The sequence below is a fragment of the Dromiciops gliroides genome, chromosome 5 (genome assembly GCF_019393635.1).
Source record: "Dromiciops gliroides isolate mDroGli1 chromosome 5, mDroGli1.pri, whole genome shotgun sequence".
Lineage (NCBI taxonomy): Eukaryota > Metazoa > Chordata > Mammalia > Microbiotheria > Microbiotheriidae > Dromiciops > Dromiciops gliroides.
In genome coordinates this window covers 267422376-267494464 of record NC_057865.1, presented here as the reverse complement: position 1 = coordinate 267494464, position 72089 = coordinate 267422376, and the positions used below count along the sequence as shown (strand labels likewise).

The 72089-nt window shown below is 37.4% G+C and overlaps 1 protein-coding gene and 1 pseudogene across 1 annotated transcript; both read left to right on the top strand.

Moving 5' to 3' along the window:
• Window positions 1-31926: 31926 nt before the first annotated feature.
• Window positions 31927-44998, top strand: LUM (lumican). The gene is made up of 3 exons (XM_043967915.1): window positions 31927-32231; window positions 36577-37468; window positions 44028-44998. The coding sequence occupies exons 2-3, from the start codon at window positions 36598-36600 to the stop codon at window positions 44180-44182; spliced, it is 1026 nt and encodes a 341-aa protein (XP_043823850.1). The 5' UTR covers window positions 31927-32231; window positions 36577-36597; the 3' UTR covers window positions 44183-44998.
• A 5016-nt stretch (window positions 44999-50014) lies between these two features.
• LOC122729620 lies at window positions 50015-50616 on the top strand (annotated as a pseudogene).
• The last annotated feature ends 21473 nt before the right edge of the window (window positions 50617-72089 follow it).

Sequence of the window (72089 nt, the reverse complement as noted above, 5' to 3'; positions counted from 1 at the left end):
GATCATCTCTTTCAAGGGCAACTAGGTGGCACAGTGGATAAAGCACTGGCCCTGGATTCAGGAGGACCTGAGTTCAAATCCAACCTCAGACACTTGACATTTATTAGCTGTGTGACCTTGGGCAAGTCACTTAACCCTCATTGCCCTGCAAAAACAAAACAAAAAAAGAAACAAAAAGATCAACTCTTTCTTTATCTGCTAAGGCATGATGCCTCTCACTTTTACAAAAGAATGCAGACTAAAATTTGCTAGTAATAGTTGGCCAACTACTTCGGCAGAAACAAAGCTGAGAGGGAGTCTACTGCAGGGGTTCTTAAGTTAAGAGTCTGAACTAGATACACATGTATGCATGCATGCATGCATGTGTGGATGTATACAAATTTATACATATACACATGGGTGAATACATGCATGTGTGTGCACATATATTTGAAAACTGTATTTTGATATGATTGGTTTCCTTTATAATTGTATGTATTTTTAAAATTTTATGCATTTAAAACAAAGGGGTTCATAAGCTTCACCACACTCTCAGAAGTGTCCCCAATCCAAAGGTTAAATAAGAATCCTTGCTTTGTCATATAAACTGATGCAGAATAAAGTGGACAGAACAAGAGGAGCAATTTATAACATAACAACACCATTTTGAAAACAAGGGACTTTAAAAGATTCAAGAATTCTGATCAACACAATAACCCTCCAGAACTCAATGTGATCCACGATGAAACAGGCTATCTACTTTCGTTAGAGAAGTGAGAGATTCAGCGTACAGATGTGTAGACTGAGTTCATCACCTCTCTATTGGGAGGTGGGTAGGTTTTGTAGGGTGCAGAAGTGTACAGAGATATTTATTGAACCTGGACAAAGTAACAATTTGTTTTGTTTGATTATGCATCTTTGTTATAAGGGTTTGGGGTTTCTTTTTCTTTCTTTTTTTTCTTTTCCTTCTTTTCTCTATTTTTCATTGGTGAAATAGGAGAGCAAGAAAATAACTTTTGTGAATTAAAAGAAATAATTGTCATTAAAAAAAAGAACCCCTGATTGAACATCTCCCTGTTATTTTCGAGATTTCTAGGTTTACAACCTAGTTCTTAATCAAAAATTTCCCCTGGAGAAATCAAGGAGGAAGTGGGTGTTGGTTGTTTTGGGGACAATAAGAGGCTTGTTGGATTTGGTAATTGTCTTTAAACATGGCCTTAATTATTACTTTGTAGACAATCCTCTCTCTGGGCTGATTGTAAGTGCCGTGATTAGGGACTGTAGCACTAATTCTCCCAATGCTCTCTAGTCAGAAAAGTCTTTCTTTGTCAAGGTCATTTGTATCCCCCAACAAACAAAGCTCTTTCTATTCATCAGGGAGGTCGACTGGTCTTTGGACAAGTATCCTCAAAGAAAACAAAGTCCCACCTGGCAGGCTGGGACGTGGAAAGAATGAATGTATGCATAGAGCAACATCTGGCTGCATAAACCTTTCATTTACTGTTTCCTGATGCACAAGAAAGTGCTTTGTCCTCTGAAGTGTAGGCATGGCCTCATTACTTGTAGCACTCCAGATGTTTTCTCATATTTGGGGACAGCCACAGGAAATTTCTTTTACATTATGATTTTCATTTTATTTTAAATTAATTCTGGAGGTATTGCACTTCCCCCTTTTATTTCCTCCCTAAGCTCTCTTAGTTATTTCCTTTCTGTGCATTTTTAAAGTTTTACAGAGGAAACCTCTCAAGTTCAAAAGCCATCATCTCTAGCACGTGTGCACATTGGTATAATTAAGTGGAGATATGAATGCTTTGGTTTATGTTCATAGAATAATGTAGTTTCTCTCTTCCCCAGTGATTTTGCAAGCACTGTCTCACAATGCTCAACAGATTATATGCAAACAAACCTTCAGGGGCTCTTAACCTGAAGTCCACAAACCTGTATTTAAAAAAATATTTAATAACTACATTTCAGAATAATTGGTCTCATTGTATTTACTTTATGCATTTACAACATTAAGTGTAAGTAGGGATTGGTAGCTTTCACCATGTTTCCAAAGGGCTCTCTGATGTACCAAAGGGTCATTCAGAAGCCCTGTTCTAGAGATTTTGAACTTAGCTCTTTTATTTCCTTTCTAAGGTCTTGTTGTTAGATCATTTAAGTTGTGTTCAACTCTTTGTAACCCCCTTTGGGGTTTCCTTGGCAGAGATATTGGAGTGGATTTCCATTTCCTTCTTCTGCTCATTTTACAGATGAAGAAACTGAAGCAAACAGGGTTAAGTGACTTGCCCAGAGTCACACAGCTAGTAATGGAAACACAGTGTCCGAGTCCAGATTTGAACTTAGGCTCTTTCCACTGGGCCATCTAGCTGCCCTTCTAGGATCTTAAATAACTCCTTTAAATCCATTTCAAAAAAGGTTTACCTAGGCAACTTTTCCTTTCTAAGTTCAAAGGCAAGTATCTCTCATATGCACACTGGGGCAATTTTAAAAAGGCATACTCAATTTAATTTGTGTTTAGAAAATAAAGTATCTTCCCTGTTTTATAGTGAGCTTTCTACTACTACATTAAAATTCCAAAGGGATCACAGACAAACCCTGGAGTAACTGCAACATGCAATAATGTTAGTGTTTGGGATTAATGTTTGTCAGCTCCTTGATGCAGGGATTTTGCCTATTTTTGTATTCCCAGCACTTAGGACAGTGCCTGGAACACAGTAGACACTATCAATCTTGATTGATTGAATGTTGATTGACCAAAATAGTCAGAAGATGGAGAAGCCCAATTCATATAACACAAGGTCTATGTACAGCTTGGAAGAGGGGAGGGTCAGCTGGTTGGTGGCCCAAGGTGAGGAAGCCTTCTTCAAGATACCATGGGCTCGGGGGAAGCTAGGTGGCACAGTGGATAAAGCACCAGCCCTGGATTCAGGAGGACCTCAGTTCAAATCCAGCCTCAGACACATACTAGCTGTGTGACCCTGGGCAAGTCACTTAACCCTCATTGTCCCATGCAAAAAAAAAAAAAGATACGATGGGTTCTATGTAAATGAAAACAACCATCGGAAGTTAGGGAGGCAGCCACTGGTTTGAGGATGTTGCTTGTCCTTGGTTTTCCAAGAGGAGCAATGATATCACAAGGAGATGTTTTGACTTGTTTGTGAATTGAATTTAGGGAAGGAAGAATTGAATAGAGTCCTCAGCTTTATTCTCTCTTCCTAAGTCCATGAAGTTCAGGGGTAGGAAAAAGTCCCGACAACTAGAAATGGCCCAGGATGCAGTAGATGATCGTGATATCTTCAATTTCTGCTGCCTTCCTAGCTTTTGGGACAGATTGTTCTCATCTGCCCATTCTGCCCAGGGAAGCGTTCACATGCTTGGGGTCTAAGTAGACATCCCCCTAAAACACCCGTGGGTTTGAAGCCCTTCAGTTACTCTCAACCTGGCTTAGCCCAACTGCCAAGACAGTGGTTTGTTTTTTTAATTATAAAAGTATTTTTCTTATTTTCCAGTTACATGTAGAGATAGTTTTCAACATTTGTTTTTATAAGATTTCTAGTTTCAAATTTTTCTCCCTTCCTCCCCTCCCTCCCCCCTCCCCAAGACAGCAAGTAATCTGATATAGGTTATATATGCACAATAACATTAAACATATCCCTGCATTAGTCATGTTATAAGAGAAGAATCAGAGCAAAAAGGAAAAACCGAAAAAAGAAAAACAACAGCACCCAAAACAAAAGAAATAGTTTGGTTCAATCTGCATCCATGTTCCACAGTTCTTTTTTTTTTTTCTGGATTTGGAGAGTCTTTTCCATCATGAGTCCTTTGGAACTATGCCAAGATAGTTTTACTGGGGTGTAGAAGCTATATATGCTTTAGCTTCTTAGAGCCACAGGAAAGAGTTGGGTGACCAATAGACACCAAAGGGGGATGAGCATCCCTGAAAAGAGTTCAGTGAGCCCTCACACCAGAGGTGCTAGTTTTCCCTGAACACCCGATCCACCCCCATCCACTTTGAGGAAGTGTACCGCTAGATTTTTTTACACAGCTGAAGGAGAAGACAATGTGCCTCAGACAGGACTTTTCCAAGTCATAGGAACACAGACTTAGAGTTAGAAGGAACCTTAGAAAATCACCCAACTTTCTCGTTTTACAGATGAGGAAATCAAGGCTCAGGACAGTTAAATAAATTCATATGGACAAAATTGGAACACAATCCTGTCTTCAGGGTCAATGTTTTGAGCACTCTACTACATTGCCCCAGTCAAGGTGGTGCAATGGATAGAAAGCTGGACCTGGGATCAGGAAGACTTGAGTTCAAATCTAGATTTCATTAGATGTACGATTGTGGACATCACTTAACCTCTATATCAGGTTCCTTAACTATAAAATAGGGATTAATATCACATACCTCACAAGGATGTTGTGGGGGATTAAATGAGATAGTGACACATAGTGGAAGCTTAATAAATGCTGAATGATTGACTGATTGATTGAAGTGTACTAGAAAAGGAGCAGAGCCCAAAAATCTGAGCAGTGGCCACTAAATTTATTGGATGGACTAAAGTCTGTACTCTCACTCTTATAACTTTGCCTAGATATGGGGAACTTAAGCATTGTTTGTGGGTCATGGGCCTTTTGGGACCCTTATAGACCCTTTCTCAGAATAATATTTCAAATAATTGAAGGGCCTGCTAAATTTTAGAGATTAGTGAAAATAAAGATAATATACATACAATATACATACGCCTCTACATACTTATACATACATGTACACTGCACTTGTACTGCATGCATATTCACATGTACATATTCATGCAATACAATGCATATACACATGCACATGCACACACATGAAGATACAGACACACATATGCATACACACATGTTTATGAATATGCATAAGCATGCACATACACTTACACACAGATACATGCACACATACACACTCATATGAATACAAACACATTCATGTGCATACACACATGCATGTATACTTGTGCACATACATGTGCACACAGACATACTCATATGAACACACATGTGCATACATATGCACATACATGTGCGCATACAGTACATATATATATACAAACACATACACATATACATACATATTTTTCATCCATACAGATTCATAGACCACCTGAAATCTTTACACATGGTTAAGAATCCCTTTTCTAGAAGGTCAGTAATTAAAGTGTCTGGGTTTTTTCATACTACTATCTCTAAAGAAATCTTACCAATAGTATTTAGATCCTGAAATGACAGGGTGTTAAAACTAGTTGAGACCTTAGAGGTTGTTACCCAATCTAATCCTCACGATTTACAAAGCAGTAAACTGAGGCATCAGAGAGATAAAGCCCAAGAACACTGGGTGAAATTGTAGTCATGTAGGAGCCTGAACCCAAGCATCCTGACACCCAGTCTAGGACTCTTTTCACCAACACAGCCAACCCTCCAGCCTAATCCTCAGAAGTCCTGATTAAACTTTTCAGCAGACTCTTTGGTACTGTTCTATTTGCTCTACACTCTGGCTTGTTTTCCTAACCATACAGAACTACCTGTGTACGACTATTGAACCAACAGCTAATTTTCAACCAATATTCGAGCCAGATTCAGTGCTATTCTTTGCATGAATGAATGAATGAATGAATGAATGAATGAATGAATGAATGAAAAATCATTTTTCTTTATGTTCATTGAATAAACCATGTGAAACAGGCAATATTAATTACTGGCCAACCTTTTTCTTTGAACACTTAAGAAAAATTCAATTTTCTGAATTATAGTATTCTTTTCTCTTCCTCCTCCATCTCCTCTATTCTTCTTTTCCCGATCTCTTTTCTTCTAATTGTTCTTGTTCTTCTACTTATTCTTCATCTTCTTTCTCCTCCTCTTCCTCTTCTTCCTCCTCTTCTTTCTATTCCTCCTCTTCCTCCTCTTTCTCCTCTTTTTCTTGTTCTTCTTGTTCTCCTCCTCCTTTTCTTCAGGATTTTTTCCCCACATATGATTTGTTTTGGAATTGCTGACAGGACTTTAATAAGAGGAGGACCAGTGGGGGCTTTATAATTACTTACAGCTTATTTCTCTTAGAAACCACAGGGTCAGTGCCAAACATGCCTGCCAAACTTGGCTCAATAAAACGTTACTCAAGAAAATAAAATGACACTTGGCTAATGTCAGATTTTTTTTTCTACATGTATAAAGTATTGTACCAGAGAAGATATCACATCAGTTTATAATTATAAAGTTCCCAGCATAGAAAATACCTATATTGTTCTACTCTTAGTCCTGATTCTGTCTCTCTGTCCTAGGCCACCATGCCCTGGTGTTGGCACCTTCTCTCTCCTTCCCTCCTTCAGTTCTTTTTCAGTTTATTTTTCTTTTCTCCCATTGTTGCCTTTTTATACTTATATTTTCATCCCCAGTGTATAGCATATAGTAAGCACTTCATAAATGCTTTATAACTGACTAAAATATTGAAGTACTTTAATATTATTTTATTATTTTTTTGCAGGCAATGAGGGTTAAGTGACTTGCCCAGGGTCACACAGCTAATAAGTGTCAAGTGTCTGAGGCCGTATTAGAACTCAGGACCTCCTGAATCCAGGGCCAGTGCTTTATCCACTGTGCCGCCTAGCTGCCCCATATTATTTTTTTAATGAAACTGTGCTTTCCTTGGCATAGGGAACTCCAGATGAGATTGACTTTAATAAAAATAACAACTCACACATTTATACAGGACTTTGAGGTTTACCAAGTGCTTTTCTCACAACATCTTTGTGAGGAAGGCTATACAATTATTAGTAATATACATATATATATATATATTTATATATATATAAATATAATATATAATATAATATTATATATATATTGCAGAGCAATGAGAGTTAAGTGGCTTGTCCAGGGTCACATAGCTAGTAAGCATCAAGTGTCTGAATCCAGATTTGAACTCAAGTCCTCCTGAATCCAGGGCAAGTGCTTTATCCACTGTGCCACCTAGCTGCCCCAGTAATTTCTACTATCTGCCAATACAGGTCAGCACCTTTCCTGCCACTTGGAATTAGGGATCATTGAGAATATAAAAGAGTGTTTTGTTCCTAGAAGAGCAATGAAGTCAGTGTCACTTGATCAAAGAGTATGCAGGGCGGGGAGGAATAAGTTATAAGAAGATTGGAAAGCAAACTATCAAAAAATATTTTATAGAGCTAGAAAAAGATAATAACAAAATTCATCTGGAAAACAAAAGCTTAAGGATGTCAAGAGACTCAATGAAAAAATGCAAAAGAAGGAGATCTAGCAGTACCAGATCTCAAACTGTATTATAAAGTGGTAATTATCAAAAACATCGGGCATTAGCTAAGAAATAAAGGTGGATCGGTGGAATAGAATAGATACAAATTACACTATAGTAAATGACTATGGTAATCTAGTATATGATAAACCCAAAGATCCATGCTTTTGGAACAAAACTCATTATTTGACAAAATCTGGAGAGAAAGGAGCATATTTCAGAGATATTGCTAAAGTGAAATTGCTAAGCCTTGGCAACAGATTGGACATAGGAGTGGGGTGAAAGATGGTGAGGAGCTGAAAATGACATCTAGGTTGTGAGTCTGGAAGACTGGGAAGATGGCGGTGCCTTCCACAGTAATAGGGAAGTTTCAAAGGGAGAGGCTTTAGGTGAGAAGAAAAGGGATTCAGATTTGTAGATAATGAGTTTAAAATATTTACTGAACATCCAATGAGAGGTGTCTTAAGGGCAGTTGGAGATCTGAGATCAGTGGTCACCAGATAGATATGGGCTGGTCAGGTAGATTTAAGAATCTTCAGCATAGAGATGATAATTAAAACCACAAGGACTGAATTAATATTTAATGAATTAAATTCCATTAGACTAATTTTCCAGAGAGGAATGTGAGACTCTTAGGCAGAGCAACTAAGAGCCCAGTAAATCAAGAATCAAAAAAATTAGGAGGAAATATTAACAATATAGAAGCCTTCCCCCTTCCATCTTCCCATTTCTCTGAGGGGGAAGGGGGAATCCTTTCTGAAATACATTCAAAGTCAAAAAGAAAAAGAATAAAGAAATACATTCAAAGTCAGTGAATATGGTCAAGTTTGGTGAAAAAGGTTTGAACTTGGGGTGGGACCTAAGTTAAAATCCCGACTTTACAAATCTGTGTGACCTTGGACAAGTCACCTCTCTGGGTCTCATCTATAAAATGAGAATGTTGGACTAGCTAGCTTCTAAGATCTTTTCTAGCTCCAGATTTAGCATCCTATGATTTTCCCTTAATAAGATTCACCTAGGCATCATTAATATAAACCTCAATTCTAATTGGTCAATACAAACAATGAAGGAAATTTATTTTAATGTCTATTGCCCCCCCCCCCAAAACTACCACATATATCAATGTTTTCTTTCTTGTTCTACTTCCTATACCCCTGTCTTCCACTTCATCCCCATGAAATTCCTATTTTCAGCTTATTTTCATTTGCTTCTTTTTTTCTTCTCCAACAAAAAATCCAGTTAATTGATGGTTTGGGGTTAGTTGGATTATGGTTAATCAAGGGTTTATCATTCTGAGAATGAACTTGGGCACTGAGAACAAAAGAATCCATAAAATGTGTATATTTAAGGATACAGTGGATCTCATTGCTTGTAACTGACCACAGATCTTTGCTTAGTGAAATAATTTAATCCCAGACTTTGTAATAGGTTCCCTTGAATTTACCAGCTTGTACTGAAAATTTAGTCTTTTTAATCAGTTTAACTTCCATGTGTTAGAAAGGTCAATAGGATTACTTCTGTTCCTCTTCTTACCACTTTTTCAAAAACTAAGTTTTCAACTAAAGGACTGAGTGAAATTATAGAAACCCCATGGAATTCTTGGGTTTGAATTCTGGCACCAGAAAATGCCACTGTGATTGAAACCATCTTTCCATGTGGGAAGACAAATGCTGATTTTTGAAGGTGTGTCCCATCTTCACTGACTGGGTTCCAGTGAAGTTGGTTGAAGCTGCCAGATACCTTTGGGTACAAGTACTTGAGAATTATGGGAAGGATGGAAAAAATAAGAGTTTAATGAATTTTAAAATTATCACTTCCCTGGCTGATTTTTTCAAACCAAGCCATGGTCTGTGAATTTATTGACACCTGGCATAACATCTCAAGAGACATCTTTGGGCATCAAACTCAGAAGCTTTGAAAAAACACACACATATTTTTCTGAAGTGAGGTAATGATGTATTAGTGAGTACAATGTTTCCCTTAAAGTAAACATTAGAATGAAACTTAGGGAAGGAGTACTCGTTAAAATAAATCTAGGTTATTGCCTTGTCAAAACTATAGGAAAAATATCTGATATTTACCACATCTAAAATTTTTTATTTTTAAACAAAAATTTTATACTTCTGCCTGGTGAACTGTGGAGAACCCTAATTTCATCTTTTGAAGCCTTTTAACTGTAGAAGTGAGTAAAAATGAATGGAAATTGAATTTTTTCCAGATCCCAGAAATTACACAAATGATATTTCATTCCTTTTGTCTCCACTAAGGCTTGACTCCAGTGCCTCATTGTGGTATAGAGGTGAGGCTAGTTTCTCAAAGGTTATACCCATAAAGCATAGTATTTTTTGGTCCTCCCAGAGTGGAAAGGCTTAAATGTACATCTAGTCACTTGTGTGATTTATGTGACACTTACATGACATATAATCATTTATGTTGGGATACTCAGAGTCTTGCCTTGGTATATCTGCCCCACCATTTGTCATGACCCCTCATATTCTATCAATAGTAGTAATTCTTCAGTGTGTAAAGTATAGGGTCTGGGGTCAGGAAAACTCATCTTCCTGACTTCAAATACCTCTTTAGACACTTACTAGTTGTATGACCTTAGGAAAGTCATTTAACCTTGTTTGCCTGAGTTTCCTCACCTGTAAAATAAGCTTTAGAGGCAAATATCAAAACCATTCTGGTGGTATCTTTGGCAAGAAAACCCCAAATGGGGTCTTGAAGAGTCAGACATGACGGAAACTGCTGATCAACAACAAAAGGCAGAAGAACCCTGAGGTCACTATAGAAAAATACAATTTCTTCTCAGTCAACATCTACAATTAAAAAACAACAACAACTAGAGAATTAGAGCCCCTGTTACAAAGTCTGTATTATGAAATTACTGATAACTATATCGCTTACCTCAAAGGTTTGTCTTGATAATAATAGCTAGCATCTAAACAACACTTTACAAATATTATCTCACTTTATCCTTACAAAGACACTTGGAGGTAATTACTATTGTTATCATTTTACAGATGAGGGGGCTGTAGTCAAATGATTTGTCCAGATTTACATAACTAGTAAGTATTTCAGGCGAGATCTGAACTTAAGTCTTTCTGATTTTAGGTTCAATTAACCATCTAATGAGCCACCTACCTGTAGATTGTTGTGAGGAGAGCACTTTGTAAAATACTATACAAATGTGAGCTGTTTATTTTCATTTCAGTCGCTGTCACGTAAATCAGACCCCACACATCTGGCCTGAAAGTGATTTCTGCCTCTTTAAATTTTCACTTAAACCTTTACTTGGAGTTCTCTTTTGCTTTATCCCAAGATATTATATTTTAGTTCAAGATATCTAGATCTGGAAATGCTTCTGAGGACATCTGTGAATCCAATTGCCTTGTTTTGAAAATTAGGGAACAGAGTTCCAAAGAGGTTAAATAATTGACTCTAGGTTGTATCAGTATTAATTGACAGAGACAGAATTCAAAACTATGTCCTTTGACTCTAAAGGCATCAATCTTTCTCTGTACAGTTCTGTGATGCAGGCACTAATTCAAGGTTTCAATTCAATCCAGCTTAATTACATAAATGTATGTATGCATGTGTGCATGCATGCATGTATATGTGTCATATATATAATATATTATATATATTATGGATGTATAAAATACTTATTGTGAAAAACCCACTGTGTGGTATATGCCCCTTAGGATATAAACAAAATGAACAGTTGTCATATTTGATATTTGGCCAACAAATCATTGGGGTAGATGGATATTCAGTAAGATAGACAATACCCTTTGGGAGAGCCAGGGGGGCTAACAAAAACATAGACTTCCATGGAAATTTCTATTAACATTTATAAACTGGTAATTACAAAAATTATGTAATTTTTATTAAAAATAATGACCTCCCCAATGCCTCATTAGGCTTTACTTAAGTGAGAGTTCACCCAGCCTACTCTTTCCAACCCCCCCCCCCAAGGACAAAAAGAAGAAGGAAGGAAGAAAACAGAGAGAAACATTGAGATGTGGTTGAGTCTCTGGTTTGGCAGAGGAAGGGAGAGAGAAATGTGGCTACAGGCCACAGGCCATTGATTGACCTGCCAGAAAGAGAGAGATTGAGAAGCAGCCAGGCCACTTGAAAGAAAGAGAGTAAGGGATTGAGAGGCTGCCACAGGTTTGCCAGGGAACATTAGCCAAAGAAAACCCAAGTCCTGGGTTCGTTTTCCCTATGTTATTTCAAGAACTTCTAGTCCAGAATCCTATGTCCAAAGCTGGAAGGACCTTCAGAGGCCAATCAGTTCAATCCCCTCATTAGATAAGTGAGGGAATCTGACAATGCCCCAGGTGCTGAGGAGTGCTGAAGTTTGGAAATACAGAAGTCCAGTCAGGAGGGAATTCTTCACTATTTGTGATGGTCTTTTGTGTACTGGGCATTTGGTGGGAAGGCAGTCAACTTGAGTGATTTGTAAAGGTCACAGAGGCAGTAAGTATCAGAGGTGGAATTTGAACTCAGTTTCATTACTAGACTTTCTAATGTACCTCTTAGTCTATCTAGTCTAGTCTAGTCTAGTCTAATTGAGTAATGTGTAGTAGACTCTGATAAACCCACTAGGGATAAAAGAAAATTTTTCAAGCTCAGTACCAGATGTGATAGCCATGTACTTCATGTTGGGGTGAGTTGCTCCTTGAAGAGGAAGAGGCCAGATTAAAATCAAGAGGAATGTGCCTTCTTGATAACAGAAAAATGGATCTTCTCTCTAGTCACACAATTCATCACTGCCCCCTTTTCTGATCCTTCAGGAATCACTCCTTCCACTTCATTCCTTCATCACTTGCCTATACAACTTACATGACATAGCATTCCCTACCTTACATAGTTATTTATTACAGAGCACTCGCCTGGAGTCAGAAAGACCTGAGTTCAAATCTGACCTCAGACATTGGCTAGCTGTGTGACATAGGGCAAGTCACTTCACCCTGATGCCTCAGTTTCATCTGTCAAATGATCTGGAGAAAAGAAATGACAAACAACTCTCATATTTTTGCCAGGAAAACCCCAAATGGGCACCAGAATCACAAGAGACAAGACATTTCCTACCTTGCAGAGTTATCATTCAGTTATTAGAATCATAGAGTTGGAAGGGATAGATGTTAGGTGTCAGTCCGTCCTTTCCTTTATTTTACAGATGAGAAACTGATAGTCAGAGAGGTTTAAGATACTTCTCCAAGGTCACATAGGTGTAAGTTAGTATTGGAACCCAGATCTTCTGACACTAAATACAATATTTTTTTCCATTTCTTTATGTCCATTTTCCTCAACTATATAGATGATAAAATGTATATAATCTTATACAGTTATTGTATAATCTTATAATTACCAAATCCTAGTACTTAATTCAGAAGAGGCACTTAATCTTATGTACAATAATAATATTAATAATAAATACTCATATTTACATGGTTTGCAATGTTATTTGCCCAAAATACCCATGGGAAGTTATAGGATAACACAATTAAGAGTTGGAAAGTATATGAGATTGACTGTTCCCAGCTATCATGGTCCCAACATGATTTTCCTGATACAAAGACTGCACTATGTCAATATCTTACTGAATAATTTCAGTAGTTCCCTATTATATCTAGGAAAAATGGAAATTCATCTATTTGGATTTTAAGGTCCTTTACAACTTGGTCTCAATGGATCTTTCCATCCTTATTATATTATATATTACTCCCCTCCCCACACTCTACAATTCAGCTACAGTAATCTGTTTCTCACAAAATGTCTCTCATCTCCCATCCCTGTGACTTTTGCTCACCCTCACTTCCCTCAAGATTAAAATTCTACCTTCTACAGCTGGCTTTTATTGATCCCTCTAACTGTTAGTACCTTTTCTCACTATCTTTATTTAACTATCAAGATTTAAATTTTATTCATATATTTTATATATAAATATTAACTCTTCAATATTTTTGCACATACAGGTGTTTTTTTCTTGGTTGGTTTCTGTATACCCATTTGGCATGGTGACTGGCTCTTTAAAAAAAGCTTGTTGATTGATTGATCCTTTGATTATAGTGGTGTTAAGACAATGAGATGGTACAGTAAATAGAGTGCTTGATTTGGGGTAAAGAAATCTGCATTCAGAATCCTGTCTTTTACACTTACTAGGCATAAGACCCTGGGCAAGTCATTTAAACTCTTCTCAAATTTTCCCTCATTTATCAAATGTGGATAATTACTTCATAAGGCTGTTACAAATCAAATGAGGTAGAGAAATTTGTAAAACTTTAAATATCCTATAAATGTCAATATTATTATTACTCAAAATGTTTTTGACCTTTATCTTTTAACATTACCTTCAGAGGAAATTTATAATTCATACAAGAAAGTTGATGTAAGGGCCTGGGGCAAAACCCTTTGAAGACTTACAGCTTTTTGATTGTCAGAGGCCTATTGCAGGAGGTAAAGATCTCAGATATCAGCGGCTCTGTCTTCATATGAAAAGGTCAAGTCATGCAGCAGAAACCAAAGACTTGTCTCTCTGTGAGTGTTATTTCAATGTTTTTTCTCCACTCATTCTTTGACAAGGGTGGATAGAAGTCTATATTTTTTTAAGAAAACATGTGGAGGTGGGGCTGTAGAGGGTATATAGAATTAGTCGTGGTATCCCAGGATAGAAAGTTATGCACAGTTTAGGAATTCTTGGAAACATACTTCCAACAGACCAGAAAGAGATAAACTTTTGAACATAACTGAAATGAGAATTTGTTTTGTTCACATTTATTAGGAGGCTTTTGTTTTTCTTTCCTTCTCAATTGGGTGAAGGGATGGAGGTAGGAGGGAGAGAAAAGAAATGTCTGTTAATTAGAAAAAAAAAATAATGTAATGCAACCTGTGGTTCAGGTCTCTTATATTTGTTTGCATAAGACTGTCTTAATTGGAAGAGAAAATAATTATTTGATGCTTTGCTGCCCACATGAGGGACAGGTTTAGTGTGGGAACTTGGAAGAGGAGATGTCGTGCTTACAGTTTTGAGAGAGAACACATGTGGTTACAAGCACTTTTAAGGGAGAGGCCTTGGAGAAAGAAAGAAATAGAGGGGGAAGGGAGATTAGAGAGGGAGATAAGACTTTGGCAAAGAGGAGAAATGTAGAGGAACTAATGTTTTAACATTACCCTGATTTCCAGCTTGCCTTCTTGGATATTTCAGTCTCTCTCTCTCTCTCTCTCTCTCTCTCTCTCTCTCTCTCTCTCTCTCTCTCTCTCATCTATCTATCTTTCTATCTATCGATCTATATCCGATCTATCGATCTATCATCTATCTATCTATAGAGAGAAGAGACAGACAAGACAGACTATGAACAACTGGCAGAGCAATGTACTTAGAAGGAAGCGATTGGCCCATCATGGAAATTCACTTACATTGGGAGACATTAAGATTGAATACTAGCCCTGGGCAAGTCACTTAACCCCAATTGCCTCACTAATAAAAAAAAAAAAAATTTAAAGGGGCAGCTAGGTGGCGCAGTGGATAGAGCAACAGCCCTGGATTCAGGAGTACCTGAGTTCAAATCCGGCCTCAAACACTTAACACTTACTAGCTGTGTGACCCTGGGCAAGTCACTTAACCCCAATTGCCTCACTAATAAAAAAAAAATTAAAAAAAAAAAGATTGAATACTAGGTACCCTAAAACATCAGAGGTATCAGTTGTCCGTCCACATGTATTCACCACATGTGGCCACCTCATATGTAGCTAAGTGGCAGAATGGATAGAGTACTGGATTTGGAACCAGGAAGAACTGAGTTTGAAGACTACCCCACATAATTAACCTTTAAGTGATGGTAGGCAAATCATGTAACCTCTTTAAGTCTCAATTTCCTGAATTGTACAATAGAAATAAGAGAAGCACCGATATAATTTGTTGTTTTGAAGATTAGAAGGTATAATACATGCCAAGAACTTTGCAAACCTTAGACTGCTGTATAAATTCTAGCTATTGTTGCTTGTCCTCTTTTCCCATTGATAGTAAATATGTTCATAAGGGATTATCTTCAAAGATTGTTTTTGAGGAGGAAGGTTATTTTACTCTGTTTATCCTATGTTACTTCAGCAAATTATTTTGATTTGGGCTAATTTTCGTTCTGTCTGGCTACTAAAAGTCAAAACCATTAGGTATTTATTGTTTTGGGAGTACTGACCCCACAAACCCCACCTTGGTCCTGATAACTGTCCCTCAGGGATCCCATCCTAAGCTATCCTTCCCAAGAAAAGCTATATATAGATCAACAATTTAGTGTGCAGAGAATGAACTAAGAGGTTTTCTGCAACAACCTGTTAAGGGCTAAAATTCTAGCTAGTCTGTCTAAACTATTTAATGAATGGTCGCCAATAAATTATAAGCCTTAGCAAGAGTTAGACTTTTAAGCATTTATTAAGGAGAATAAGAATTTGATAAAGAGAGAGAAAGGCCTAGATTCCTATCTATTAAAGGGAGAGCACATTTCTAGCTCCCTTCTCCGCCAGCATCCTCAGGAAAGAGTGCGAGACTGAGCGCCAGTCTCTTCCTTCCTCCTCCCACTAGCCCGCGTCACTTCCTGACTCCTGGTCTTGCCCTCAAAGACCTTCGCTTCATGGGCGGAACTCTTCTACAATAAGTCTCCAGCAGGTGGCGTCATTCCAATCGTTACAAACCTAACATACCACAGATGAGGACACTCTCTAGAGTCCCAGAAGAGGGAAGTGATCTGCCCAAAGTCCGTCAGATAATAATAAGAAGAAGAGCTGGACATTGAACTCATGTCCCCTGGCTTGAGTTCTATCATTCTCTTCTCTGTGCCACCTTCTTTTCTTGTAAAGAGGGTGGCTTCTCATGACTGGCTCAGGTCCTTTTGGTATTTGTTTTAATCTTGGATAAAGTTCTGCTGAATCCATATAGTATTGTCTTTGAGATCCTCTGACCCCGTGCTCCAGGGGAAGAAATGCAACAGAATTAGTCAATACAGACATAAGCCAGAAAAGACATTTGGGTGTAATGGTTTGGTAAGTCTATAGCCAAAGGCAATGGCCCACGTGGGCAGATGTGGCTTTTACCAGCAGTGGTGGGATTGGATGGTGACTCACTTGGGGAAGGACGCCTTACAAGGTTGCATATTGAGTAATAGTGACTGGCCAGTAATCAGCCCTACAGGGGACTCCCTCCCTTTATTGTGTACTTTTCTGGTGGAGTCTACCACCACATAGCTTCTGGGAAAGAAGTCACTTATGAGCAGTCCAAACGTTCCACTGTACTTTGCTTGTTATGGCAAAGTCTGTTCCCAGAAAGGAAACCGGTCAAACCTCAGAATAAATCTATTAACTTATTTTTTTGGTACTGACCCCAAACAAAACGTTAACTCCATACAGTGTGTGGAGCTAGATGAATATATCCTGCAGAAGATCACTTCCAAAATCATCTGCTCTATAGAGTAGATAGAGCTAATAAATGGTATATTAGAAAAGCTTGGATTTATAATAATGGAGATCAAAACAAGAGTTTCTATCCTCTGTTACTATAGAGACACAGAAGCAGTTGTGGCTTTCGTTGTCTGTTAAATGGGGATAATAATAAGATCTATCTCCTTGTATTGTTGTGAGATTCAGATGAGACAAGATTTGTAGAGTGGTTTGTAAACTTTGAAGCACTATATAAAGGAGAAATTAATATAATCACCACTATCATTGCTGGTATTATTATATTAAAGTGTTGTCATTGTTTTTAAAAGAGTTTTTCCAACCTTCAAAGTAATCTTTTTAGTATCATCAGTGGTTTGAATGTAGGAACAAGATTCAACAGAAGCAGCAACAAACAAAGGCAAGTTGTAGTCAAATTTCGTGAATAAGGTGAGTCGTTGAGTTGGTACTCTAGGCCTGTTTGTGATGCTAAAAGGGGGTGACTTACTCTAGAAGAGACCTTAGAGATTATCTTACCCAACTGAGGCCCAAACAGATAATGGAAAGTCATATTGGTAGTAAAGGATGAGTCTCAGTCTATGACTAGGTGGCACAGTGGATAGAATACTGGCCCTGGAATCAGGAGGACCTGTGTTCAAATCAAGTCACAGACACTTACTAGCAGTATGACCCTAAGCAAGTCACTTAACCCTGTTTGCATCAGTTTCCTCATCAGTAAAATGATCTGGAGAAGGAAATGGCAAATGTTCCAGTGTCTTTGTCAAAAAAAAAAAACCCAAATAGGGTCACAAAGAGTCAGACATGACTGAAAAGGACTGAACAACAGCAACACAGTTTGTACTCATGTCCTTTTACACCAAAATCTAGGTTTTCTACTATTTTACATTACCCCTCCTGAAAGCAATGTCAAGGATTAACTCTGACTACTTCAAAATGTTGGGTCATGCTAAATCTGACAGTAGCATATAAAGTAGTGGTAGAGATGGTTCGCTGTTAAACATGAAAATAGACAATTACCCTACTGTAAATAAACAATGGATCCCCTTCTCCTGTGATCTCTCTTGAGAATTCAGCGGTGTCAGAATATTACAGCTTCAGCTAAATCCAGATACTGGGCCTGGAATGAAATTTAGTTGAGTTCTGGGCAAAACAGTTTGGTGCTGTAGAAAAGTTATTGATTAAGGGCTAGGAGAACCTGGATTCAAATCTTGCTTCAGAATCTATGACACTGAGTAAATCACTTAACCAAACTGGGCCTCAGGGTTTTTTTTTCTACTGGTAAATTAAGGGGATTGTATTAGGCAGTCTCTGAGTTGCCATCTAGCTCTAATTGTATGGTTCGATTAATGATGGTGGCGGATAGTAAGGATGATGAGAAGAAGAAGAAGAAGAAGAAGAAGAAGAAGAAGAAGAAGAAGAAGAAGAAGAAGAAGAAGAAGAAGAAGAAGAAGAAGAAGAAGAAGAAGAAGAAGAAGAATTTATTCACAAGGGCAAAAGAGATTAGTAACATCATGGTATCCTCAATATCAAAGTAGTGATCAAAAAGATAACTTTGCAATATAGGGAATGTCTAGCTTGACAGGCAGCTAAGTGGTACAGTGGATAGAGTCCCAGATCTGGAGTCAGGACGACTCAACTTCTTGAGTTCAAATTTGGCCTCGGATACTTACTTAGCTGTGTGACCCTGGACAAGTCACTTAACCTTGTTTGCCTCAGTTTCCTCATCTATAAAATGAGCTAGCAAAGGAAATGGCAAACCGCTTTAGTGTCTTTGCCAAGAAAAATCCAAATGGGGTCACAAAGAGTCAGACATGATTCAAATGACAGAACAACTACAGCTTGTATTTTGAAACCCCAGGGTTATTTTCTGAAACCCGCTTCTGAAAGACAGGGTAAATCATTTAACCTCAAAAATTGCCAATCATCTGAAAGCAGTTTGCTTATTCTTTGAGTCCATTTCCTTGCAAAACGAAGAGGGTGAAAGGCTATTTGAGAGGACAAACCCAGATTCAATTTCAGGATGAAGACTTTCAGCAGTAAAAATGAGTATTCATACCATTTACTGTTGGAAGTCATTTTGTTTTTAGTGGCATCCATATGCTATGAGCTAACATTATGTCACTTGAAAAGCATACTATGCAGTTTCAGAAAAGAAATCTAATTAAGCTGGTGCTGAAGTTTTTAGCTTTCAGAGTTTTCTTTTACAACATACAGTTAATTTGACACTTGGATACTTTGATGGATCTGTGATCTCATTGATGTGGCTATTTCCACCAACAGCATAGATAACCACCCATTCATGTCATCCTCTGTGATTCTTGGAGAGGAGATTCTCTTAGGAGATTATATAGACAGAAAGATTGAAGAAAAAAAAAGGGCCTTTTTTATTTCTCACTTTAGCCATCACCAATTCCAAGCAGCCGTATTATTTGCAATTCCTATTTAACCTTGTTAGTGTGAATTTTGTCAGGTGAACTTCTTTATCTGTAACTGTCTGGAGCCATATGTGACTCTTTATGAATTCCTAGGGCAGTCTGAAAAAAAGGGACTACTTTATTTAGGTTCATTGAAGGTTCTTAAGCCAGTGATGCTGGAAGTTTCCCATGGCACAGGGATTCTTTTTTTTTTCTTTTTTGTTGGTAAGGCAATTGGGATTAGGTGACTTGCGCAGGATCACACAGCTAGTAAGTGTCAAGTGTCTGGGGTCACATTTGAACTCAGTTCCTCCTGAATCAAGAGCCTGTGCTCTATCCACTGCACCACCTAGCTGCCCCCTGGCACCGGGATTCTTTCTTTCTTTTTTTTTTTAACATATAAGGTATTTTATTTTTTCTGCTACATGTAAAGATAGTTCCCAACCCTTGTCCATACAAGCCCTACAATTTCAGATTTTTCCCCCTCCCTCCCTTCCCTCCCCCCTCCCCCAGACAGCAGGCAATCTGATATAGGTTATATCTATATATCTACATACATATAGATACAGATATAGAGATATATATCTATACACACACATATATATATACACATAATAACATTAATCCTATTTCTGTATTAGTCCTGCTATAAGAGAAAAAATCAGAGCAACGATGAAAAACCTCAAAATAGAAAAAAAAACAACAGCACCCAAAACAAAAGAAATAGTATGGCCCACTCAGCATCCATACTCCACAGTTCTTTTTTTTTTTTTTCTTGGATTTGGAGATCCTCCTCCACCATGAGTTCCCTGGAACTCTTCTGCACCATTGCACTGGTGAGAAGAATACAGTCCACCACAGTAGGTCAACACTCAATGTTGATGATACTGTGTACAATGTTCTCCTGGTTCCGCTCATCTCACACATCATCAGCTCACGCAAGACCCTCCAGGTTTCTCTGAACTCCTCCTGCTCATCATTTCTTACAGCACAATAGCATTCCACCGCATTCATATACCACAACTTGTCCAGCCATTCCCCAATTGATGGGCACCCCCTCAACTTCCAATTCCTTGCTACCACGTAAAGAACAGCTATAAATATTTTTGTACATGTGGGTCCCCCTCCCCCCTCCATGACCCCCCTGGGAAAAAGACCCAAAAGTGGTACCGCTGGGTCAACGGGCATGCACAGCTTTATCGCCCTTTGGGCATAATTCCAAATTGCTCTCCAGAATGGCTGGATCAGTTCACAGCTCCACCAACAATGAATTAGTGTTCCAATTTTCCCACAGCTTCTCCAACATTTATTATTTTCCTTTTTTGTCATTTTAGCCAATCTGATAGGTGTCAGGTGGTACCTCAGAGTTGTTTTAATTTGCATCTCTCTAATCATTAGAGATTTAGAACATTTTTTTCATATGGGAATAGATGGCTTTGGTTTCTTCATCAGAAAACTGCCTGTTCATATCCTTTGACCATTTCTCAATTGGGGAATGACTTGGATTCTTATCAATTTGATTTAGTTCCCTATATATTTTAGAGATGAGGCCTTTATCAGAAGTACTGGCCTCAAAAATTGTTTCCCAGCTTTCTGCCTCCCTTCTAATTTTGGATGCATTGCTTCTGTTTGTATGGAAATTTTTTAATTTAATATAATCAAAATCATCCATTCTGCATTTTATAATATACTCTATCTCTTGTTTGGTCAAAAACTGTTTTCCTTTCCAAAGATCTGATAGGTAGACTATTCCTTTCTCTCCTAATTTACCTATGGTATCACCTCCTATGTCTAAATCATGTATTCATTTTGACCTTATTTTAGTATAAGGTGTCAGATGTTGGTCTATGCCTAATTTCTGCCATACCATCTTCCAGTTTTCCCAGCAGTTTTTGTCAAATACTGAGTTCCTATCCCAGAAGCTGGAGTCTTTGGGTTTATCAAACACTACATTACTAGTGTCATTTACTACTGCATTTCCTTAGCCTAGCCTATTCCATTGATCTACCACTCTATTTTTTAGCCAGTACCAGATAGTTTTGATGACTGCCGCTTTATAGTGAAGCTCCAGGTTTGGTACTGCTAACCCACCTTCCTGTGAATTTTTTTTTCATTATTTCCCTGGATATTCTTGATTTTTTGTTTTTCCAGATGAATTTTGTTATTATTCTTTCTAGCTCTATAAAATAATTTTTAGGTAGCCTGATTGGTATGGCACTGAATAGGTAAATTAATTTAGGCAGTATTGTCATTTTTACTATATTAGCTCTGCCTATCCATGAGCAATTGATTGGCACAGGGATTCTTAAACTTGTGTGTGTGTGTGTGTGTGTGTGTGTGTGTGTGAGGTGGTCTCTTTTGGTAGGCAGGGGAAGCCTTTGGACCCCCTATCAGAATGTGTGTTATTTACATTCATAATTTAATAAAAAGCTTAATTTCAGTTAGAAATTAGTGAAAGTAGAGATGTATTTGTTTGTTCCTTATCTGAATTCATGAACCCATATCCATGGATTATAGATGCAAGGTTAAGAATTTCTGCCATTAGTCTGAATACAAATTAAAGCATTTTTTTTACTCTAACTTTTTCTTGGGTTTTAGTTAGGTTTTGTTTTTCTTTGTCGTATTCTTTTACCATATGACTAATATGGAAATATCCTTTGTATGACTACACATGTATAACCTATATCAAATTATTTGCCTTTTCAATGGAGGGGAGAGAGGGAGAGAATTTGGCACACAAAATTTCAAAATGCATGTTAAAATTGTTTTTGCCTGTAATGGGAAAATAAAAATTTTAAATATATACATATAGACATATAAATATAATAACATACAATACATATTATATATACAAATTTAAATATATATATGCATATCCACACATATATACATACACACACATATATATGTAGTTCTTTTTAAGATACTTCCATTATATATAAAATTATATATATATATATATATATTACATATACATAACATATATAATTTATATCTGTGTATGTGTGTATATATACATACAATTTATAGATATAAATTATGTGTTATGTATAAATTCTATATAATCCATATACATATGTAAAATTACATATTATATATGTTATATATAATTTTATATATAATGTAAGCATCTTGAAAAGAACTGCACACATATATGTGTATGCATATATGTTTAAATTTGTATAGTGTATAATGCATGTTGTTATATGTACACACCTGTATGTATACATGTATATATGTGCGTATGCACACACACACACACACACACACACACATATATATATACTGTTGAAAGGAAGTACTGCCATAACACTTTCATAAAACCTTTACCAGGACTTCCCCCCACTTCTGGAAATATAAGCTTGTTTTCTTCAATAAAAGTTATTTTTTGTTATTCCATCATCATTCTTACTGGCCTGGTGCTCTCATAATTAGAAATCAGATCTACTGTGGGCTACACTGGACATAGTGAAGGTAGGATAGAGAAGCCCCCTAAAGAGACACCATATCAGACTCATAATTAGAGGTCATTCTAGAACATCATTGACTGTACTTGAAGCTCAACTCCATTTCCACTGGTTGAAAAGACACCCCTATGATTTGCATTGCTTTGAATATGTAAATGTTTTCCCCTCAGCCTCCTAGCAAGGAACAGCAAAACTAAAGAGCCATTTTTGTTCAGGGAGCATGATATAGGAGATGGGGAATTTTCAGAAGATTTTATAAGGAAAGACAAGGTCAATAAAGGGTGAATCTTGTTTCCAGCTATAGGAGTCAGTGTAATCTGACTCTGGAAAGTGGAATTATATTTCATATCTGCTCAGTTAGAAAGTGACATGAACTTGGCTAGATAAATTCCCTTATCTGGATGTAAGAACAAGTTCTTTAAGGTATTTTTTAATACGGAACCCAAAAGGAATAGGACATGTATTTACTTTACGTGTGAAGCAAATATCATATATGGTGAAAAATAAAGAAAACTAATTTCCAAAAAGTTATTAAAACATCATAACTTTTGCCCCACCCTGTATAAGAAGATTGGAAAGCTGACTCACAATGTGCTGGAGCACCATCTTGAGAACTGGCAGATGTCTACAAGTGTAGGACAATGTGATCTCTCAGCTCATTTGGATGAAGCTGTTTGAAGAATTAGGAAGGACATGCACACACATACACATGTAAAAAAATTTCTGGAGACAAAGGGATGATTGAATAAAGGCTATAATTTAATAGGGCAAATTTCACGAGCTGTCACTCCAACGGATAAGTGGTCAAAGGATCGGAACAAACAGTTGTCAGAAGAAAATTTGCAAACTATTAACAACGATATGAAAGGATGTTCCAGATTAATAATAGCTAGAGAATCAGAAAACAAAACAACTCTGAGGTTTACCTCACAAGGAGCAAACTGGCAAAGACGACAAGAGAGTGGAATGATCAATGTTTAAAAATGGCCATAGAAAAACAGCGATGATGATGGCTTTTTTTTGGTGGAGCCATGGATTGCTCCAAACATCCTGATGAGAAATTTGGAATTATGAGAAGAAAGTGATGAAAATGTCTATATCCTTTGATTCAAAGATTCAGCTATTATGATAACAAAAAAAAGTCTCACAAATTATACAGGAGGCAAGGGACCATTGCTAAATACTGATGACATAAAAGTGAAATCTGAGCTTTTGTTTAAAGGGGAGTTGGGAGTTATAAAAAATGCTATGAATTTACCAGATACAACCAAACTCACTCTCTTCTTCTTAATCGATTCAGGCATTTAATCCATTACTACAAAATATTAATAATACACAATATATATGATACATATACACATACTATGATATGTATACACACATGCACATACTATATATGCATCATATATGCTACATATACACACTAAACAAACATACTATATATAGTGTATATGTGTATGTAAATGGATCAGTTTTATATGCATATATAATTATATGTAATAAACACATAATATAAAATATATTTTTGTCTGTATATGAGTATCTACATCTACATCCATATCCATAACCATATTTCTCTCTCTCTCTCTAGTTCTATCTGTAGCTCTATCTCTATCTATATCTATCAAACCAACATCATCTACATACATAGGAAGCACTCAACTTTTGATTTCGTGACAAGAACATAAAAATAATAATGGTAAAAAACAACTAACTACATAGTACTTTAAGGTTTGCAAAGGATTTCACATATATTATCTAAAAGATTCTGAAAATTTGTAAAGTAGGTCCTGTTAATAACCCCAATTTATAGATGAATAAACTGAGATTGGGAGAAGCTAACTGACTTATCCAGAGTCCCCAGAGTCCCACAGCAAGTGTCTATGGGAAGATTCCAATTTAGCTTTTCCCCGAAACCAACTTTAGCACTCTATCCACTTATGCCATCTATTTACCAAGATATTGTGTTGGAGGGTCTTGAATGTGAGACAAAAGTCTTGAATGCGGGAGGTAATAGAAAACAATTGAAATGTTTAGAACAAGGATTAGATCTACAAATGATAATTCACCAGTCATGGGTGTTGCACTTGAATGTTTTCAAAATATCACGAGCTTTTCTCATGAAAATTCTGTGTGGTAGATGGCACAGGTATTCTCATTCTAATTTACTGGTGGCAAAACTAAGGTTCTAAAAAATTAAGTTATTTACCAGGGTCATCTAATTAAGTAGATGTCAGAGCCATGAAATGAGCCCAGATTGTCTGATTCCACACTCAATGTCCTTTCTAATATGTCCTATCGCCTATCCATGATATATGGGGAAGATGAATCTTCCAGCAGTATGGTTTCTCTTTTACTCAATCAGAATCCCTATCATGACCACTAGCCATAGTTGTTCCCCAAGAGCTTTGTCTTAGGCTGCCTTCTATTTTCTCTCTCTATTATTTCACTTGGTGATCTCATCAGTTCCCATAGTGTCAATGTCCATCTCTATGCAGATGACTCTCATATCTACTTGCCCAGCCATAACCTCTCTTCCAACCTTCAACCTCACATGTTCACAAGACATCTCAAATTGGATGTCTTTTAGATGTCTTAAACGAAATAGTTTCAGAACTGGGCTCATCTTTTCCCCCAAAACCTTCCCTTCTTCCTAACTTCCTAATTACCGTCAAGGATACCAACATCCTTTGGTTCACCTAGACTCACAACCTAGTTTCCTCACTCTCATCACTCCTGCCCACCCCCCGCATCTAATCAACTGCCACATGCTATCATTTCTATCTTTATCACATCTTCCATATATGCTCCCTTCTTTACTCTGTCACTGGGACTATCCTGAAACAAATCCTCATGAACTTGCGCCTGGACTATTGAAAGAGCCTGCAGTTTGGCCTCTGCCTCAGATCTCTCCTCCACATAGCTTTATACTTACCTTCATAATACACAGATCTGACCAAATCACCTCCTTCTACAATAAACTCCAGTGGCTCCCTATTGCCTCTAGCATCACATATAAAATCTGTTTGGCCTTTTAAGTCTTTCATAAGTTGCTTCTTGCTTTTCCAGTATTCATTTACCTTACTCACTCCACATACCCTGGAATACAGTGAAAGTGGCTTCCTTGCTATTCCTCATCTAAGACATTGGTCTCCTAGCACCAAAGACTTTCCCTGGCTGTGCCCTATACTTGGAATTCTTTCACTCCTAAATCCCATTTTTTTAAGCATTTCTGGCTTCCTTTAAGTTTTAGGTGAAGTCCTATCCTCTGCAAGAATTTTTTCTTTGTTCTCCTTAACCTTTTTTCCTTCCCTCTGAAATTATTTCCAACCTATCCTATAAATATGGGTGTATCTATCTTTTTTTTTGGTAAATAATTGTTTACATGTTGTTTCCCCATTAGACTGTGATCTCCTTATGAATAAGAACTGAACTTTTTTGCCTTTCTTCATATTCCCAGCACTTAGCACAGTGCCTGGCTCATAGCAAACTCTTAATAAATGCTAGTTGCCCAACTACAAATGTTGGTCTTGGAGAAAAGGTGAGAAAATGTCCTTGCTTCCTTTCACTGGAGAAGTTGGGGAGGATGGATGCAGAATGATTCATACACTCTTAGATGAGGTTCTTCTGCTAGTTATTCTTTAAATATTAAAATGCACTACACAATTATGTGAGTAACCAGTGTGTAGTGAATTAGGTTTCTCCTGGAGGAGCAGGACAGACTTATTGGCCTGCTAAACTCAAAATAAGTTTCAGATTCATCTTTGTTCTAGGTTAAAATACTTCTATTGTGCTGACAACAACCTATCCTGAATTAACAGGAGGTAGTTCAAGTGTTTTGTCCTATTTGCAAAATCAGGCTCACCATTGTAAATTGAGAATATCAACTATAAATGGTAAATTTTATCTTAGAAAATGGTGAATTCCTAGGAGTAAGAGAAGCTAAAATAAAGTCTCATTAGTTTTATTCATTTATTAATTAATTGCCTTCTTTATTACTTTTTTATTTTTAGCACTGAGGTTCAAGTACAACATTTTCATATAGAATGTGGGAAGAATTCCTAAAGGGGATCCAAGAAATAAGAAACAGACTATCCATTGATTAAATCCAGACCTCTAAAGAGCAAGTTAATTCTCTTAGCCTAAGAACAAAATTGGGAGATGCTGTCAATCACTCAGAATGAAAGTCTTTGTAAATCATTCACTACACCATGGAAGCTAGTACAAAGCCCATCAGTGACAAAAGAGAAGGATGTTGAAAGTCAATATTTATCTTCAAATTGTAACAGAAAAAAAGAAAAAAGCGTTTCCTGACACTATTATTTTACATAACTCACTCATTCATTCATTCATTCATTCATTCATTCATTCATTCATTCTTTTTTTTCCCAGGGCAATGAGAGTTAAGTGACTTGCCCAGGGTCTCACAGCTAGTAAGTGTCAAGTGTCTGAGGCTGGATTTGAACTCAGGTCCTCCTGAATCCATGGCCAGTGCTTTATCCACTGTGCCACCTAGCTGCCCCCATTCATTCATTCTTAACCAAAGGAAGCCCCAAAACTTTTTTGCCCTATAGTTAACATATCCCCTTGATTCTTCTATGTCTTCCTGGTTTTAAAAAAAAATTCTGTGCAACCATTGGTGAATGGTGAAAAAAGCTGTGAGAATTGCAGCATGACTATTGCAGAAATATGTTTAACGTGATTGTACATATATAACCAATTACTTGCTATCTTGGTGATGGGGGAAGTAGGGGAAGGAGGGAGAAAAAATTGAAACTAGAAATCTTATAAAAACAAATGTTGAAAACTATCTCCACATGTAACTGAAAAATAATAAAATACTTTTATGGGAAAAACGTTGTGAGAATCAAATATTATGAAACATGATTGTAATGGAAAGTAATGGGACATGGTCGTGCTTTTTCTTGACTTCTCTGTAGTTTTTGATACTATCAATGATGTCTTTCTCTTTGATACTCCCTTCTCAAAAAGTTTTTGGAATATCCCTCTCTCGTGGCTCTCCTCCAATTTATCTGTTTGGTTTGTTGTTGTTGTTGTTGTTTTTGTTTGTTTGTTTTTTGTGGGGCAATGAGGGTTAAGTGATTTGTCCAGGGTCACACAACTAGTAAGTGTCAAGTGTTTGAGGCCAGATTTGAACTCAGGTCCTCCTGAATTCAGGGCTGGTGCTTTATCCACTGCATCACCTAGCTGCCCCCTCCTCCTCGAATTTATCTGACCACTCCTTTGCTGAATTCAGGTTATGCCCATAAAAATGGCTAACATTTCTATAGGATACATATTATAAAGATGTATCTTGGGAGTAGTGAGGGATATGTTGAGTAATGTCGGTCATATAAAAATATCTATAAAAATTAGGGAAGAATGGATTATATGGAGCCCTCTTATTCATACTGTAATTATAGATTGAAATGGTTTTCCAAGTGACTGAGTAGTGTCCACTGATCTCAAGCTTCCCGGTGCTTCAACTTCCAGCAAATCCTTATATCCAGCAAATCCTTATATCTCAAAAGTCATATGATGGAGTCAAAGGTAAGAAGAAAAACACACTCAATACAACAATGTACCAATGGGTATATTAGTCAACAATCTGATATTTATCATTCTTGTTTACACAAGGAACATTTCTTAATTACCTTTAGTAATACAGAATTGTGGGTTGGTGAAGATAAAGATGCAAGATTAGACAAGTCACAGTCCCCAAGATCTCATGGAACATACACTCTAGATGAGGGTAAGATGTAAGCACAGAAAACCACAAGACACAATTTGTATAATAAGCACATTACTGAGAAACAAAGGATGTGAGGTCCAGAGCAAAAGTCATTATCAAATTTCTAATCTATTTTTATTCCTATTCATGTATTAGCACATATTCAACTGCCTAATAGAAATCTCCTTCTCTATGTTTAATTGTTATCTCAAATTCAATATGTCCAAAAGTGAACTAATTATTTTCCCCACTAAACTGCTCTTCCTTCAATCTTCCATCTTTCTGGTGAGTGTACCAACAGAGTGTCCCTAGAACTCTGAATTGTAACTTCAGATTTATCCTATAAAAATAACTTTCACCTCTCTACTATCTCTAATCAAAGAATAGCTCTTGATTTTACCTCCATAATATCTCTCATAACCATCTTCTTCTCTCTATTTGCATAGCTACCACCCTATCTTATCATATCTTTCTTGATCTCCAAAGTGATCTCCATATTTACTGATTTTCCTCTCTACAATTCTTCCTCCACGAAAAGGCCAAAATTAGTTTCCTAAGGCAAAAATCTAACCATGATATACACAATTTAACATTTTAAATGAAGGGATCAAAGAAAAAGTAAAGGAGATTTCCTGATACATAAGGTGTCAAAGGATATTAAAAGGAAAGAAGGAAGGGAGGGATTGAAAAAGGGATAGGGTGGAGGAAAAAAGGAAGGAAGGAAAGAAGAAAGGGAGAGAGGGAGGGAGGAAAGGATGGAGGAAGGGCAAAAGGAAAGGGAAGGAAAAAAGGGTAGAAAGGAAGAAGAAAAGAGAAAGAACAAGAATGAGGGAGGGAAAAGGATGAAAGGGAGGGAATAAGGGAAGAAAAGAAGAAAGAAAAGAGGGAAGAAGGGAGGAAGGAAAGGAGGGGGAAAGGAGAAAGGAAATAAGGGAGACAAGGAGGTAGGGAAGAATAAAGGAAAAGAGAGTCATAAGGAAGGGAGGGAGGAAGAAGGGAAAGAGAGAAAAAGAAAGGAAGGGAGGAATGGAGGAGGGGGAAAAGGAAGGAAGGAGTGAAGGAAGGAAAGACAAAAAGAGAGGGAAGGGGGAATAAAGGAATGAAGGGAGAGAAAAAAGAAAGAAACAAAGTACTCTCCCTGGGAAATGCTCCTTCCCCATCTCTGCCACTCAGTGTCTCTCTTGTCTTTCACACACTTGAGTACTATTGCATTAATGAAGCCCTGATCCCCCAAATTGCTGTATTTGGAGTCCAATTACCTAGGTTATAATCCTTGTTTTCACCCTTACCACTTGAATGATTTTGGATGAATCATTTAAACTCTTTGGAAAATGAGGATGTGGGGATAGATGAATAAGGCTCATAAAAACAGTGACGCTGGTAAATGCTTAACAACTGACTCTGAAAAAAATGTCACTTTTGCACTTTTATTTTGCACTTTTACACTTTTCCATCACTTTCTTAAGGCTAGAAGTCAACAATATAATAACTCAAGCCCTTATATGTAGGGTTTGCTGATTTCTGAGGTGTTAACGCTTGCACTCAAAATTTAATATTAAGCTTTCATGAGTTGGTTGAGCTGGTTCCAGCTCACCCTTAGTTAGAAGAGACCTCAGAAGTCATCTGGCCCATCCAAGGTACTAATTTATAAGTGAGGAAACTGAGACTCAGAGACCTTTTAAAGGACACTCAGGGAACATACATCAAGGGTAAGATTGAACCTAGGGGTCCAATTCTAAAGTCAGTGTTTTTTTCTATAATATAAAGTTGTCAGTCAACAAACATTTATTCAGCTAGGCATCAGCTAGGCATTATACAAAGCACTAGTAATACAGGGAAAGGTAAACATATGATTCCTACATTAAGGGAGTTCATTCTCAAAGAGGACCATGCAATCTGGGTGACTTCATGACTTACACTGAATTTGATTTATTTTTTTAATTTTTTTAATTGGATTTAAGTGAAACAGGGCTTTGCAAGGTCCCCAACCTCACTCTCTCCTCCAGAGCCATCTGGGTCTAGTGGTAAGATAGATATCAGGATGACTGGAGATGGCCCTAGATGCTTTTATTAAAGCAATTGGGGTTAAATGACTTGTCCAGGGTCACAGAGCTAGTAAGTATCTTAGGTCAGAACAGAATTCTGGTCCTCCCAACATCAGAGCCAGTGCTCTATTCATCATGCCACCTAGCTGCCCAAGGAGTTCATACTGTAATAAAAGAGACAATATGTAGATAACTAGGTAGACACATAAACATACACAAGCATATGTGTGTACACACATGTGTGTAAATGGAAATAGGAGGCCCTAGGACCATTCTATACCAGAAAGTTGGCTTTGAGCTGAATCTTGAAGGAAGCCAGGAAGCCAACATGTCCCTTCTAGTTCTAAATCTATGATCTTATGATCATCAAAATCCCCAGTATTATATTCATTTGTTTCACCTTTTTAAGATCAATCCTCCATTGCTCTTTCTGTTTGGCAGGAGGACATGGAATATAGCTACTTGGTGGTTGTTGGCAGCCAAAATAGAACTATGAAGAAGAAGTAAAAGATGTCACTGTGGAAACATGTTAGGACAGGAAGATGAGCTTGGTTATATTGCAAGGGTGGACAGATATCAGCATCTTCATAATGTCAGGAGAAGGCGTCAGAAAAGCATCTAGTATGTGGGGTTTGGGCAAATTCATAGGAAGACATGGGTAAGGGTTACAAGAAGGGGAAGCACAGGACCATAGACAGAGATGGAAGGGACCTCCGAGATCATCAAGACCAACCTCCTCATTTTTCAGATGAGGAACTGAAACCTAAAGAGATGCAATGGCTTACCCAGGGTCACACAGCTAGTAAGTGCTCGGGAGAGAATTCAAATTCAGTTCTCATGACTCAAGGTCCAAGACCACTACTCACTCTCCTCACAATATCCAGCACGAATACGTTGTTATCTACATAGTTGAAGAGAATAACAAAACCGATGATCATCCCATTTGATTATTTGAATATAAACAGATTTTTGGATGATACCCCAACATTGTGATGTCTTCAGAACTGAACAATGAACAACAACTCAAATTGTACTTAAATAATCAAATTGTGTTTAATTTGAGGAGAATTGAAGTTCCTGGAACTTAGTAATTCATTTTTGTCTTTGTGTCTCCTCTGCTTATTGCCTTGTACATAATAAATAATTGTCAAATTCATTTGACTTGAATTGGATCAAATTAAATTGACGTGGTCTTTCTGTATCTTAAGAGACCCCTGTGTGTCTTTAATTTGAGTTATTTTGCCTTTGTTGAAGGCTCACAATTATTCTACCATTGACGTGGTGGAAATTCCAACCAGGCAGTGAAAATGAGTCAGACAGCTGATAAAAAAAAAAAAAAGCATGAAGCTGAAATCAGAAAACTTTAGAACAGGGTAAACTCTGGCTGTAATTGAAATGTCCACGTCTTGGCTTGCATACCTTCTGCAAAAAGTGGAGACTGCCTGCAGTCTGTGTTCTTTTCAATGCATATCTCTTCTCCATTCCATAGGGAGACCAGCTGGGCTGTCCTTGGATAAGGGGCCCACCTGCACTTCATTAAAGATCAGGACTTGCTTCTTCCACACCAGAGGTTCAACCACGATGACATAACTCCATTCATAGGACAGCCTGCCTGGGCTGGTGTTCCCCACCACACACACACACACAGACACAGACACAGACACAGACACATACAGACACACACACACACACACACACACACACACACACAGAGTTCTTGTATCACCAAGAATCTGGCAGTCAGTTCCCTACTGACAGAGTTCACGGCGTGTATTGGGCGATCCTGATTCTTATTGTGTCTGGTGTGGGAATTAAAGACAGCAGCTTCAAAGCAGTAAGGTAAGCCCTGTTGAGTGTTTTAACTTGAGAGAGAGAGAGAGAGAGAGAGAGAGAGAGAGAGAGAGAGAGTTGGATAGTTGGTAAGAGGCTTGTCCCAGAAACAGAAAAAAATGTCCCAGCAACTTTGCCAGTAAGAGTGAGAACAGCAAAATCAGGTTTTGTCCAGTTGCTTTCCACATTTCGTGGAAAAATACCTTCCATGTTTTATGAGTGAGAGAAGAACTGTGCACGGCATTTTCTGTTTTATTGGGGAAGGGTACTTTTAATATGACTTTATGGCTGGAAGGAGGGGATGATGAGATTAAACAGGACACAGAATATTCCTGGAATTTAGAAGATTTTTTACCTCCTCACTGTTTTTGGTGGAATGACTTTTAATTAAGGTAGAGGACATTTAAAATAAAGTCCCAAATCATTTAAAATGAATTCATTATTATTATAAGCTTTTACTGAAAGAAAAAAAAATTGGTGCAGGTTACAGAGATGAGCTATTCCATAAACTCTCCATTAGATAAATTACCTTAGAATCATAAGTTTATAGATGAAAAACTGGAAGAAACATTAGAGGCCATTAAGGCTAAGTTTTATTTTGCAGAGGAGGAAACTGAGGCACAGAAAGATTAAGTGATTCATGTGAGGTCATACAGCAAATCCTCTTGCATCCAAGTTTGATGAGCTGTTCACTCTGTTACTCTGGCTTCATTGATTTTTGGAATGTTTTGAGGATGTGCTTCCTGGGGTATTTCTAAAAGGGGATATTTGTAGAAACCATTGGAGAAAGTGATGCCAACTAACACTCTTGATTCTTTGAGCTTATATGTAAGCTTTAGCTTTTGCAAAGTATTTTACATATATTATCTCATATGATGCTGCTTTGTTTCTACCCTCTCCTTCCTTCCCTCCCCCATGGTAGCACTTATTTTGTAGTCAGCAATTATTGTTTGTTTGTTTGTTTGCTTATATAGAATTTTATTTTCCCAAATTACATGTAAATACAAATTTTGACATCATTTTTTAAAAACTTTGTGTCCCAAATCCTCTTCTTCCCTCCCTCTCCTCTCAAGAACTCAAGCAATTCAATATAAGCTATACATGAGCAGTTAGGCAAAACATTTCTACATTAGCCAGGTTTATAGTTAACAATAAAAAACCCCCCAAAACAAAAGTATGACCAATGCCCAACCTCATAGAAGATTCATTATGGAGTTCCAGGCCATGCTTGATTTCATGCTATTTCTTTCTACCAATATTCAGTCCCCATCAAGAAAAATGAAAGCATTTCCCCCTCCTGGGGTATTATAGAGACTTCTGCACTGAGAATGTATTAACTTTGAAGTGAATAGACAGTAGAAGACTATGAGTATCTTACTGATCAAGAAAGACAAATATTTTTATACAGATTGATAAACAAAGACAGGTCTATCTGAAGTGATGATTTTGAAAACAAACAAACAACAGGGAGATATAACCATTGTTTAATTTTTGTTGAAATGCTATTTGATTATCATTTTAGCCAAGTATGTCAGCAAGCAAACATCTGCTATTTAGCAACCACATTCAGGGTATTTATAATAAGTTGCTTAGCTGTTACATTTGATTGATGAAAGTATTTCATGGCTGCAAGTGAAAACAGTGCAGATGCATGTTCTTTACACATCTTAAGTTAATTAGAGATGCCTAGGAGATGGATGGTGTTGAATATCATGTTGCCTTCTTGCTTTTCACACAGAGAAAATGGGATCCATCTTATTTTAGAATTGGCTCAGCCACATGCAGGCTTTGTTCACTCGTGACTTTCCATCTTGTAAAGACCCAGTTCCAACACATTCCCTAAGGCCACCATTCATGTTTCACGCTACATCCACTCCTAACCCTCCTGACTTCAGTAGGCAGGAGTAGCCATAATATAATAGAAAACTGAACTGAGAGCCCGGGAACCTCGTCTTGGCCTTCTTCCTCAATCTCTGTGTGAGCTTGGAAAAGTTTCTTCACTTCTCTGGGCCTCAGTTTCTTGCACAGTCCTTTCCAGCTCTAGAGATCTATGATTCTGCCATCTTATGAACCTCCACCACTGACTAATGGGACATGATAAATGCAACCTCTTTTCTCAAGTTTTTCAATCTCCAATCCTCCCCTCTGCCATTTCATCTAAGATTTTGTTACATTTTAGGATTATAGCCCAGATGAGAAAAGTTAGGTGACTTCCCCAAGGTCACACAGTTTGTAAAGACCAAAGGACAAAATAGCTAGAAATATAAAGGACTTCAGAAGCCAGCTAGTTCAACCTCTTTACTTGATAGTTGAGAGAACTGAGGCACCGAGACATTAAATGTTTTGCTTAGGGTCACATAGTTAACATCTAAGGTGGCATCTGAACCCAGGTCTTCCAAGTTTCATCTCTTCTGCTTCTATGATAAAATCCAAATTTTCACTCAAATCCCTCCTCCTTCCCATTTCTGTTCTGAGCAACCATTAAAATCCCAAGTAGTGTCTCCTGCCCATTAAGATCTTGGCAGGATGCAAGTCGAGAAGCTGCAGATCCCTGAGAAAGAGAAGTTTGAATCACAAAAAGGGAGCAGGGGTATTTCTCTCCAGATTCTCAGTTTATCTCTGCGAGATAAAGGCATGGTTTGATTTGACATAGTGTTCATCTCCAACAAGCTGATGTTTCTTGCTAAGGCTTATCTGCTTAATAATTCCACTTAGATGCACCAGAAAGCAACTAATCCCATCCCCAAACACCACCTCATCTTGCAGCACCTCTGCCAAACATTCCTCTCTCTAGCCCCTGACCTTGCAACAATGCTAAGCAGCCTTTCTCACAGGAACAAAATCCCACTGGTGATGACCTTAAACTCCCTCAACGGAGCTGGTGATGTTCCTAGACTTCTTTCTAGAGGAGAAATCTTCCCCCATTTCAGCAGCTCTTCCTGATGCAATATTTAAAACTTCTTTTAGATACAATGGCTGGCCAGGATAGTCTAGACTCTAAAGGGTCAGTGCAGCTTTGCTGGGAACTTGACTGGAGAAGCTGTTCCACACAAAGCCCAGAAGGGGGCACAAGAGCATCCAATATAACTCACTGAATTTCTCCTTCAATGATACAATGAAAGTTGCTCATTTAAACAAGTTTGCTCCTTTAAGTCATCATAAATGATACACTTAGGACTCTTTGAGACAAATAAAAGGGGGCTGAGGATTCTCAAACATTCTAGACTTAATTTGAAAGGGAGATAATGATGCCTTATGATTTTGAGCGGAGGAGAGAGAACAAAACACAGTGGGAGGAACACTGATTTTGGATTTGGGTTCAAATTCCAGCTCTGTTATTTACCACCTATATGATGTTGGACAAGTTACTCAATGTCTCTGGGCTTCATTTTTTTGTGTTTTTAAAATGATGGGGATGGACTAGATGACTTTTAGTTTTCTAGAACTTTCTAAATACATGATTAGAATTTAAGAATTTTCTAAATATATGATTCTATCTCCTAGGACCTCATTTTGATAGCAGCACTACAAATAATAGCTGGCATTTATATAGCACCTCAAAACTTGTAAAGGGCTTTCCATATTTTTCTCATTCACTCTGCATAACAACCTGAAGAGGTAGTGACAAATAGCGTACCTATTTTTACAGATGAAGAGACTGAGGCTTCAAGAGGTTAAATGAATTTCCTCGGATCAAATGAGTGACTAAGGCAGGATTTGAACTCAGGTCTTCTTGACCCAAGTCCAAACCTTTATCCAATATGTTGCCCAAATGCTTCCAAGTTTCTTTATTGGCAAAATAAGGAAGTTAGGTCTGATAATAATATGTTAGCATTTTTAACATTATATTTATATAGCATTTAATATATTTTGTAACATTATAAAAATAATACATTATAATATTTTAACATTTATATTATAGTACTTTAAGTTTTGCAGAGAACTTTACAAATATTATTTCATTGTATCCCCACAATAACTCTAGAAGGCAAGTACTATTATCATCCCCTATTTACACTTGAGGAAAATGAAGCAGATGAAGGATTAATAACTTGCCCAGGGCATTCGACTTAGTAAGTATCTGAGGCTATATTTGAACCTATGTCTCCCTGACTATAGATCCATTGCTCAAACCACTATTGTACCACCTACCTAGCTTCTACAGATGTCCTTAAGGATGCCTTGTAGCTCTATATCCAAGAGCCAATGATCCCAAGTCACTCAGCCTCCTGGCCCTCAGTTTCCTATTCTGTAAAAAAGGAGGCAAATTAGATGAGATCTAGGGTCCTTTCCACTTCTGGATCTCGGATGCCATGATATCATATACAATGTTATTTATTTTTCTCTTACTTAGGATCTAGAATACCTCCGAAAGATGTATCTAAAGGCATTCCTTCTCATCTTGGCATGGATTAGTGGCATCAGATGCCACAATTACTATGATTTTGATTATCCTTTTGCCATGCTTCAACTGTCTTCCCCAAACTGTGCCCCGGAGTGTGACTGTCCACTAAATTACCCATCGGCTATGTACTGTGATGAGCTGAAACTGAAAACCATGCCCATAATACCTGCTGGGATTAAGTATCTTTACATCCGAAACAACTTGATTGAATCCATCGATGAGAAGGCATTTGAAAATGTCACTGATCTCCAGTGGCTCATCCTTGATAACAATCGCTTGGAAAACTCTAAGATCAAGGGGAGAATCTTCACGAGGTTGAAACAGCTCAAGAAGTTACACATCAACCATAACAACTTGACCGAAGTGGTGGGCCCCCTTCCCAAATCTCTGGAAGACCTGCAGCTGTCGTACAACAAAATCACCAAGATCTCTCCAGGCTTCTTTGATGGTCTCATCAACCTGACCTTTGTCAACCTTCAGCACAACCAACTGAAAGAGGATGCGGTCTCAGCAGCTTTTAAGGGCCTGAAGAAACTGGAGTATCTTGACCTGAGCTTCAATCAGTTGTCCAAGCTGCCTGATGGCCTTCCCATTTCTCTGCTGACACTCTACCTGGACAACAATAAGATCACTGATATACCCGATGAGTATTTCAAACGCCTTGGTGCCCTGCAGTACCTACGGTTGTCTCACAACCAGCTGGCTGATAAGGGAATCCCGGGAAATTCTTTCAACGTCTCTACTCTCATTGAATTGGATCTCTCCTATAATAAGCTGAAGAAAATCCCAACTGTTAATGAAAACCTTGAAAACTATTATCTTGAGGTCAATGAGATTGATAGTAAGTATAAATCTCCACCCATATTTCATGAATACATTCACTATGATCACAAATACATATGCCATCTTCTAAATAGACACATATTGGAGTCCCCTTATGAACAATGACATGGAAGTTTCCTTAGCCTCATGGCGTAAAATCCCTGATTCATTTTACTAAGTCATTTGAGCCTCTCTGAGCTTTCATTTTCTAATCTATAAAATGAGGGGGTTGGACTAGATGACTTCTAGTATTTCTTCTAGCTATAAATCTATGATCCTATAAATTCTCAGAGATAAAGATATGTAGTGTTAGATCTTGATACACAGTCTGGAATTTTTGTTGTTGTTGAGTTGTTTTTCAGTAGTGTCTGACTCTTGATGACCCCATCTGGAGTATTCTTGGCACGGATACTAAAGCAGTTTACCGTTTCCTTCTCTGCATCTGAAAATAGCTGCCCATTATCAATTACCCCTGAAAATCTTCATAAAATGGTAAGACGCATATTGCTGGCCAAAGTATTGAAACAAGTATGAGTATCTCAACTAGAATGGGAAATGACACTACTCAAGAGATTCAGTAAGAACCAAAGAACATTGAGATTTCACCCTATCAAGGTAGTATGATCAAGTGGGATGACTGTTTGATCTGGAATTGGAAAGGTTGAGTTTGAATAAGCTCTGCTACTTACTAGCCTGCAGAACTTTGGAGAAGTCGCTTTACATACACCCCTAGGCTTCAGTTTCTCCATTTGGAAAAGAAGGTTGGGCTAGATGATCTTCAAAGTTTCCCCTAGCTCTAAATCTACAAGTCCAATAGAAATGGGAGCCACTAATCTGTACATCAGGATCACCACAGGCCGCATATTGACTTAGAAAATTACACATTAACATTATCTACATTCTGTTGTATTTCCATGTTTTGTTATATATTTCCCAATTGCATCATAATGTGTTTGGACTTCATTCAAGGATATTGTCATACTCCCTTTCTGATGATGATGATGACGACGACAACAATGATGATAAAAATAACAAGCATTTATATGGTGCTTTAAGGTTTGCAAAATATTTTGCTGACATCTCATTTTGGTCTTACAACAGCCTGTAGGAACTACAGGCATTGTTTTTCATATTTTATGGTTGAGAACACTGAGGCTGAAGTGAAAAACAAGTGACTTGCACATGGTTACAAAGCTAGTACATGCCAGAGTTCGATTTTAAACTCAAATGTTCCCATAGTAGTCATGAGAAACAACGTGGCACAGTGGAAAGCGTGTTGAACTTAAAGGCTGGAGACAGATGAGTTTAAATATTGCATTTTACAATTACAATTACATGTAAAATTATGTGACCTTTATTCAGAAAATGGTGTAGGCTTTGCCTTGATGGCTGGTAGAACCATTCCCTACTTCCTAAATTACAGTGGCAACAGATGAGATTATGAGTAGTCACAGAATTCATGCAAGACCATATTTTAGCTAGTGATGGTATTAAAATGAGTCAAGGAGTGAATATCTGTTGGTGGATAGAGCAATGGATCTAGAATTAGAAAATGAGTTCAAATACTGACTCAGTTAGCTGAGTGAGCCTGAGCAAGTCACTTAATCACTTTCTACCTCAGTTTCCTCTTTGGTATAAGGAGAATAATAAGATTGTTGCAAGGACAAAATGGAATAATACGTGTGCTCTTGGGCCAGTCACTTATGTCTCTCAGCCTTGGTTTCCTTATCTGTAAAAGGGGAATGTTACCTTTCTCCCAGAGTCATATCCAGGATAAACTAAGATAATTGTAATGTTCTTTGCAAACCTTAAAGGCCTAAAAATCTATCATCTATCTGTCTGTCCATCTATGTATCTATCTATGTATCTATCTATCTAAATATCTACCTATCTATCATCTGTCTGTCTATCTATCTATCTATCTATCTATTTATCCATTTAATATCTATTTATCTATGTTGTTGTTGTTAATGTTCTTAGCCTTGTGGGGCCTAGAAGTGATATGGTAGAATTTTAATTGTTACAAAATACAAAAGCTGGTTATAATCCTGAACTAGAATGAGGTCTTGTAACTCAGAGTTATGTTTTCATGACCAGAACAGTATTGTGAACAAAGTAGCTAGAACTGATCCCTAGTTGTAGTTCTTCCATGAGTTACTTGTATTAATTTGATCAATTTCTTCACATGTAAAGGAAGAATGTAGGACTGGATAATCTTATGGGTCTATTCAAGTAATAGCATTATGTGATTGTAGGGAAGTATTTAGTCTGCTTGAGAGAAAGCACACGATTAAAATCTTTAATGTACTGTTGCTAATGGTTTTATATCTGGAAGAGGTCTTAGAGCTAATTGAATCTATATTTTAGTTCCTTTATTTTACAAATGAGGACACTGGCTTTCAGAGAAGTTGACTTATTTTCCCAGTGTCATGTACTTAGTTAAGCATCTGAGACAGGATTCAGACTCAGGTTTTCCTGAATATAAGTCTAGCATTCAGTCTTTGATATCATAATCCTCCATAAGGTGTGATATTGATTGAAAATGGAATTTTAAAGTTTCAATCCATAAAATTAAAATATTTTTCCATTTATATTAGGAAAAAAGTATTAGATTTAGTTAGGAGAGCTGGATTTTTTTCTGAGATTAGATACTTGCTAGTCATATGACCATGGAGAAAGAAATCTCTTATATTCTATGAACCTTAATTTCCCTCTTAGTTTTTCCTTCTGAACATGTTTTTTCTTCTGGTGGGAACACCTGGTAAAGGATGGCAACCCTTTTCTTTGAGAGTTGCCTAAGGCATTGAAAGATTTTGCTTGTCCAAGGTCACATAGACCATACACATCAGAAATGGGGATTAAACATAGGTCTTCCTGATTACAAGGTCAACCCTATGTCCACTATGACATGATGCCTCAGTTTTCTATAATGATTTATAAAAACTTAGCCATATGAACATGGATATCTAAACAATACATGCATAGACCATCTACTTCACAAGCCAAGGAAGATATGAATTATCATTAACAGCAACATTTGTAATTTCATTGGTAAAGCAAATTTCTATTGAGGAAACTCCCTCGACCAGTACAGATTTGTAACTCTTATGAAACTTAAAGTCTCAGAAAGGTGCTTGGGACAATAAGAAGTTAAGGGACTTACCCAGGGTAACATAGCCAGTATGTATCATAAACAGAGCTTAAACCTAGTTCTTTCATAGGGGCTGGACTTTTATCCATAATGTCATGTTGCAGTAGTAGTAGTAGTAGTAGTAGTAGTAGTTGTAGTAGTTGTAGTAGTAGTAACAGTAGTACTGGTAGTAGTACAAGTAATAGTGGTGGTGGTGGTGGTGGTGGTGGTAATGGTAGTAGTAGATGGAACACTGGGCTTGCAATCAGAAAGACTCATCTTTTGGGGTTCAAATTTGGTCTCAGACACTTGCTAGTTATGTGACTCTGGGCAAGTCATTTAACCCTGTTTGCCTCCGTTTCCTCACCTGTAAAATGAGCTGGAGGAAGAAATGGTAATACTCCAATATTTCTGCCAAGAAAACCCCCAAATGGGGTCACCAAGAGTGGGACATGTCTGAAACAACAGAAGAACAACAACAAATGGGAGGAATAGTAAAAGTGGTAGTAGTAGTAGTAGTAGTAGTAGTAGTGATGATAGTGGGCAGAGGAGTGGTGGTGGTGGTGGGAGTAGGAATAGGAGTAGTGGGAGTAGAGGTGGTAGTGGTGGTAATGGAGGTAGTGGTGGTAATGGTGATACTAGTAGTAATAATAAGCCCAACAGATCTTCCACTTAGAAACACTTGGCTGTTTCAATACTTTAAATATACCTGAAAGCAACAAATGTATATTTGTTTCTATAATTCATTACTTTCCCTTGTGAGCCTGATCTTCCTAATCCTCTAACCTCAAAGAGTTAAAGTTAGCAAAATTTCACTACATTGTGGAATTTTCAGTTGGAACCAACTGGCAGTATTGAGTTGTCATTACTTGACTTATTATTTGGCAATCAGATGGCGCTAATTCTGCATCACATCTGGACCACCATCAAGTCAAGATCGTGCTAAATATGAGTTGGCAATCACAATGTCCTTCCCAAGTACACCACAAACTACTTAGGATTAGCCTAGGCTGCTGCAATGCTGCTTAATTCTATATCATATCCCAGAGTCTCTGATGAGTAGTGCTTCTCATATCTTTAGCCAAGATGGAATGGAAGCCATCTTCAAAAAGTGTAGAGCTATCACATTTGGATGCTTTGAATGTGCCCTGCCCTAGGACTCAGAATACATAGGTCCAAGTCCTGATTTTGCCAATTAGTAACAATTAAACACATAACACTTATAAAAACATTTTTTTCCTGAAACAATCCTGCAAGGTAGGATAAATTATGTTTTTGTTTTCTATTTGTTTTGCTTTACTCTGTATTCCCTCATTTGCCTCTCTAGACCTCAATTTCTTTATCTGTCCATCAAGGATAATAGTTCTTATGCTCCCTGCTTCATAGAGTTGTTGAAAAGATCAAATAAGATGGTACATACATAAACTGAAAAGTGTGGAACATGAAATGAGAGCTAGAAGGGACCTCAGAGATAGCCTATGCCAACTCCCTCATTTATAAGATGATGAGGAAATTCATGTCTTGGGAAGTTAAGTGACTTGTCCAAAGTCACACAGACAGAAAGTGTCAGTTCAGATTGGAACCTAGGTTCTCTCTCTTCTTTCGACTACACCAAGCTGACTCTCCAGCCCTACATACATACACACACACACACACTTTAGTATTATGTCCATGCATTCAAGAAATCCCAATTCCAAATAAAAATGTCTTTTAAAATTTATGATTATAATATTCATCAATTAAAGTTTATTCACATAAAGGTGCCATTTAATATTTCAGTATGAGGCTTTGTGGTCTCAAAAATGAACAATGGTAGAGGGAACTTGATGAGTGGGTTTTTTTGCCTGGAGAAGGGAAGATTTGGACTATATTTTCCAATAGGTGTCTCATCACCAAAATACAAGGGTGTGACTTTTCTTTTCCAGTCTTCTTTTGTTCCATCCATTCCTCTCTGGCCTAATGCTTTTCAGTCACCAATGAACTATAGTCAATGGATGCAAAGATTTTGCATGATACAAAAAGGAAGAAAAGAATAGTTATTAAGTACACCAAGTAATAGAAAAGAGAATATGAAAATAACCACAAAACATTGTCAAGAGGAGCCAAAAGTACCTTTTCTATCATCGATGTTTTGCATGGGCATAGAATCTCTCACTCAACTTTTTTTTTTAATGATGCAATTGGGGTTAAGTGACTTGCCCAGGGTCACACAGCTAGTAAGTGTCAAGTGTCTGAGGCCGGATTTGAACTCAGGTCCTCCTGATTCCAGGGCTGGTGCTCTATCCACTGCGCCACCTAGCTGACCCTGCACAATATTTTCTAATGGATGTGGTCATTTAGACATTTGGGTTGGAAGGTGAAAGGTGCAGGTGACTATCTTCAGGTCTATGTTTAGTACTAAGCGTTCTTCAGCATCTTCAAAATGATAGAATCTAGCACCATTTGGCTAATTATAACAATTAGGTTAAGTTCATGCATCATATGCTTTCTTCCTCCATACTAATCCCATGACGGTTCTCCAAGTTAGTTTCTCCAGAATTGTGTCTTCTCCTATTGTTGAGATCCATTTCCCCACTACCAATGGTAGCCTCCATTTCAATGGTTTGCTGGTATCCTGAATCACTTGTCACCAGGTTCAATCCCTGACAAATGATTTGTTTCCTGCTTCTTGCCGCAGATACAAAATTAATAGTTACAGCCCTAAATTTATTTTATTGTTTTAAAAATATATACTTGATGCTCCAATGTAAATGTTTTTTCATCACTTCTTAAATTCCCCTCCATCAATTACTCTCAATCATTCCTTTGCCTTCATAAAACTCAGACTTAATTTACCAGTCCTTACGAGTGTCTAGATCACATCCGTTCTGTATAAGATTCTTGAATTCAAGTACATTGTTATTAAGAAAAACAAGAAGGACAGCTAAGTGGCGTGGTGGATAGAGCACTGGCCCTGGAGTCAGGCCTCAGACACTTGACACTTACCAGCTGTGTGACCCTGGGCAAGTCACTTAACCCCCACTGCCCTGCAAAAACAAAAACAAAACAAAGCAAAAAAAAAAAAAAAACAAGAAAAAAAGAGGAAAATAAGAAAAATAAGAACAAAACAAATCTTATGCGTCTATAGTGATTAGAAGGAATGTGATATGGTGAAGAAAAATACAAACTTTCTACAGGACCTGAGGTTCAATAAGTTACTTAATCACCCTTGGCCTCAGTTTCCTATTTGTGAAACAAGAAGGATGAGCTCAATGGCTTCTTCCAATGGCAGAGGAGTAGTCTATGACTTATTTGCGTCTTAGACACAGGAGGAAATTAATAAACAACTGTTGAATTTATTTGTTGAAAATCAGTAGTATATTCAATATATTATAATCATAGGTTGTTCCACTGAATGCTTTTGAAGTCTGTACAAAGCAGGTTTCTAAATTTCCCTATTGTCTTCCAGAGTTTGAAGTGAAAAGTTTCTGCCGGGTCCTGGGTCCTTTATCCTATTCTAAGGTCAAACACCTACGTCTGGATGGGAACCTCCTCAGTCAATCCAAGTTGCCATCGGAAATGTATGATTGTCTTCGGGTAGCCAATGACATCACGCTGGAATGAGATACTGACCACTCCCAGAATTCTTTATAGTGTTCATACTGGAGATTTGTCTAGAAGTAACACTTTACAGTTAGAATTTCCAAACAGTCTCCATTTCCTTACTCTTAAATTCATTGATTTTTACTACTAGGAACTTTATGATCTGTGGGAAAATATTTTGTAAACATTGTAACTGAATTTTTTTTAAAGAAATAAGATGAAAGGCAGGCCTGCTTCATCATAAATACACACACACACACACACATATATATATACAGCACTGAGTGCTTTTTTGTGAATTTTGTTAACTTGGCAAGTTAATCTCCCAGATGTCATGTAATGTCATCTTTTTCAAATGAAAGGGAAACCAGGTGCATTTTTGGATACCCAAATATTAACTTAAAAGGCCCAAAGTTTAAACTGTTGAGTCAAAGTAAATCCCTCTCATTAACCTTAATTCATTTTATTCTGTATGTTAAAATACCAAAATGAGATTTGTTAAGCTGAATTAATGTTTCCATTAGCAAATACTCATTTTGAAACCTATTTAACTAAAATGATGAGAACACATGAATGGGAAGTATTTTCATTTAAAAAAAATTACATGTGCACTTACGTAGTGAGATTTTTCTCATTTAGAATGATTATTTCACTGTAAGTCATGTATACATGTTTCTGTTCAATTATTTGCATGCTATGCTTAACCCACGAATTGAAAAATAAAACATAGCAAAAAACATTGTGTTGTCAATAGCCTTTTGAAATATATTTCGCTTTTAAAAAATTAAATGATGGGTTATGATTTTAAAATAGTTGAAGGCTTTCACAGTTTAATAATTTTAATAAGGTTACCAATTAAATAAATTGTTTTTTACCTTATATTTTCAATGTGCCTTTAAATTCAACTTCTTATATACAAAGTAATTTAGATATTAATAATTTTCCCCAGTTTTGCATAACAAATAAACGTTTACTTTTGGGAGTGACAGAGGGAAGAAACTTTGTAGTTTGTTGTTGTTAAGCCATTTCAGTCTCTGTGAACCCATTTGGGGTTTTTTGGCAAAGATACTGGAGGGGTTTGCCATTTCCTCCTCCAGCTGTTTTGACAGATGAACAAAATAAGGTAAACAGGGTTAAGTGACTTGCCCAGAGTCACATAGCTAGCAAGCATCTGAGGCAAAATTTTAACCCATGGTCTCCAGACTCTAAGGTGCGATGCTATCCACTGCACCACCTACCTGCCTCCTCAGTGGCCTTAGGCAAGTCACTTAACTATCTAGGCCTTTGGTTTCCTCATTTTAAAATGAAACCCCTGATCCTGTGAAGTTTTTGGAGAATAACAAAAACTATGAATTTGTCATCTTTCTGTTAGGAACTTTCAGTCTGTAATACATTATATATATATATATATATATATATATATATATATATATATATATATATATATATATATATATATATATATATATATATATATATATATAGACCTTGGCCACTTACTAGCTGTGGGACCCTGGGAAAATAATTTCCCCATGTTTGCCTCATTTTTCTCATCTGTCAAATGAGCTGTAGAAGGAAAGGGCAAATAACCCCAGTATCTTTGCCACAAAACCCCCACATGGGATCACAAAGATTCAGACATGACTGAACACCACATGTTCATATGGGGATTGTGAAAAGATAGGGTATGAGCAATTTTTAAGATCCAAATAGAATAAGAACACCTATTTCCTCGAGTCTCTTAAAATGAGACTAGATTTATGATCAAAGGATGGAAGTTTTAATTATAGCTCTGTCCAGTTAAATTGTTTCTCCTTTTGAACCTCAGTTTACCCACTTGTAAAATGAGAGTTTCATTAAATGCTTAAAAAATTCCTTCTAGGTATCTTTTGCTTCTATGAATTTCATGATTGTATAGTTAATTATTAGTATTGTTATTAATTCATTAGAAACACTGGGCATTGATTCAGTATGATGTTGCCATGCATCTGCATTCTATTTAATTCAATAATTTAATTCTAACTAATTCAATTATTTACTAAGTGCATACTAGTGTACTAATCAATGTACTAGGCACTTGGGCATACAAAGACATACAGGAAATAGCTGTGTCTTCACAGACACTTTCTGATAATGAACAACAGCACTAAACCAATTAGTGTTGAGCAATGTGGAATACAGTGGGTACAAGGTATAGACCAGTCCTTTTCTCTATTACCTCTTGTTTCTAGGTCTTTTACAAAATCACCATTATTCATTTGGTTCTTCCTGCATCATCTTTAGAACTGTTGCTAGCTACCCATAAAGTAGATTTTGTACTCAGGTCTAAACCCCACGTGGATAAGGCAGCGTAAAATATGTGCAAAGAAATTACTGAATAATTTTATAAGAGTGGGAATAACAAACCAGCGATATGAGGAAAGTCCTGATATGCTGCTTGAACTTACCCTTGAAAGAAAAGTACAGAATTCTAAAATGAGATGAAGTAAAGGAAAACATTCCCGCCATTGGGGCCAGACTGTGCAAAGGCATGGAGGTGGGAGATTGGATGTCACACACAGGAAACCAGCAAGTGAAACAGTTTGGCTGGAAGGAAGATGCTGTGAAGGGAATAATGGGAACTCTATATGTCATAAAGAATGACATATTTTGGGGGAGCTATGTGGTGTAGTGGATAAAGCACTGGCCCTGGATTCAGGAGGACCTGAGTTCAAATCCGACCTCAGACATTTGACACATACTAGCTGTGTGACCCTGGGCAAGTCACTTAACCCTCATTGCCCCCCCCAAAAAAAAAAGAAGCAGAAGAATGACATATTTTAAATGTGCTTGAAATAAATATTAATGTATTCCTAGGCAACTCATTTGATTCTCACAATAACCTGAGATTATTATAGGGCACCATTATTACCATTGTACAGATGGTATTAGCAAACAGGGGCAGAGATGTGACCAGTTTCATCTACAAGAAAGGAATTCATTCAGTAGGATCAAATGTGTCTGTGCCTTTCTGCAAAAGACACTATGCAAAAATGTGATACACTACATTTTGCTTCCCATTTCTTCATCTGGAAATAGCCTTTACTGGAAAAGAAGTAGTGATTTAATTCAGTGAATGAGTGAATGAATGAATGAGTGAATGAATGGATGGAAACCTTTATTAAGCACCTATTGTTTGCCAGGCACTGTGCTTGGCACTAGGTATACAAATCCAAAACTGAAACAATTCAACAAGAAATTTTCAGCTCTTATTGTGTTCAAGACATTATGCTAGGCATTGGGGGAGAAGGATAAAAATAAAGGAGATGATGTCCCCAAGGCACTTACCATCTAATGGGGGAAAAATTTACTCCCAAATAATTATGACACAAGGGAGAGTTAGATGGATGTTTTCAACTCAAGTGCTCTGAGGAATTTGAAAGGTCCCATTCACCTGGACATGGTACTGGGGAAGGTTTTAAGAGGATGTGAAGGAAGATGGAGGGATTTTAATGGATTGAAAAGAAATAGAGCCAAGAAGTCAATTCCAGGTATGAGAGGGAGTGGGGATAGGTAAGGAGTGGGGACGGGAGGGGAAAGTTTATATAGAACAAACAACTGGGATAGGTCATAGTGATGTTTAACTTAAATATTGAGTGCATGAAAAGGAATGATATGCACTAAGGCTAACAGGTTAAGTCTAAGTCAGTCCATGAAAAGCTTTGATTGCCAAGAATAAGCCTTTGTAGTTGGTGTGGTTTTTGTTGTTGTTGTTGTTGGCATTTTTTGCCATGTCTGACTCTTTTGCAATCCTATTTGGGGTTTTCTTAGCAGAGATACTGGAGTGGTTTGCCATTTCCTTCTCCAGCTCATTTTACAGAAGAAGAAATCGAGGCAAACAGGGTGAAGTGACTTGCCCAGGGTCACACAGCTAGTAAGTGTCTGAGGCCAGATCTGACCTCAGGAAGATGAGTTTTCCTGACTCTAGGCCCAGAGTTCTATCTGCAGTGCTACCTGGCTGCCCCTAAGACTTTAAACTTTACTAAATTATCAAGAAGTTGCTGGATATTTTTGAATAAAATTACCTAGACAGCTGTGTCTAGAACAAATTAGAGAAGAGGATAGACTAGAGGCATGAAGATGGGTGGGCAAAAAGTCACAGTAAATGGGGCCAGCTAGATAGCGCAGTGGATAAAGCACCAGCCCTGGATTTAGGAGGACTTGAGTTCAAATCTGACCTCAGACACTTAACACTTACTAGTTGTGTGACCTAGGACAAGTCTCTTAACCCTCACTGCCCTGCCAAAAAAAAAAATTAAAAAAGAAGTCACAGTAAAGAATGGAAAGAGACCTGAACCTAGTTGCTATTCATGAGAGAGAAAAGGGGATAGATATGAGAGATATGGTTGACATAGAATCTACAGTGAGTTAGTCAATTGACCTCTGAAAGGGAAAGGGAAAGGGAATTAATATTTATTAAACACCTTCTGTGTGCTAGGCACTGAGCAAAGTGCTTTACAAATATTTTCTCATTTGACCCTCACAACAGCCCTGAGAGGTAGGTGCTATTGTTATCCACATTTTAGGGTTGAGGAAACTGAGTCAGGCAGAGATTAATTGACTTGCATGTATAATATGTGAAATGATGGAAGTGCTACCCCCCTCACACATGTATATGTATATATGCATGTGTATCTATCTATCTATCTATCTATCTATCTATCTATCTATCTATCTATCTATCTATCTATGTATTTATCTGAGTGTATACACACATATATAAATACACACACATATGTAAGTCTTTCCCAGGTCTCAGTTTATCTGAGAAAATACCCATTCAATGATTAAAGGCTAGATATACACATACATGCCACACACAAATATGTATAAATGCATACAAATCTATATTCATAGATATGTATACATGTATATGTACAAACACACACACATATACATATATATATGTATAATTTGTGGATAAATAGGACTTTGCTAGATTCACAACAAGAATTTTAATTTCTTCGTTAGTCAACCATTTTCTAAATGGCCATATCTGTGGTCAGGGGATGATGAGGCTTTTCAGCAATGTGGAGTTTGCCCAGAACCATGAATTATTTTCTGTGATCCTTCAGGCTTATTGGCAAATATGTGATTTAGTCATTACCAAGGTTGTTGTTGCTTCTATGGCTGGACTTGTAAACTTTTAAAATACTTACTCAAACCTCACATGGGTGGGGGTGGGGGTGGGGGAAGAAAACCAAAAAGCTGCTCACTTCAGCAACTTTGCCCTAACAGTGATGGCCTGAGAGCCACATTGGGCTGGGAAGGATGGAACCAAACGTATTGAACCTCAAATTGGAAGTGAATTTTAAACAAGGGTCTAGAATTTCAATTATTTTGGCTTTCAATGAAGCATTCATCAAGAATTGTTTGTATGTTTAAAAATCTGGCACATCGCAGGACTCTGAGACAAGCATTTAAAAAGCTGTCATAAAGAAGGGGGATTAGTTTTGTTTTGCTTGGCCACAGAGGATAGAATTAGGTGTAACAAATGAAAGTTGTAGACAGGCAGATTTGGGCTGCAGTCTAAGGAACACCTTCCTAACAATTTCAAGCTGTGTTTATGGGGATCATTAGAGCAGAGATTTAGAAATGAAAGGGACCTTAAAGACCATTGAGTTCAACCCCCCTCATTTTAAAGGCGAGGAAATTGAAGCATAGAAATATTGTAGGTAAGATTTGAACTTAGGTCTTCCTGACTCCAAGTCCATTACCTGTTATCTTAGGAAATAATGGGTAGTCTCTCACTGGAGGTCTTCAAACATTGGACGACCATTTATTAGAAATGTTGTAGATACAGACTAGCGAACAATACAGTTACACACTAGAGATGGCCAAAGGTGACCCAAAGAAACGAAAAGGTAAAATGTCTGCTTATGCCTTCTTTGTACAAACATGCCCTGAGGAACATAAGAAAAAAAATCCCGAAGTTCCTGTCAATTTTGCATAATTTTCAAAGAAGTGTTCAGAAAGATGGAAGAATATGTCTGGGAAGGAAAAATTCAAGTTTGATGAAATGGCAAAGGCTGATAAGTTGCGGTATGACAGGGAGATGAAGGATTATGAACCCACTAAAGGAGGGGGGGAAAAAGGATCCTAATGCTCCCAAACGGCCCGCATCTGGCTTCTTTCTATTCTGTTCAGAATTTCGCCCCAAGATAAAATCTACAAACCCTGGGATATCCATTGGGAATGTAGCAAAAAAGCTTGGTGAGATGTGGAATAATCTGAGTGATAGTGAAAAGCAGCCATACAACAACAAGGCAGCAAAACTGAAGGAAAAATACAAAAAGGATGTGGCTGATTATAAATCCAAAGGAAAGTTTGATAGTGCAAAGGGAACAGCTAAAGCTTCCAGGAAAAAGGTAGAGGAGGAAGACGAGGAAGAAGAAGAGGAAGATGAAGATGAATAAAACTATATATTTGTTTTAAATATCATAGAGTTGGGGAAACACTAAAACATCTTTATTGATACGGTGTTTACTGCATTTGTAGCATTTAATTTTTAAAATTGACATTTTACCTGGTTTATGTGTTGTGGATATAGGTGTTATGAGCACCTTGAAACTGTGTCAAAGTTGTACATATTTCCAAACATTTTAAAAAGGAAATTTAGTGTTTTCCTCTCTCTGTGCACTTTGCCGTTGCTATAACAAAGCATTTTAAAAAGTTACAGCCTTTTGTGTGTGATAATTATGATTATTGGTTAGAAATCCCAGGTTGTAAACTTACACTCTCTCTTTATATCTAGAGGGAAGAGGGTATGTACATATCTCCACATACCCATATAAACATGTATCCATGTTTAAGTATACACACACACACACACACACACACATTGTGTGTATTTGTATTTATATGTACTAGACAAATTCTTCTCATAAATATTTGGAATTATGACACCTTAGAAAGGAAAAATGAATTTTGATCTTTCATTAGGTGCCATGGCCCAAAGCATGCACTATTAGAGTAGCTTTAAACAACTGTCCATCTAGTTTAAAGTTGTCATTCTGTTTATATTGAAATAGCAGTCTGCTCCCATTCTTAGATGCCACAAGGGGGTAGGGTTTCAACTGGCATGAAAAGTGGTTTTTTGGCTGTGGTTGTTAAATTCTGTCTTTTTAAATGGAAACTTAAAAAAAAAAAACTAAAGGGACAATGCAGCAATGGAAGTTAAAGCATTCTGTACCTAATACTTGGATGTTTAGAATGCTAAAATATTTTCCAAACTAAATAAACAGTATTAACATAAAAAAAAGAAATGTTGTAGAAGATTTCTCTTCTGGTCTGAGGTTGGACTTTATGGGTTCTCTTTGGTAACCGAGGTCCCTTCTGCTTCTGAGGGATGGTTTGAAGCTATAACATGTAACATCGAGAAGACTTAGCAAGATAAGGAGAGGAAGTATTATACATGTCCAACAGCACTGGGGATATAAAAAAATAAAATAAAAAATCCCTGCCCTTAGAGAGCTCACAATCTAATGTGACAGCATGTTGAAGAGCTGGATTTTGATGTCAGATCTTCTAACTCCAAATCCAGCTTACTCTCCATTGCACCACACTGCCTTCCATAAACCTTCTTATAATTGTTCAGTTGTGCCTTACTCTACTGATCTACTCCCTGAAGATCATACATAGTATAACAATACTGTCCATAGAGTTTTCTTGGCAAAGACACAGGAGTGACTTGCCATTTCCTTTTCTAGTAGATTAAGGAAAACAGGGATCAAGTGACTTGTCTCAGGTCACTCAGCTCATGAAAACGAATCTTCTTAACCCTAGGCCCAACATTCCATTTACTGCACCACCTAGCTGTCTTTTTTTTTTTTCATGAGTCCTTTGTAATTGTCTTGGATCCTTGTGGGGTTTTTAAATCATATTTTATATTATTTTTCCCAAATACATTTAAAGAGAGTCTTCAACATTCATTTTTGTAAGATTTTGAGTTCCAAATTTTTCTCCCTCTCCCCTTTCCTTTCCCCCTTCCAAACCCAACAAGTAATCTGATATAGGTTATAAATTACAATCATTGTTAAACATATTTCCACATTAATCATGTTGTGAGAGAAGAATCAGAACAAGAGGAAAAAAACACACAAGAAAGAAGAAAAAAACAACAACAACCAAAAAAAAAAACCACCCAACAATAATAAAAGTGAAAATAGTATGCTTCAATCTACATTCAGACTCTGTAGTTCTTTTTCTGTATGTGGAGAAGAGTTTCCATCATGAGTCTTTTGCCATTGTCTTGGGTCATTGTATTACTAGAAGAACTAAGTCTATCACAATTGATCTTAGCACAATATTGTTGATACTATGTACAGTGTTTTCCTGGTTCTGCGCACTTCACTCAGCATCAGTTCATGTAAGTCTTTCCAGGTTTTTCCTAAATCTGCCTGATCATAATTTCTTACAGCACAAAACTTTTCCATTACATTCTTATACCACAACTTGTTTATCCATTCCCCAATTGATAGTCATTCCCTCAATTTCCAATTCTTTGTCACTACAAAAAGAGCAGCTATAAATATTTTTGTACATGTGAGTCCTTTCCCCTTTTTTATGATCTCTTTGGGACATAGACCTAGTAGTGGTATTGCTGGGTCAAAGTTTTATAGCCTTTTAGGCATGGTTCCAAATTGCTCTCCAAAATAGTAGGATCAGTTCATAGCTCCACCAGCAATACATTAGTGGTCCAATTTCCCCACGTCTTCTCCAGCATTTGTCATTTCCCTTTTTTGTCATATTAGCCAATTTGATAGGTGTGAAGTCGTACCTCATAATAGTTTTAATTTGCACTTCTCTAATAAGTAGTGATTGAGAACAGTTTTTTTAAAAAATATGACTGTAGGTAGCTTTAATTTCTTCATCTGAAAACTGCCTATTCATATCCTTTGACCATTTCTCAATTGGAGAATGACTTGTATTCTTAAAAAATCTGATTCAGATTTTTACATATTTTAGAAATTAGGATTTTATCAGAAACACTGGCCTAAAAATTATTTCCCAGATTTCTGCTTTCCTTCTTCTTTAGGTTGCATTGGTTTTGTTTATGCAAAACCTTTTTTAATTTAAAGTAATCAAAATGATCCATTTGGAATTTCATAATGTTCTCTGTCTCATCTTTGTTCATAAATTATTCCCCTATCCATAGATCTGACAAGTAAACTATTTCTTCCTTTTCTAATTTGCCTATGGTTTTACCCTTTATGTCTAGATCATGTACCCACTTTGACTTTACTTTGGTGTATGGTATAAGATGCTGGTTTCTGCCATACTATTTTCCAGTTTTCCCACAGTTTTTGTCAAATAGTGAGTTCTTATACTGGAGGCTAGAGTCTTTGGGTTTATCAAACAGGAAATTGCTATTTATTATTGTGTCTCCTGTGCCTAATCTATTTTGCTGATCTACCACTCTATTTCTTAGCCAGTACCAAATAGTTTTGATGACTGCAGCTTTATAATATAGTTTTGGATCTGGTACAGCTAGGCCACCCTCCTTTGCATTTTTTCATTAATTCCCTTGATATTCTTGACCTTTTGCTCTTGCAGATGAATTATTTTTGTCATTCTTTCTAGCTCTATGAAATACTTTTTTGGTAGTTTGATTGGCATGGCACTGAATAACTAAATTAATATAGGCAGAATTGTCATTTTTGCTTGGCCTACCCATGAGCAATTGCTATTTTTCCATTTGTTTAGATATGATTTGTGTGAAAAGTGTTTTGTAATTGTGTTCATATAGTTCCAGGGATTGCCTTGGCAGGTAGACTCCCAAATATTTTATATTGTCTACAGTTATGTTAAATGGAATTTCTCTTTCCATATCTTGATGCTGGGCTTTTTTTGATTATGTAAAGAAATGCTGATGATTTATGTGGGTTTGTTTTATATCTTGCAACTTTATTAAAGTTGTTTATTGTTTCAACTAGTTTTTTAGTTGATTCTTTAGAATTCTCTAAGTATGCCATCATATCATATGCAAAGAGTGATATTTTTGTTTCCTCCTTGCCTATTCTAATTCCTTCAATTTCTTGTTCTTTTCTTATTGCTAAAGCTAACATTTACAGAACAATATTGAATAATAGTTGTGATAATGGACATCCCTGTTTCACCCCAGATCTTATTGGGAATGTTTCTAACTTATCCCTATTACATATGTTATTTGCTGGTGATTTTAGATAGAATACAATTTCTCATCTTAAGAAAAGCTCCATTTATTCCTATGTTCTGTAGTGTTTTTTAATAGGAATGAGTGCTGTATATTGTCAAAAGCTTTCTCTTCATCCATTGAGATAATCATATGATTTCAGTAAGATTTGTTATTGATGTGGTCGAATATGTTGATAGTTTTCCTAATATTAAACCAGCTCTGCATTCCTGGCATAAATCCCACCAGGTTATGGTATATTATCCTGGTGATAAATTGCTCTAATCTCTTTTCTAATATTCTATTTAGAATAGATCATTGTTTTGATCAGACTAGCTAAGTTTTTCTTCTATGGATCATTGTTATAATATTGCAGTTATTGTGTGCAATGCTCTGCTTCTGCTCACTTCACTTTCCATCAGTTGATACAAGTCTTTCCAGGTTTTTCTGAAAGCATCCTGCTCATCTTTTTATAGGATACTAATAGTCCACCAGAATCATTTACCACAACTTATTCAGTGGATCAGCATCCCCTCAATTTCTACTTCTTTGCCACCACAAAAAGAACGGCTATAAATATTTTGCACATATTAAGTTCTTTTCCCTTTTCTTTGATCTCTTTGAGATATCAACTTAGTAATGGTATTGCAGGATATGCAGTTTTATAGCATATATGATTCAAAATTTAACATTATCACCATGTAAGTTCTCTTCCAGTATAAAAATTCAAAGATGGGATATGTCAGTAGACATGCCTACACAGAGGTGACTTCTTTATTTATTCTGGTATCTCCTTCTTGCCATACTGGGTAATTATTAGTCAGCTTCACTCTGGTCTCAAAATTTAGCATGCATGATCAAAAGTGAGAAAAAGCAATTATGCCATACAGTCTGTGTTAATTACAACTGGTCAGTCCCTATTCTTTTAAATCACTCTATTCCCTTGAAAGATGAGTAAACTAAGGATTTAGCTCATTGTTATTGGATCTGTGTTCTTTCTTTCTTCTTTTTTTTTTTTTTTTTGGTGAGGCAATTGGGGTTAAGGTGACTTGCCCAGGGTCACACAGCTAGTAAGTATTAAGTGTCTGAGGCCAGATTTGAACTCAGGTACTCCTGAATCCAGGGCCGGTGCTCTATCCACTGCACCATCTAGCTGCCCCCTGTGTTCTTTCTTGATGAGAACCTGGCTTCTCTCTTCTTTGGTTAGTCAGAAAAGCACTTATCTAAGCTTTGCAGTGGATTTTTTATTTGTAAAATTACTGGCAAAGGCTCTTTTCTTAGGTTCCCAGGTTCTTATTGTTGGCATCTTCTTTTAAAATTTCTGGGAATGGAGCCTCTGTCTCAGAAGCACAAAACTTTGTCGAGTTCCTTCAATATGGATTTTAATATTTGGATTTTTATTGGTCTAAAGAATACAGGCCAATTTAAGTCTGAGATGGAAATCGTGCCCCTGACTTCTTGATCATAACAAAGTAATTGACCATATCCCTACAAATGTCAAGAAATATTCAAATTTATTGTTTGATGGAGGGGGAGGAAGGTATTAAAATAAGTATGTACAATAAATTGAATTGTGTAGTGGAAAGAGGAATGAATTGGCAATCAAGGGACATCCAGGGCAGTAGTGTGTTGAAATGTTTAAGCCTGCGTTTAAATCCCATCTCTGCTAAAAACTACTCGTGTGACTTTAAATAAGTCATTTGAATTCTCCCAGTCTCAATTTCTCATCTGTAAAATGAAGGCATTGGACAGTAAACTAGAAAGGTCCCTATCTACTTTAAATCCTATAATCCTATGGGCTGAAATACTATAGCCTCAGGTATTTATTAGCTCTGTGACCAAGGGAATAACCTCTCAATCACTCTACCATTCCAGGACGGTTTTTTCACTTGTTAAATCAGGATCATAAATCTATGCAATATCTATCTCAGAGGGTTGTTGTGAGGGTTGGATCATGCAAAGCTTTAGAGATAGAGAGAACCTTCCATGCCACCTAACTTAATACCCTCCTTTCATAGATGAACGAATGTATAAATGGATGGTATTCAAGTCAGTTGATTTTATATGTTTATTTATTTTGAATAAAGCCTCATAGCAATGGATTGCTAGCATCACAACCCGTGGCACTGTTTAGTCAATGAACTCTTCACAGAGAACAGGGATTGAAGGTTTGGTTACCATTTATAATATTGACATAGCTCAACCTCATGTACTCTAGGTAGGTAATATAGTAGTATCTATATATAACTCCAGTTTTTCTAGATAAAACTACGCAAGAATTGAGAGCTCAAGATTCTCAGAATTGCCTGCTCCTGAAAATTTGAGAATTTCTAGTAATTGGAAGGGTTTAGCTTTTCCCCTTAAAATATGATACATGTATTACATGATATGTCCTATTTCTTTACTTGGCAAATAAGAAAAGAAATCTTTATTTTTTTAGTGTTCTAAAATCCAATGAATGCTAGAGGAAAAAAAATCTAAATTAATTTCAACTCAACCCCATGAAATAGATATTTTTAAAAATTATTCTCAAATTCCATTAGGGCCCATACAGATTTTGTCTTTGTTTCTAGGTTCCAAATTCTGCCCCACATATGAGAAATAAGAAGGGTTGTATTTCATCTCATCCACCTGAATGCAGGTCAGGATATCTTTCAGTGTTATTTGTGAATTTCTGCTGATCCCGAGGGCTTGATAACAGGGTCCTCGGTCCCTGGACAAATCTTTCTTTTTTCTACTTTCTTCCAAACTGTATCCAATTCTTTCCCCAAGGATGATGTATCAGGCAGCAGTTTACCATGTTACAAACCATGCTTTTATGGTGGGGATAAAATGCTCCCTTTGTTGGTTAAGTAAACTAATCCATCACCTGAGGATGTAAAGTATTTAACAGACACATTCCAAAAGTGTGAGCCAGGCTCTCCCTCCTGGGGCGGGCAGAGTTCTTGGCCCAGGAGGAATGATCTTTCTCCCTGCTCCCCTTCATCCACAACCCCTGCCAACAGCATGCATTTTCTCTCTTCTTTCCCAGCTTCTAGGTCCGAATGAGGGGCCACAGTGCAAGAAAAAGGAAGGACCGTGCAATGGATGTTTGGGAAGCTTCAGCTATGATCTTCCCCTTCTCTTTGGGACCATATGAGCACTACCCACAAATACAAACTGCTTTGATAAAAATAAAATGGTCGGAATCAGATGAAAAAAGAGGTTCTTTTGGGAAACTACTAGCTAAATTCTGTTTCCATGAGACTGAGGGTAAGGAACTTCCTCTTTTCTAGAGAGAGGGACACTACCGGTACAGAATCAGGTATATGGTGTCAGATATAGGCAATGGGGTAACTTGTTTTGCTTGTTGCAATCATGAATTCTGTTGGGAGTCACTGGACCTGCTTCCCCCTGCTCTGACTCTATGGACCTGCTCAGAATAGATGCAGTGTCTTTGTCATTCTCACCAGCTATGTTGCTCTACTGAGCTCACTTGGCAGCTCTTTTCTAGGTATGACATCTCTTCCCACTTTGGTCTGCTGGAATACAGTGGTTAAGATCTGCCCTGATGAGAGCTGGTCAGATAGTTACCAATACAACCAAAGAAGAGTGTCTCCAGGCTAAGATTTCATTTTTTTCCTTTTTAATCCTATGTCTGGGATGGTGATTTACTCTTTAATTTCCATAAGATGCTCTCCGGCTTTGCTGCAGAAGAATTTAAACCAGGACAAAAGGTGAGCGAAGGAGGCAAGTCCAGTGTTCTTCACCCAGCTGGGCCCATCTTCTTGTTCTTCTTGTGCATATCCATGAGCAGTAAAGTCTGAAGGCTTTATAAATGTAATTTGGTTTTCATTTTCCCTAGTAGATAAACAGTTTCTCAGAGAGTTGCATTTAGTATTCAATCTTATTCATTCGCTGAAAGTGCAACTTAGTCCAACCCCAATGTACAGATGAAGCTAGTTAAGGTGCAATAGTTTAAGAGACTTCCCTGTGGTCACCCAGGTAAGAAACATCAATAGGGTGAGCTGAAAACAGGTAGTTGGACTCCAGAGACAAAGGCCTTTCTCCTATACAACAACACTTTCCCCTGAATTCTAACTCATGTGCCCTTTCTCTTGACCCACATTGCATTGTCCCAGGGCTAGTTAACAACAAAATCAGAAAAAAAAATCAACCTCACCCCCAAATCTAGAATCCTTTCCCATACACCCATCCTCTTAAAAACTAATTTGTGTACATAAACAATGGAAACCTCCTTTTTTCTAAATTTGCTGCAGCTGGTCCTTCTCCACCAAATTGTAATACGGATAAACAAGTCTGTCTTAGGACTTCTCCCAACTAACCTTGCAGGTTCTTTCTTCTATCTCTGTTTACCAAGCCATGCTAGGTACTCAGTGGTCTTGGCTGTTAATGGCATTGCCTCTGAAAGCTAACCAGGGCTTGACCTCCCACCCCTAACTGAGCTGACAAATATGGGATCTTTGATATCTAGTCACTCAAATACTGCACTGGACAGTCTCAGCAAAATAGACATGACATGATTTTTGATTCTCCAACAGAAGAGATAAGGTTATTTAATAGGGCCCAACAAAAAACACACTTTCAGAGAAAGTTTTCTCACTTCATAAAAATATGTAAAATCTATTATGACTTTAAATTGAGAATACTTTTTTCTAAGTGATAACCTGCAACATCAAAGAAACCAGGACAAAGAAGATATACAAAGATTCCATGTTTGTAAAACTCTCGCTCTTCACTTTCGTATCTTGCACAGAGGATAATGGGATGGGAGTCAGGAAAACCTAGGTTCAAAGCCCACATCACCTAGAGTTGTGGGATCCTGAACACATGATTTCATCTCTATTGGTCTCAGTTTCCTCATCTCTGAAATTAGGAAGTTGGACTCAATGGTGTCTTGGGAACATTTTAGGTCTAAATCTACGATTCCTTCTTCCTTTCAAGAAACAGCCAAAATGTCATCTCCTTCAAGAGGCCTATGTTGATTCTTCCATGTGATGCTGCCCCCTGCCCTGAAACAAGTTTGTATTTAGCTTGTATAGATCTCCGGTTTCTCTTCCCCCTTTTCTACCTGCCCTCAAAATGTTATCATCCCTCTTTAGAATGAGGGTAAAGACCACCTTCCTTGTTGGTATCCCTGATACAACACACCAAATAAACGTTCTATCTCTGTCTATTTGTCTATCATCTAACCAAATTCCTTCCTTCCTTTCTATCTTCCTTCCTTCCTTACCAGAGAAAATGAGTTCCTTGAGGATTATCCTGCTTTTCTATTTGTATTCATAGGACCTAGTACAGTTTCTAATACAAAGTAAAGAATTAATAAGGGCAGCTAGGTGGCTCAGTGGCTAGAAGGCTGGGTCTGGGGTCAGGAAGATGAGTTCAAATCTAGCCTCAGACATTTACTAGCTGTGTGACCCTGGCCCACTTTGACACTTACTAGCTGTGTGACCTTGGGCAAGTCACTTAACCCCAACTGCCTCACCAAAAAAAAAAAAAAAGGTTTAGGACAAATATAGGACCATAAATTTAGCATTTTGAGAGACTTTTAACACCTTTAAATCTAACCTCTTCATTTTTCATATGAAGAAACTTAGTCTCATGATAGCTATTTTTTTGCTTGTTTGTTTTTGTTTTTGCAGGGCAATGAGGGTTAAGTGACTTGTCCAAGGTCACACAACTAGTTAAGTGTCAAGTGCCTGAGGCAGAATTTGAACTCAGGATCTCCTGAATCCAAGGCCAGTGCTTTATCCACTGTGCCACTTAGGTGCCCCCTCATGATAGCTATTTTTGAATATTTGTAGAACTGTCACAAGGAAAGGGTGGGAGGCTTGTTATTTTTGGCTCCGGTGGGCAAAATGGTAAGCACAGGGTAGCAGATTCAGAGAGGCAGGTTTAGTTTTGATTGGTCTAAGCTTAAAAAAACAAACAGAAGATAATAACGTTTTAATAATCAGAATTGACCAAATGGAGAATAGTCTGTCTTAGGAGATTTGAGACTTCAAAAAAAAAAAATGGTTTATAAATACTTGTTGAGGGGCAGCTAGGTGGCGCAGTGGATAGAGCACTGGCCCTGGAGTCAGGAGTACCTGGATTCGGATCCGGCCTCAGACACTTAACACTTACTAGCTGTGTGACCCTGGGCAAGTCACTTGACCCCAATTGCCTCACTAAAAAAAAAGAAAAAAAAACAAAAATAAAATAAATACTTGTTGAGTCTGTTGTAAAGAGATTTCTAGATCAGATATGATGATGATGATAGTGTTTAATAAGTGTCATCTATGGGGGCAGCTAAGTGGCACAGTGGATAAAACATTGGCCTTGGATTCGGGTCCTGAGTTCAAATTCAGTCTTAGACACTTGACACTTAACTATCTGGATTTGAACTCAGGTACTCCTGACTCCAGGGCTGGTGCTTTATCCACTGTGCCATCTAGCTGCCTCACTAATACACTCTTTTTTTTTTTTTTTTACATTTTTCTTTTTTTTTTTTGCAGGGCAATGAGGGTTAAGTGATTTGCCCAGGATCACACAACTAGAAAGTGTGCACTCTTAATGAGCTTGTGTGGGGCAGCTAGATGGCATGGGGCAGCTAGATGGCACAGTGGCTAGAGCACCGGCCCTGGAGTCAGGAGTACCTGAGTTCAAATCCGACCTCAGACACTTAACACTTACTAGCTGTGTGACCCTGGGCAAGTCACTTAACCCCTATTGCCTCACTAAAAAAAAAAAAAAATGAGCTTGTGCACTGATTCAACCATCCTGTAAGACAATTTGATACTATGCCCAAAGGGCTATAAAACCAAGCATATCCTTTGACCAAGCAATATCTCTACTACCTCTGTGTCCCCCAAAAGATAAACAAAAACATAAAAAGGGAAAAGAACCTTTATGTAGCAGAATATTTATAGCAGTTCTTATAGTGGTGGCAAGGAATTGGAATTGGAGATGTCCATCAATTGCGGAATGGCTGAACAAGTTGTGGTACTATTGTGTTATAAGAAATGACAAGCAAAATGCTCTCAGGAAAACTTGGAAAGACTTACATGAAAAGATGCAAAGTGAAATGAGCAGAACTAGGAGAACATTGTATACAGTTACCGCAATATTGTATGATGATGAACTGTGAATGACTTACCTATTCTCAGCAATTCAATGATACAAGACAGTCCTGAAGGACTTATGATGAAAAATGCTATCCGTCTCCAGAAAAAGACCTGATGGAGTCTGAGTGCAGATCAAACATACTTTTTCTTTACTTTGTTTATTTTTCTTGTTTCGCTTTTTTCTGTTTTCTTTTACATGTCTAACTGACAAATAGGTTTTACATGACAGCACATATATAAAGTTTATCAAATTACTTGCCATTTCAAGGATGGGGGAAGGAATGAGGAGAAAATTTGAAACTCAAAATTTTTAAAAATTAATATTAAAAATTGCTTTTATATATAATTGAAAAATATTATTTAAAAAAATAAACAAAACAAGACAAAACAAATATTACTTTCTTTGATACTCACAATCCTTGCCATTATGGTTGAGGAAATGGAGTCAAATAGAAGTTAAGTGACTTAACCACACAGCTAGTAAGTGTCTGAAAGGCGATTTGTCTTCTGAGTTTCTTCACAAGTCTAAGATTCTGGAATTCTCTACTTGTGATAAATGGCACTTAGCCACCTACCAGGATAATTCAAGGGCCTCTGGTAGCACCAGATTTCCTCCCCCAACTGATCAAGAGGATTTAAAGAAAATTGCTCATGATCCAAATATCACACTCTTTTTTGGCCACTGTACCTCACTTCACAAGCAATTGAGTCATAGTGATGGGGATATGAGAATGTGTGGGATATAATGTGGGCCATCATTTCAAAGTGCTTCTGATGATGTCCCACTAAGCAGGACCATTACACAATAGGAGGGAATAGCGGAAAAACCCTTACAATCAGAAAGCCTGAGTTAGAGTCTATAGCCAACTTCTCATTAACACAAATGTAGGACATTTTTTCTTTTTCTTTCTTTTCTTTCTTTATTTTTTTGGTGGGGGCAGGGTTTCATGATCAAAATCAAGTAGTTAATTTCTTCATTTCCTATGAAATCTGAAAGATGTTTCTACTTATTATTGGGACACACTCATTGGTATTTATAAAGTAAATTACTTTCTGTTGTTTTTTTTTAATGACTTATCAGGGACTCAGCTTATATTACATCACAAATCCCTTGGACAGTTTGTTGAAACTTACAAAATATTTCTTCAAACAATGTTTTTAAATATATAAAAGACAATATATGAGGGTGTACAGGAAACTAATTCTGTAAAATACAGTTATGTATATATTGGGGTCCATAAGATTTTATGTATACACACAAATATGTATATATATATTATGTATATATATATAAACACAAATATACATATATATGTATGTGTGTGTGTGTGCATATATATGTATATATATCATGAACCCCAGTTTAAAATGCCCTGACTTAATCATTAACAGATACTAGATCATGGCAACTGTCAAATATTTCCACATTTCCTAAAGGAGAATGCTGTCTTTTATATAAGCCCATTGTCGGTAAATGCAATGCTTTCTCATGAAGTCTGAAGGATCACACTATTTTAAAACATCAACATGCAGTCAACTGTGATCACATTAGAGAGAAGTAGGATATTTACTAACCTCCATATGAAAATCTCATTTGCCATTGAACCCACATGATTTATTGTAAAATGTACACTGGATGGTATAGTCAGCTACTGCTATTTTTTTTTTCCAGGACTCCGAATGTAATCTGCAACTCTGTTTATTGAGGAAGGAATGCCTCATGGCAGGTTTCCTTGGCTAGATCACCTCTTGATTCCAATGGTGATTCTTTACAGGGATTTTTTTTCTATCAGTTGTGCATGCCCTTTCCATTTTCCTGCAAGTTCCTCCTTCCAAATGACTTTTCTGCTGCCCTGAACACACTCCCAAATGATTCCTTTCTCCTGTGGAAAACTCAGAGGGAAAGCAAACATTGTCCTTGCCATTAAGTCCTGCTTTCTTTCAAGTATGCCTCCTTTAGGTCATTGGGGAATTCAATCCACATGTGAAGACAACTTTTTGGAGGCATGGAGGCATGGGGCATGGGAAAAAAATATCATTTGGAAGACCCACTGTTTGTACATCCCTTTGCAAAGGTGCTAAATGTGATTGAAATCTGCTCTCTACAAAATTAAGAACTTGTTTCAAAGAGTTTTAGACACTCACTCATTATTTCATGACCTCACACATCACAGTTGCTTATGTTCCCTCTGACAGAATTGGAAAACAGGAACTTATTTGAAGTTCAAATCTGGATCTAGTAAGCTCCTACTGATGCAGTAAGCTGAGCACAGGTTTCATCATAGCAAGAGGAAGGGCAATGAAAATGGTTTAAAGAGTAGGAAAATAAATCTTCCAGGACTGAGAGATAGGTCATCCAAGCAATGTGGCAAATCCCCAAGCAGAGGACCCATCTCTGACAATTCCATTTCAATAAATCTTCCGTGAAGTGCCTAATATTATGCAGGACATAACCGAGATTAGGTTACTCCCTCTAGAAGTGCCTGGAATGTTGTAGACATTTAATAAATGCGTGGTGCCATTGTGGTTGTTGATGCTGGTAATGATGAAGATGGTAGCAGGAACATTATGTATGCACAAATAAATGTGACAGAAAGCCATACCAGTAAGTGCATAAGGTACGAAGACGAAGTTCTGCATCATCATTCTTACTGCTGCCTTTAGCCTCTTATCTTTGTTCAGACCTTGCATTTATGGTTCTGCCCCCCAAAGCATCCATCATCACAAATTCCATATAAATAATCAATTTGACATCAGAATAACTAGGTTCAAAACCTGCCCCTGCTCCTTGCTTACATGTATGACTCTGAGCCAGACTCTTTCTTTTTCTAGATTGAGTTTCCTGATCAGAAAAACACAAGTGTTAGATGTAATGTTCTCCAGCTTCGAATATCTACACTTGTCATCTTCCCCCTCCAACCACCAAACTAACTCTTCTTGACTTCTTTATTTATGAAAAGATCCCATAATTTCTCCATTAACTCTGGGTTCTAAATCTGATTCATCTCAGATTCTTCCCTTTTCCTTGTCCATTCAATCAGCCACAAATTCCTACCGATTTTGTCCTTCTCAATTCAGTTCTATTTCAGTACTCTAAAATATAGTCTCTTCATCTGGGAAATGGGTTAATAATACCTTTACTACTGACTTCACATAGTTTTTGTGAGGAATACAAGTTGTTACTTCTGATGTTAAGGTTTGTGTTATAACTTTTCCCATTTCCACTTCTACTTTGAAGCTTTTATAAGCTAAAATGCTGGTTATTATAAATGCTCCATAAGGAATCTTTTATATCCTCTGTTAAAAAAATCTTTTCAATAGGACAATAAAACAAAAGATCAAAAGATAGATAAGCAGACTGAACAGATAGGGGACAGATAAAATGAGAGAGAGAATGAGAGAGAGAGAGAGAGAGAGAGAGAGAGAGAGAGAGAGATTGTAAATGAGTAAATTAGTAATGAGTAAATGAGTGAGTTAAAATTTAATTTTTACCAAGAACAGTGCTAAGCACTTTGAATACAAATAATAAAAAAAGGAAAACAAGGAGCTTACATTATAAGGGGGGCAGGAAGACAGCATATAGGATATAAAAAAAAGGCGGGTGTTATAGAGAAGATACACCTGGGACCAAAGTCAGCAAGTAGTTTGAGAATCCTGAGCTGGGCTGGATTTGAAGAAAGCATGTCTGGGGTTGGAAGTGGAGGTGTTTCCTCAAATGGACCTTCTGGGGAGGAACTCATGAATCAGAAGAAGAGGTAGCCAAGATGGAAATACTTATGATGTAAGATGGTCACTGGGATGAGGGTGGAGAGGACATCTAGGGAGTCACGAGCTGGACCAGATTTGAAGAAAAATAATGAGACAGAAGGAAGTCACAGTAGAGTGGAAAAATAGCTCCCAGGTTCTCCTAGGAAAAAAACAAATAGAAGAATTGGCAGAGTTTTGTATGGTGTACTCATAAGCAGTTGTAAGGTTCTTATTTACTAAATTAAAAGGTCCACAAAAGTTTTCATAATGAACTCTTTTTGCCATCAGGACAATGGAGCCACAACATGTAGATTTTAACATCAATTCCAGATGTGGAGGAAATAGAAGCAGCATGAAATAAAACAAAGACAAGAGGAACAGTTGAACCAGACCAAATATTTACAGAAGCAACACAATTCTGAAGGCGAAGGTACCGAAAACACTGAAAAAGTCTTGGACTTTACTATTACCAAAAATAGGTGACCGAGGGGTTGGGGACAGGCATATTCACAGATTATTGGTGGAACTGTTAATTGGTCCAGCTATTCTAGATAACAATTTTAAATAATCCCCCCAGAATTATTAAACTGTGAATAACCACCAACCTAAGAGATCAAATATGGAAGAAAAGGACCTATACGTATGAATATTTATAGCAGCTGTTTTTGTAGTGGCAAAGAATGGGAAACTAACTCTGTGCCCATCATTTGACGAATGGAAAAGTGGGGGGACAAGCATTTATATTGTTATAACAAAGGACTATAAGAAGCATTTATATTGTTATAACAAAGCATTATAATAAGTACTTTACAAATATCTCATTTGACCATTGGATTAATTATGGTATATAAATATAATACAGTACTATTTTGCTGTAATAAATGACAAAATCTTGGTTGCAGAGGAATTGGAGAAGATTTTTTTATGAAGTGATGGAGAGGGAAATTAACAGGATTGGTGGAACAATTTCTATTCTAACAACAGCACTGCAAAAGTGAATGATTTTGAAACCCTTAAACTTTGATCAATACAGTAATCAACCATTATTTCTGAGAATGGATGCTGAAAAATACCACCCACTTCCTGATAGAGAAGAGATGGATTACTATGCAGAATGAGACACAAATTGTTTTGGACAAAGCCACCACGGTACTTTGTTATACTTGAGTAGACATATTTATTGCAAAGATTTTCTTTTTCTTCTGGGATTGGAGAGGAGAAAGAAGAAAACAGGGGTTTGATAGTTGAAAAGAGCATACAATTAATTTTAAAAGTAGGTGACCCAAAGAAAATATCAGCAACTACTGATCCATCACCCTACTTTTCCATCTACTCAGTTGTTTTTCACTTGTCTGACTCACTGTGACCCCATTTTGTTTTGTTTTTGTTGTTTCTTTTAAGCAAGGATACTCAAGTGGTTTGCCATTTTCTTCTCCAGATCATTTTACAGATGAAGAAACTGAGGCAAACAAGATTCAGTGACTTGCCCAGGGTCACACAGCTAGTACGTGTCTGAGGTCAGATTTGAACCCAGGAAGATGAGTCTTCCTGACTGTAGGCCTAGTACTCTGTTCACTGTTCGACCTAGTTGTCCAGTCTATATGCATTTAATAAAAATAAACCAAAAATAGGTATTTCTTTATAATATGGCCTCTGAAGAACAGAAATTGAGTGCCATGCAAAGGCCAACGAAAAGTTAAAAGTGGATATGGGAGCAGCTAGATGGCACGATGGATAGAACACTGGCCCTGGATTCAGGAGGACCTGAATTCAAATCCTGCCTCAGATACTAGAAACTTATTAGCTGTGTGACCCTGGGCAAGTCACTTAACCCTTATTGCCCTGCCCCCACAAAAAAGTGGAAATTAATGAGATGTGACACATAACAGATAAGGTATTACAAAGAGGTGTCCTTAAGATGTCATCACCCCACCCCCAAAAATGGAGAAGCTAGATGGCATGAGGCTTTAGAGTCAGGGAGATCTGAGTTCAAATACTGCCTGTAACACTTATTAGCTTTATGACCCAGGGCAAGACACTTAACCTTTTTCAGCCTCAGTTTCTTCATCTGTAAAATTAAGCTAATAATAGCTCCTATCTCTTGGAATTGTTCTCAGGATTAAGTGAAATTAGATGTGCAAAATGCTTTGCAAACCTTGAAGTGCTGTTTAAACACTATACTTCATCATTAATTGTTTCTAATTATTGTTAATAAGTAATTATTATAAAATCATAGCATAATAAAATAATAAATAATGAAGTATAGTATAATAAAAGAATATATGAGTAAAAAATATCATACGATCACAATCTAACACTGGAAGGGACATCAGAGGTCGGGTAGTGCGACCCTCTCTTTTATAGACAAGGACATTGAGGCCTAAAATAGTGGTTAAGTGACCAGTCCACCATCACACAAATTGATTGGTCATGTTTAAAGAACAAATGATAACTGATGAAGAAACTACCTAGTCCACATGTATTTTCACAATGCCCAAAGTGAGGAACTGCCCTACAATGTTTTTTTTTTCTTTTTTTTGTTTTTTTGTTTTTTAGTGAGGCAATTAGGGTTAAGTGACTTGCCCAAGGTCACACAGCTAGTAAGTGTTAAGTGTCTGAGGTCGGATTTGAACTCAGGTCCTCCTGACTCCAGGGTCGGTGGTTTAACTGCCCTAAAATGTTGAGAGAATCAATTGGTGTGTGAAGTTATAGGAGGACATAGATGACAACCACAAAAAATGGAAAGGCATGGATGGTAACCTGCACCATTGGAGGAATGTGCACCTTGATGAAATCACTTCTCTGTTGCAAGATTTGAAGAAATCTCTTTGGACCAGTACTCTTATGCATGTGCGTGCACGCACGGGCGCGCGCGCACACACACCCCCTCAACCAATTGAACAACTATTAAATTGCACTTGTCTATAAGAAATCTCACCAGGTATAAAAAGGTGAAATATAATGGGCAATATTATAGGGAATAACTAACAATGTCTGCAACTTCACTTCCATTGCTACCATTCTATTCAGGTCAACATTACCTCTTCTCATTATAATCATTCTGCATTTTTTCAAGAGACTGAGCTTTTTCTTTCCATTCTCTTCTATTTCTTCTATACCCTGAACATTTCTGTAAGACTTAATTTTATTAAGCATACTTTTGTGTGACTTTTCCAATCAAAAAATATTAAATGTTTTCCCATTACTTATTGGATAGTCCAAATTCAGCCTGGCACTCAAGGTCTTGATAATTAGTGTGGAACCCGATCTCCTTTCCTTATCTTCTGTTACCCATTTTACATGTATTTCACGCAAAATGGACCACATGCCCCTCCCCAAATATGTTCTGTTCTTTTCTATCTCCTTTGCCTGGGGTACCCTTTTTTGCCAATTTTTTGTCTGCTGAAATTCATCGATCTTCCAAGACCTAAGTTACACGAAACAGTCATGAGGCTTTCCCACATCACCCCAACTAAAGTCATAGTCACAGATTTAGAGTCTGAAGGGACCTTAGAAGACAATGAATCCCCCCGCCATTTTTCATAAGAAATATAGAGGCTAAGTGACTTGCCCATGGTCCCATAGCTAGCCATATCTCCTCCTTCCCAAAATTCATTATTGTCATTGCTATTTCCAATCATGACAAATTCAATTTATAGGCTGCAGCTTGAAAATTCCTTTCTTAAATTCATCACAACACCTTTGTGAGTTAAGTAATTTAAGGATAATTTTATACATTTTGTGGGTGTAGAATTTGAGACTTATAGAGGCTCACAGTAGAAGGAACATTGAAACTAGAGGTTCTGGTTTTACATAATGCACTTACCACTTTAATAGTCACTTAAACTCCTCGGGAGTCTTCATTTGTGAAATGAGGGAATTAAAATAGAGGGCAGCTAAGGTCTCTTCCAGATTTATGATGACATGATCCAATGACTGGCCCAAGGTCACACATGCCAATAAAAGTTGGAATCAGGATCGAAACCCACACCTCCCAATTCCAACTTCAGTGTTCTTTCTATTATAATCATGATTCATAATCCTGATTCCCCTAATCTTGGATGACACTTCATTTCTTCATCTGTTGAAATGGAGAAAATATCCATGTGCTTCACTGCTATATCACAAGTATTATCCAGGGGAAAAATAATTTTCAAGTAAACATTGAGTATTTTTGCATCTCCATAACAGCTCACTATTTGGGTCTGCCATTTCATCATGAAAGCTAAAGACACTGAAGTGTAGCCATTTATATCTGCCTTTGGTCCTGTGGGGGGAAAAAAAACAAACCTGAATAAATCTAAACAAAATATGTGGCTCAGCTCATACGTACTTGGTGCCAGCCTATAGTGATGGAGATTCCAGAAGTCTCACTGAATTTCATTTATAGCATCTGCAGGAATGAGGAGCCCAGCCAATAGTGCAGTCAACCTCTCCTGCACCCCCTCCAGTGGAACTGAACCTACATTATGCAATTCTCCACCATCTCAACCTCCTGTTTTTGCTCCCTTGAGAAAGCTAACACTTCAGAAAGTAAGCAAGGGAAAGAAGAGTACCTCTTGTTTTCTTTCTTCTTCTCCCCTCAACGCCAACCACCAGCCCCCACCTCTTTCAGGAAGCTTTCCTTAGGATGATTAAAATGACAGATGCTCCCGCTACTGCATATGGCAACGATTTTTGTTATGGATAATAATAGCAGTTTGTATGTATTAAGGACTTTTAAAATTGCTGAGTGTTTCTCCATAACTTATATCACCAGTTCCATTCAGACACTCATCACCTCTTCCCTTGACCATTTCAATAGCCTCCTAATTTATGTCCCTACTTCCAGTTTCTCCCTTCTCCACTCCATTTCCCAGTTGTCAAAGACATATTCCAAAAGGATTGATCTGACCACATCACTCCCCTGCTCAAAAACCTCTGATGGCTCCCTATCTTTTCTAAAATCAAATGCAAAAGCTTCCACTTGTCTTTTAAATCCCTTTACAATCTGACTTCATCCTGCCTTTCCTGACATAATACACAGTACTCCCATTTTGCAGTCCAATCAAAATTACTTAGCTTTTATTCAGTAGACATGAGACATTTTAGCTACATCTGTGTTTTTCTGTCGCTTGTCCCTTTTGCATGTAATGCACTTCCCTCTTACCTCCATCATTTATAATTCTCATCCTTCCTTAAATCTAATCTCAGATGCTTTCTCCTACACATGGTCCTTTCTGACCCACCCCGTGCTCCCAATTACTAATATCTCTTCCCAGAAACTTAAAAAAAGTTAAAATATATTTTGTGTCTACTTATGCCCATTCATTTGCTCTGATGGAATGTGAACTCCTTAAGGACAGAGACTACTCAATTGTTTTTGTCTTTGTGTCCATCAGAGCCAGTTCAGTAGCTGGCACACAGATGGAAGTTACTAAATAATAGTATTGGATTGACCAATACCATTTGATTGATGGATACCAAAATAATTCTTCAAAGCAGGTAGATTATTTTTGTCTCTAACTATGGGTGAAGAGAAGCAGCTAAGGGGCACAATGGATAGAGCACTGGACTTGGAACCAGACTCATCTTCCTGAGTTCACATCTGGCCTCAGATACTAGCTGTTTGACCCTGGGCAAGTCACTTAACCCTGTTTGTCTCAGTTTCCTCATCTGCAAAATGAGCTGGAAAAGGAAATGGTGAAGCACTCCAGTATCTCTGCCAAGAAAACCCCAAAAGGGGTCATGAAGAGTTGGGCATGACTGAAAAAAAACAACTGAACAAAGTGCATCAACCAGATAAGAAGCTGGCCCATCTCATGCATATTCAGACCAAAGAGAGAGAAAGAAGAAATGATCTCTTAGTGATCATCTAGTTTAATTGAGCAATTTATAGATAAGAAAAATAAATTCCAGAATCTATAAGTAAGGTCATCATGTATCACTGCATTAAATGTTCATTAACTATTTATTTGTTTGTATGTTTGTGGGGCAGTGAGGTTTATGTGACTTACCCAGGGTCACACAGCTAGTAAGTGTCAAGTGTCTGAGTCTGGATTTGAACTCAGGTCCTCCTGAATCCAGGGCCGGTGCTTTATCCACTGCGCCACCTAGCTGCCCCCCCCCATTAACAATTTAGAGACAGCTTGAACTTAAATCATCTGACTGAGCAAATCTAACAATGGCTCAATCACACCAAGTTGCTTCCAAAGATACTAGAAGTTTTCAGCATTGCTTCTCATATTCTATGTGATCCCTTATTTATAGATAATCCTTGATAATTTATTAATTCAAAAACATTTTTTAATAACTGACAGGTAGGGGGCAGTAAGGTGGTGCAGTGGGTAAAGCACTGGCCCTGGATTCAGAAGGACCTGAGTTCATATCCGGCCTCAGACACTTGACACTTACTAGCTGTGTGACCCTGGGCAAGTCACTTAACCCTCACTGCCCCACAAAAACAAATAATAAGTAACAGGCATTTGCCATTTGTTCCAGTTGGTGCCCTTCCTAGAGAAGGTACTGCATAAGCAGAAGCAGAAATGTCAATTTTCTGAGCACAAGGTTGAGGAATAAATTTTGCTAGAACTTGGGTCACTTTAATAATTCAATGGATCTATGATCTCATAGCTCATGGGTATTTCCTCTGCCCTAATTTTTTAGTGGATCAAGAGAATCCAGTCAGAGAGGGTTTTTGCCAGGGGAAGAACCCCCTGTCCTTGATCCTCTTCATTAGAGAATAGGGCTACCCAGGTCATGAAAGAGAAAACTAGCTGAAGAGGTCCAAATAGAGATGTCTCCCCCTACCCAGATGCCTTGAGGATGCTAAGTCTCATGATCCAATCAAGTTCACAGCAGGAGGAAGGGTAGACTGTTAGCCCACCTCCTCCTTAAATGTTCA

Excerpts from the sequence above, each read along its gene's own strand:
- LUM (XM_043967915.1), top strand. The coding sequence starts at position 36,598 with ATGTATCTAAAGGCATTCCTTCTCATCTTGGCATGGATTAGTGGCATC. Across the intron at positions 37,469-44,027 it reads TGAGGTCAATGAGATTGATA|AGTTTGAAGTGAAAAGTTTC; the intron begins GTAAGTATAAAT and ends ATTGTCTTCCAG.